The 72,089-nt window shown below is 38.0% G+C and overlaps 3 protein-coding genes and 2 long non-coding RNA genes across 6 annotated transcripts; 2 read left to right on the forward strand and 3 right to left on the reverse strand.

The window, feature by feature from the left end:
* Positions 1 to 31,446: 31,446 nt before the first annotated feature.
* Positions 31,447 to 37,407, reverse strand: LOC141596459 (uncharacterized). Of its 2 annotated transcripts, none has more exons than XM_074416635.1 (15): positions 37,129 to 37,407; positions 36,409 to 36,502; positions 35,573 to 35,751; positions 35,360 to 35,410; positions 34,777 to 34,833; positions 34,523 to 34,643; positions 33,743 to 33,809; positions 33,557 to 33,598; positions 33,258 to 33,363; positions 33,060 to 33,170; positions 32,624 to 32,695; positions 32,438 to 32,539; positions 32,307 to 32,353; positions 32,177 to 32,204; positions 31,447 to 32,045 (listed from the first exon to the last, which is right to left on the reverse strand). In XM_074416635.1, the coding sequence occupies exons 1-15, from the start codon at positions 37,144 to 37,146 to the stop codon at positions 31,944 to 31,946; spliced, it is 1,197 nt and encodes a 398-aa protein (XP_074272736.1). In that variant the 5' UTR covers positions 37,147 to 37,407; the 3' UTR covers positions 31,447 to 31,943. The 2 variants fall into 2 exon arrangements, with proteins under 2 accessions (XP_074272736.1, XP_074272737.1); XM_074416636.1 differs by having other exon boundaries at positions 31,555 to 32,045; positions 36,409 to 36,495; positions 37,129 to 37,206.
* A 2,972-nt stretch (positions 37,408 to 40,379) lies between these two features.
* Positions 40,380 to 43,898, forward strand: LOC141596460 (nucleolar GTP-binding protein 1). Its single transcript, XM_074416637.1, has 2 exons — positions 40,380 to 40,640; positions 41,574 to 43,898. The coding sequence occupies exon 2, from the start codon at positions 41,596 to 41,598 to the stop codon at positions 43,624 to 43,626; it is 2,031 nt and encodes a 676-aa protein (XP_074272738.1). The 5' UTR covers positions 40,380 to 40,640; positions 41,574 to 41,595; the 3' UTR covers positions 43,627 to 43,898.
* Positions 43,899 to 44,840: 942 nt separating this feature from the next.
* LOC141596461 (uncharacterized) lies at positions 44,841 to 47,545 on the forward strand. Its single transcript, XR_012522489.1, has 3 exons — positions 44,841 to 45,975; positions 46,054 to 46,177; positions 46,804 to 47,545. It is a non-coding gene; the product is annotated as an uncharacterized LOC141596461 (long non-coding RNA).
* Positions 47,546 to 58,553: 11,008 nt separating this feature from the next.
* LOC141594157 (uncharacterized) lies at positions 58,554 to 60,408 on the reverse strand. Its single transcript, XR_012522027.1, has 3 exons — positions 60,278 to 60,408; positions 59,463 to 59,537; positions 58,554 to 59,374 (listed from the first exon to the last, which is right to left on the reverse strand). It is a non-coding gene; the product is annotated as an uncharacterized LOC141594157 (long non-coding RNA).
* An 8,891-nt stretch (positions 60,409 to 69,299) lies between these two features.
* On the reverse strand, positions 69,300 to 70,520 carry LOC141594745 (blue copper protein-like). The gene is made up of 2 exons (XM_074414738.1): positions 70,346 to 70,520; positions 69,300 to 69,694 (listed from the first exon to the last, which is right to left on the reverse strand). Exons 1-2 carry the CDS (start codon positions 70,518 to 70,520, stop codon positions 69,300 to 69,302), a joined length of 570 nt encoding a protein of 189 aa, XP_074270839.1.
* Positions 70,521 to 72,089: the final 1,569 nt, after the last annotated feature.

Here is a 72,089-nt window from a genome sequence, read left to right on the forward strand (position 1 = left end):
GTGATTTCTCCCAAGGTGTTCTTTGTTTCTCCACTGAATCCAACCAGGACGCTGGATTTCTTGATGATCTTCCCTTCGTCTATCTTCATAGCTTTAAGGACGTCAAGCATCACCAGGTTGATTGAAGCGCCTCCGTCTATCGGGATTCTTGATACTTTTCTTTGTGCCGATTTGCATGGTGATTACCAGGCTGTCATGGTGTAGATCGATATTCCTGTGGTCCGAGTCATCAAAGGTAATAGCGGGCAATGACTTGGGCTTGGAAGGAGGTTGAAGTCTGGATTCCCTGGATATTCTTTTTGGCAGCTGAGCTGGTCGGACCCGATTTCGATCCTCCATTTATGAATTTGACTTCATAGATGGGAGGAGGAGGAGGGTCTCTATTTGTTTTCTGGATCTCTCTTGTTTTGTCCTTAATCTTTGTTCTTTGGCTGTTGGATTAAATCCTTCAAGAAACCTTTCTTGAGGAGATATGCCACCTGTTTCGAGTGGATGCATTCTTTCGTGGTGTGTCCGATGTCCTGATGGAAGTCACACCATCTCGTTGGGTCTTTCCTGGGATTGTCTGATTTCTTGGGCCATCTGACTGTATCTCCCAGGCTTTCTAGGCGTTTAATTAATCCTGCAGTATTAATAGAGAAGTTATATTCAGGAATGGTTGGTAAGCTAGAAAGGTTACCTTTGTGTTCTTGTGCCATGTTGACTTGGATCTTTCGGGCCTGGAATAGGGTCTTGATCTGGGGTTGCCTCCTTTCTCGGTAGGAGCTTTTCTGTTAGTGTGTCCATAGACTTGCTTTCCGCCGGATGAGTTCGTTCTGAAGTTGAGATCTTCTTCTAATCTGACATGCTCTAAGGCGATGGGTGAACAGTGGCAAAGGTTGGGCATGCTTTCTTGGTGAGATCCGCATAGATGTCACTTTGTCAAGCGGGACTCCTTGCTGAAGGCTTCCACATTGTTTCTTCATCACACACGGGAATGGCCACCTTTTCTTTGACAAATCGGCAGAAATTCTTTGAGAGATTCTTCGGGGAAGTTGCTTTACCCCGATCGGTTCTTTGGGTCTCTTGGCCATATCTCTCGCTACTCGCGAATTGTTGATTGAAGGCATTGATTAAGTGCAAAATTCTTGATACCTCCATTTGGGAGATTGATGAACCACCGTAATGTAATCTTTGCTCGGTCGGGGTTGTACCAAAGCCCTTGCACATGCGAGACTTGCTTGAGTTCACTGGGTATTGAGGCACCAACATTTTTTGTTTGAATATGGCAACATGATTTTGTGAATCGGAGGTTCCATCATAAGTTCTCATGGATGGAACAAGTAAATTTCTTGGGAGATCAATCTTTGCAATTTCATCTGCAAAGGGTGAATCGCAAAACTGTCAACTTCTACTTCAGCCACGTGGTCCGGCACTCAGGGTATATTTTCTATTTTATTGTGGAGTTTTTGGATTTCCTGAAGCATAACCATCATTATTCTTGCTTGATTTTGTTTGTCTCATCATTGGGAATGGTTGGGGTACCGGATAATGTATCCTTCTCCGGGGTTCCAAAATTAGAAAAGTCAATGTTTTTGATAATGGATGAGAATGGGGTTCCTGGTTCGAATCTGGTCTTGGAGCCCGAAGCCTGATTTTCCAATTTTTTCCTCAGGCTAGACTCGATTCCTTGACCTATTGATTTTTTCTCTACTTGTTGCCTTCTCTTGGATTGTTTCCAATTCTTTGATCTTGGCCAGGGCAGCCGCTAATTGTTGTTCTGCGGTGAGTTCTACCATTTTTGTGTGTGAATATTAAATGAAAAATGATAAAGGGAATTTTATTGGTTGAAGAACTAGATGCCCCACGGTGGGCGCCAATTGTTTTAGCAGGATTTTCTGAATGGATCCCTGATTAGAGAGTAATTTGGGTATCTAGTTCTATAAGTTTGATATGTTGTATATGGATAATCAGGAAAGACTAGGAGAAAAGAATAGTGTTTATATTATTTTGATAAGCTGAATACAAATTTTGTTTAAGTAAGTGAATGCTCGTAAAATGATGAAAAGATAATTAATAGAATAGTTTCACACTAATGAATAATCAATATCTTTGCCAATGCTAGAATTACAATATTTATAATCATAAAAACGAACGTTGTACTGGTCTTCAACGCCCTCCCCTTTTGTCGGGCTGATACATTCACGGATTAATAGGGCATATTCCTATTAATCCGGTTGACTTCGTTCTATTTGATTGATCCTTAACTTCCTCTTCCTTTGCACGTCCAGGTTCATGGGCAATATGGTTTTATAATTAGACTTAGTCTTCCTTGAGGATAGGACACGAATATATATCTTTATTTAACCGTTTTGCTTCTTCCTCAGCTTAATTTAGCCTGCTTTAATACTCTGCCAGGCTATTCTGTACTTACCATCAGGCTTCTCTTCCAGGATAAGGCAGCTTGATTGCAATAACAGTTAGAATTGTCCGGTCTTCGTCTTCTTCAGTCAGCCTTGTGAGGTCAGGCCAGGTTATGGTCAGGCCAGGCTAATCTGGGCCTAACACCAAGTTTACCAAATCATCTCTAATTTTCATACATTCATTAAAACCCAATTTGAACGGAACATTAAGAATATACAATGTGATAATGGACGAGAATTTGATAATGGCTCATTTATGGAGTTATGTGCTTCACACGGTTTTCAGTTTCGATTTTCGTGTCCATATACCTCTCCCCAAAATGGCAAAGCCGAACGTAAAATCTGTTCTATTAACAACATTGTCCGTACCTTGCTTCTCCATGCTTCACTACCCGAAAATTTTTGGCATCATGCTTTGTATATGTCTACATATTTGCTCAATATATTACCAAATAAACAACTCAATTTTTTGACACCATTATTGTAACACCCCCATATCCAAAGGAGCCTTAACTAAGCCTTCCTTAGCATATAAAGGCATTACCATCTCGGTTGCCCGAGGACAGTAATAATCAAATGCCGATAAAAGAACTATTGTGTTATGTTACAACTGATTTAAAACCAACTGATGATATAAAAGATACAACTCAAAGTCTACTTGCTATAACTATCAATCTCGTGGAGACTCATCCCTGCCCGGACTCCAGCTATCAACGATGTCAACACCTACTAAGACAGACTGCTCACCATAAGGGATCACGGCAGACACATAAACAAACAAGACAACCACCCAAGGTCAGTACTGAGATAAAACACAACAAAGCCAACAACAACTGACAACTCAATGTAACACAATCAGCCACACACAAGCACACCCACACCGATCAATCTCCGTCACCGATCGTCCTTTGGACCAGCCACGCGATGGGGGACCGCAGCCGTACCCACCAAATCCCCGCTCATCATACCGAGCGATAACCCTGTCCCATTAATGTGCACATCCTCTTCCGTGGCGGGTTCCACGAAGGGCGAAACTAGGGCGTGAAGCCACTCCCGCAAGTGACTCCACTCAGCCGAGAACGCATCTCGAGAACCATAGACAAACAATCACAATCACAATATCAAAAACTGTCTGAATCTATCAACAATGTGTAATCACAACCGTCTGAATCAATCAACAACACACAACAACCACAACAACCGACACACTAGACCATCTGCAGAAACTGAGTAGACGGACCTACCTTTAAGCAACTGCAACCAATCCATGCCAACATATGACATATCCAGCAACCAAGCAAAGCCTATAATCACAACACAATCACCTATTACTATCAAGCAAACCCTAACTGTAAAGACAAAGGTACGGATGATGATGATGATGACATACCTATAAAGAGAAACCCGACAAAAGACCGCTACCCGACTCAAGCTACGCTCTCCTAAGGCACAAGGACCTTCAAAGGGCTTCCATGGAGGTTTTATGGTGAAGGGAAGGGAAAGGGGCGACTAGAAGATAGAAGGAATGAGGCGGAAATGACTTGCGGATTTAACAAAACGCGATTAAAAACCCTCGCTGAAAACTCGATACTCGATCCAGTACCACACACACTCGATCGAGTAACCCCCTACTCGATCGAGTACCTACGCTACTCGATCGAGTAGCCTCTACTCTATCGAGTACCACACAAGACACATAACCCAAGATAGCTTTGGCATGCACTTCTAAGAACCATTCCTGCTCCCAAGGTCAGTCAACGCTGGTCAAGGGGTCCCTAAAAGGGCGGGTATTACAGTCTTCCCCCCTTAAAAAGAACTTCGTCCCCGAAATTCAACTCACCTAACTCAACGCACAAGACACGGGAAGACACGACATCACTATTCTTTCGGCACAAATCACCTACTTCCCTGAAACACCATCCCCCATGTCATCATATCATCATTATCTAACGCTCTATTCATATCGACTCTTACAGCTATCATATAAACATCATCATTATCAATTGTCACTCTATATGTATACATCCACCCTTACAAACTATCATATATAAAACATCAACCTCGCAATGCGAACCAGCACAAACGACGATCACCCATCATATGGTAACAACTATCGACCCGAAACATATCCCATAACAACTTCATATTGTACAACCAATACCACCACGTTACTCAACAACGCGATTCTATTACGACACATTGCACCACAACTATCTCTTTATGACATACTATCACATTCACTTCAATGAACTAAAGTAACCACTTACACTTCATATAAGCAATGTGATCAAAGTACTAGAAAATTTTGTAATTGAACAACAAAACATTATAAACGAACAACAACATAATTTCAAAATCAACCTTTTTATTTTGCGACATTACTCTTCCCCTCTAAAAGGAACTTCGTCCCCGAAGTTCACCACCAAAATTACTACACATATAATCTATTACTTGTATCACAACATAAATTAGAACCATATTATTTATTATGGACATTACTCACTAAGCCTATACTCGCTAAATTAGAAATCATACATAAACCACCGGAATAACTAGCCGCCATCGACAAAGCACGTTAATATCGTATGCACAAGCGTATGAAAGATGTAACTCCGATGAATAGATCATAATATGGCATTAAAGCAACAAGAAACCATCACCACTTCACTATTTGTGACGAAAATGTATATAAAACTCAAGCACGACTTCTAACATATGAAATTAACGGTTCAAAGGTGTTACTACGCACTAATAACCACGTTAAACATCACACTTGTAATTATAAAACAATTGAACACTTTTAATTTTCGATAACCTCCTGTAACAGTGCTACCCGATCGAGTATGTAAGGGTACTCGATCGAGTGTCATGCTACTCGATCGAGTGTGTTGGCTACTCGATCGAGTAGCCCGAGATCAGAATGCATCAAATCTGCCATACCTGTAGTTACTCGATCGAGTATGGGGGTACTCTGTCGAGTACCTACAGGTCAAATGCCTTTGGAAAACTTGGCATAAACCCAAGTATAAACATAATCATCGCATAGAAGTGAGTCGGGATGACTTCCCGACCCCCAAAATCGATTCTGCAACAATGTTAACTAGCAAATCCGGCCTTATGGCCAACAATACAAGTCCATGATCAAAGTTTCAACGAAAGCAACTACCAATATCTAACAACACTACCAACATCTAATACCAACGGCCATAAACAAAGATATAACTAGGAGCATCACTCCTCCTGCCGCTGCTCCTGCTGCTGCTGCTCAACCATCAACTCATCTCCTCCACCATCACCTCCCGTGGTGCCCGCTCCCGATGTCCCGATGCCTGCATCAACTCCTGCTCCCACTCCCGGACCTACATGCCATGGGGTCAAACCACCGTAGGGAAAGGACTGAGGCGTCCCCCAAGCTGACTGATCCACTCCGTAAGAGTGAAAGACCCCACTATAGTCCCCAACACCACTCCACCAAACCGGATGCGGTCCCTCGGTCCCTATCCCCTTAGTGTACGCCATCTCATGCATATTCCTGAGTGTCAAAGTAGATGACACTCTCTCTGCCAAGTAGCTAGATCGCGTCTCCGGGGTGTCGAGGTAAGGGTAGCACGGGAAGGATGCTGCTGGTGCTGCTGTGGCGCTACCGGCCATGGCCTAGTCTCCGAGGTCCTCTCCCTCACTCGGCGGGGTCCTCTCCCCAACCTGGGTCTCTCCTCCCTGACCGCCGCCTTCTCCCCCTTCTTTGGCTCGGGCATCACCTCTAGGATCGCATCATCGATGAGGTAGGTCTGCAACTGACGGGGCACGTCATCATCCTCCTCCTCCTCGTCGGAGTCAACAGCTGTCACCACCGGCTCTAACGGCTCGGTCGGTGGAAGGTGCTCAGGAGCCGGAATCCCCATCCAACTCACACCCCATACCCTCCAAGCCAGGCTAGTCGTCACCAAAGTTCTCAACCACTTCGGTCGAGATAATAGTCACGGTCCATAGTAGGCAGGGGCAGCTGAGGCACATACTCCGGAGAAGCCTCAAAGGAGGTTAGCTTTTCAGCTAACCGAGTGGCGATAGCGCCACAACTCAAGTACCGAGAAGAGGCGGTGGCCATCAAGTCAAGGGCCGCACAGACGATGGAAGGAGCATTAAAGACCATTTTCCTGGCCCGCTTCGGGTTCAAGTAAGACATCAGAAGTAACACCTCATGGTTGTTCAGCTTACTGATATCCGGTCGATCATAAAGGAGGTTCGAGAGGGAATGAAGAAAGATCCTCAATGTGATATGCTGAACATCATTAATCAGCATGTTACTTGAGGTGGGAGCTGGTTTCCCGGTCAGACATGGCATTAGGCGGCAGACACTGCACTCAGCAGGGATATCAGTGATGGAGTCCTTGGGAGGCTTGGCCAACCCAAGGTGAGAAGCAAATTGGTCCATAGAAAGCAAGAAACTAGTGTTCATCAACCGAAACTCAACGGTCTGGGCAGCTGGGTCATAGATAAAGGAGCTCATAAACTCCAAGGTGAGAAAAGGGTAGGAGTGTTTCCTCAGCCTATACAACCCCGTAAAACCCAAGGTCTCGAATATGTGACGGACATCCGTCTCTATTCCCAACTCCTCCAAAAGTGTAGTATCTATACACCTCGTCGGCCTCATTTTGCGTTTTTGCAAAACTACAAAACGCTCTCTCTGTTTGAAGTCTACAAACACAACAGAAGGGTACTCCGGAACTGTGGGTATCACGGGTCCACTCCCTTCCCCCATCTCAGGTTGTGTAACCCTCCCCCGTTTACTCTGACGGGTCCCTACATTCGGTCTCGGCATTTGTTTCTGCATATAATTTTAAACAAACTTGCATAAACATGTAAAGCATATACTTCATGTAATTTGGATTTTATATACTCAGCTAAGTACTCCAACTCATCAACCAGTTCGACATGTGAAGCATATAATTCATGTTATTAACTTTGAATACTCAGCTAGGTACACACATTCACCAACAGTTTCCCCAATTTGATGTATAAACTCAGTTTGCAGCTACCCATAAACCATAGTTGTAAAGAAGAAATTATCATGGTGAATACACATGCTCAACATCTTCTAACATCCTAGCATGATTCTAAGGTTACTCCATACACACTCCTAATAACATGTGAGGCATTCGTACTAACTCATGGAAAAACATCTTAGGACATATTATCATCATCTTCAATATTAGAAACAAATAACTCAGTTAAACTTGTCAGACGGTCTCTACAGCTGAAATTATTTTGACATATTCTTCATGAATTAACACCACTACTATCATATTGAAGTTCAACCTTTACTTAAACAGTCACATACAACCCCAATTTTCAGAAATAACAAACGAATTTCCACTTGGGGCACTTTTAAGACGGAGTTTTAAGGCAACTTTTTAAGGTGATAATCATCAAAATTCACTCTTCAACATGATATAAACAATATATAGTACTCAATTCCATCATCTAATCATTGTAAAACAATCAAAATTCAATTTCGATTTTTGTAAACCCTAGAAATTTCGGTTTCAATTTGGCAATTTCTAGCCTATTTTACAGCAATTAATCACCAATAACCAAGAAAGAGGAGCATATGAATCATATTACAGCAATTAAAAGCAACAAATTGATCATGTGAATCGAAATTTTCAGGTTATACAATCATCCTCAACAAATTGAAGGCATAAAAACATGTAAATAAGGAAGAAATCATACCTTGATTAAGTAGTAAAGTAAAGGAACGGAATTAAACAAAGACATTAACCCCCAAATCAACCACTACCACACAAGAAAATGAGAGATTTTGAGAGGAATTAAGGCTTAGGGTTTCGAATTATAGAGAAAGAATGAGAGGGATTAGAAAGGATAGGGGTTTTAAGAAACCCGTAAGAATCACTGTATAGTTGTAGAGTAATATCCGTATAAAACCCCTTAAAATTAAGGACTATAACGAAATTTTATCATGTGATTAATTGTCATAAACGAAAAACAAGAGAAACGATAAAAGAATAAGAATCAACCTCGGGTCCTAATGCAAATCGGCCTAAGAACAGAAATCAATGTAGATTTCCTCCTAATTGTTGCACCCAAGATCGTCTAAGACTATGCCCCTTGTGCTAGAAATTGCTCTCTGATTGTCTTGCAATATTGAGAGAGCTTTTTGTGAGGTTTTGATGTGAGATCTAGAATTTCAGAGAAAATGACTCCAAAACCCTAATTTTTCTACAAATGAGAATGATTAGGTCAAAAGGAGAGAGTGACTCTTCTTTTGTTATTCTCGGCCAACCGAGTGATTAGGGAGGGAGTGGGCTTTCCACTTTCTCCTTATTTAACTCGTGGTCCGACTTGTTTTGCTAAAATGTATATGACGGGTTTTAACTATAAATCGTCATCCTATATCGGATATTAAAATATCGACTAGTAACATGAAATAGTCGACATATTAATACTTGTCCGACAATGACAATATTGTATAATTAATTAATTCAATATACATTAATTAAATATAACCGTTTATATTCAATTTACGAATTAATCGCTTAATTCACCTTAGCCAGTATTATTTAATCCGTATTAAATAATTATCTCAACATCGTGTTTGACTAATTATTAGTCAATAACTCTGACTAACCGCTTAGTCATATTATGCATCAACATGACTGTATTTTCATACCGTCACATCTCTCAAACGTATCCTATAGGTGTGACTTTTAGGGACCAGTTGATCACCGCCATCTGTATGACAATAACGTCAAACTTATCTAGCAAGCCAACCGTTATTGATAAACGTGGACCAACTGATAATAATACAAAAGTATACCCTTTAATCCTTTTAGAGATTTATATGTCATTGCACTAATCGTGGAGGACACGGCCCCAACAAGCTCCCACTTGTCCGTACAAGTGTACGTGCAATAACGTTATCCGCACTAACTGGAGGACACCGGCTCCAACAAACTCTCACTTGTCCGTACAAGTGTATGTGCGATAACCGATTCTCATATCCATTTAAAATTTCTCTCACTCAATGTAAAACAATTTGCAGATCCGTATCCGCAAAGGTCGTATTTTACAATCAATCTGTATCAAGAGTGGTTTCCCCAACTAGAGAGTAACTTAACTGATAAAACGAATCCGTATTCGAGCATGGCCATGCATTTCGATTCTGACTCCTCGAGTGGCCCGAGAAATATCGAGTACGATAAAGGCTGAATATTTCCTTTAACTCGACTCTCGCCGATCTAAGCACAAGCATGAAATGACCCGAAAAAATCTACTTGGACCCCGTTACGGATGACCGTGAGAAAGAAACCAAAGTCACCCAAAATCTGCCTTGATCTCAAGAGACAGTCGATAGTCAAAAGAATCGACTCTTAGGATCACCATGGAGGTCCTATCCATGACCTGGCACCGAATGTTATAAAACATTTAGGACTCCACGTCGTTGTCACAATTGTGTCCTACGAGATATCCGTATAACTCGCCTCTGTGATTGGTCAGTCAACCGTTTGACTTATGGCTCGTTGAACCCACCATCAACCAAAGTCACAAAATAATTGCCGAGTTATCACTCACTTGGGCAATTAAGGACAAAAAATATAATGTTTGTTCAGTTCACTTTGTGGTGTTCAATATTGTCGTACAACTCCACATGAAAAACAAAATATATAAATATCAAAACGATGATGTCGTATAGAGTACACGAGAAAATGGAACTAATCCATAAAAAAATACTACAACTCAGGAACACGTTTAATTCCCATGGAAATAACATGCCCTTCATGCTTATCTTGTCGTAATGGTTTTGTGAGAGGATCTATATTATCATCTCGTAGCAATCTTTTCTATCACTACCTCCTTTTGCTCCACGTAATCTCGGATTAGATGAGCTTTCCGCTGTACATGTCTAGACTTGTTGCTAGACTTAGGCTCCTTAGCTTGGAAGATGGCACCTCTATTGTCGCAATAGATGGTGATCGGGTCATTCGAACTAGGCACTACGAATAGTCCTTGTAAGAATTGACGCATCCATATCGCTTCCTTTTTTCACGCTTCGGACGCGGCATAGTACTCGGACTCGATCGTAGAATCTGCTTTGTAACACTTTGTTTGGAACTCTTCCAGTGATGCAGCGCCATTAAGAGTAAAAACGAATCCAGACCGAGATTTCGAGTCATCTCGATCCGTTTGGAAGCTAGCATCTCACAGAACCGGTTGCGCATAGCTTTTGATCGCCTCCATAAGTCAATGCCCAATCTTTAGTCCTCCGTAGGTACTTAAGAATGTTCTTGACAACCATCCAATGTGATTCACCTGGATGCTGTTGGAATCGACTTGTCATACTCAATGCATATGCCACGTCCGGACGTGTCCATATCATGGCATACATGATTGATCCTATTGCCGAAGCAAAAGGAATCCGGGTCATGTGCTCTATCTCTTCCGGTGTCTTTGGTGCCTGAGACTTGCTCAAATGCACCCCTGGAGCCATAGGAAGAAACCCCTTTTTTGGAGTTAGTCATGCTGAATCTCTCTAGAATCTTGTCTATATAAGACTCCGATCGAGAGATAACATCCGACGTGATCTATCTCGATAGATACGGATGCCCAAAATTCTTTGTGCCTCACCCAGATCTTTCATCTGGAAATGGTTCTTCAACCATACTTTTACCGAAGTTAAGAGAGGTATGTCATTTCCAATCAGGAGTATGTCATCGACATACAATATTAGGAAGACAATCTTGCTCCCACTCGACTTGATATATAGACATGGTTCCTCGACCGATCGAGTAAATCCATTTTCTTTTATCACTTGGTCGAAACGATGATTCCAACTCCGAGAAGCTTGCTTAAGTCCATAAATGGAACGCTTAAGCTTGCACACTTTCTTAGGATGTTCAGGATCGATGAAACCTTCGGGTTGTACCATGTACAACTCTTCCTCCAAATAACCGTTTAAGAAGGCGGTTTTCACATCCATCAGCCAAATTTCATAGTCATGAAAAGCGGCAATCGCTAAGATAATCCGAATGGAACGCAAAGATGACTACGGGTGCAAAAATTTCATCGTAGTGCAAACCTGGCACTTGGGTGAAACATTTAGCAACTAGTCGTGCTTTATAGATATCTTGTTGACCTTCCACAGAATGCTTTATCTTGTAAAGCCATTTGCATTGAAGGGGACGAACCTTAGCAGGCAAGTCAACAAGATCCCATACGTTGTTCTCATACATGGAGTCCATCTCGGATTGCATGGCCTCAAGCCATAGCTTTGAGTCAGAACTAGTCATGGCACCTTTATAGGTTGCGGATTCACTACTCGTTAAGAACAGAATGTCATCTATGTCATGTTCCTCGACCATACCAATGTATCTGTCCGGAGGAATAGAGACTCTTCCCGACCTCCTAGGTTCCTCAGAATACTAACGCAGTAGGGATTGAAGGAACTGGTTCCTCCAATGGTTGCTCGGCATTTGGTTCTGGAATCTCCGTTAGCTCGAAGGTTCTATTACTCTTCGCGTTCTCGAGAAACTCCTTCTCTAAGAATGTCGCACTAGCCGCAACAAATACATGTTGTTCGGTTGGCGAATAGAAGTAATGACCAAATGTTCCTTTAGGATAACCTATAAAGTATGTCTTGACCGATCGCGGGCCGAGCTTATCCTCGTGTCTCCACTTGACATAAGCCTCGCAGCCCCAAACCCGTATAAAGGACAAGTTAGGGACCGTTCCCTTCCATAGTTCATATGGAGTCTTGTCAACAGCTTTAGACGGACTTCGGTTAAGTATTAGAGCGGTGATGTAAGAGCATAACCCCACAATGAATCATGCAATACGGTGTGACTCATCATGGATCGAACCATATCAAGTAGTGTTCGATTTCTCCGTTCGGACACACCATTCAACTGAGGTGTTCCAGGTGGAGTTAACTGTAAGACAATCCCACAGTCTTTAAGGTGTTGATCAAACTCGTGTGAAAGATACTCACCACCACGGTCTGATCGTAGTGTTTTAATCTTTCTACCCAGTTGGTTCTGTACCCGATTCTGGTATTCTTTGAATTTCTCAAAGGACTCACTTTTATGCTTCATTAAGTAGACATATCCATATCTACTTAAATCGTCCGTGAAAGTGATAAAATACCTATAGCCTTCTCGTGCGGTGATTGACATGGGTCCACACACATCCGTATGTATGAGTCCTAATAGGTCAGCAGCGCGCATTCCAACACCTTTGAAGGAAATTCGAGTCATCTTACCAATGAGACATGATTCACACGTGCCAAATGATTGAAAATCAAAGGCCGAGATAGCCCCATTCTTTATGAGCTGTTTAACGCGTTTCTCATTAATGTGTCCCATACGGCAGTGCCATAGATAAGTTTGATCTTTGTCACCAACCTTTAACTTTTTGTTCATTTTGTGCAATATTTCAGTGGTCTGATCTAAAACATAAATTCCATTCATGGAGACTGCCTTGCCATAAATCATATCGTGTAATGAGAAAATGCAGCTATTATTCTCTATTACAAATGAAAAACCAAGTTTGTCAAGTGCGTAAACCGAAATAATGTTTTTGGATAGATCGGGTACATAATAGCAGATTATATAAAAATAACTCAAATCCGCTAGGAAGCTGGATCACATATGTTCCCCTCGAGACGGCAGCCACTCGTGCTCCATTCCCGACACGCAGGTCCACCTCACCCTTTACGAGGGGTTCGATGTTTCGGAGCCCCTGCACATGATTGCATAGATGAGAACCACAACCAGTATCTAGTACCCAAGTTCCGTAACTTGCATGGTTAATCTCAATCATATGAACAAAAGTAGAAGAAGAAGAAGAAGACATACCAACAGGAGTAACGCGACTTGCTTTTATGTCCTCATGGTATACAGGACATGTACGCCTCCAATGCCCAGTCTTGTGGCAATGATGGCATTCCATGTTACCGGTCTTGCTCTTTGTCGCGCCTGGTGAGGTGCTCGACTCACCAGGCCCACTCTTACCCGATCCCGACTTCTTAAACTTCGGCTTACCTACTGCTAGGTCTGCCTGAGCTTTGCCCTTACCCTTGCCCTTGTTTGACACAACGAGAACATCATGTTTTAGGCTCCCACTAAACTTCATGTCCTTCTCGGTCTGTACGAGAAGGGAGTGTAGTGCATGAGGACTTTTCTTCAAATCATTCATATAGTAATTGGCTCTAAAGGGCGCAAAACCATCGTGGAGTGAATGAAGCATGCGGTCAATCACGATGTTCTCACTGATCTTAAAATCAAGTGCCTCCAGTTTCTCGACATTCTCAATCATGCTGAGAATGTGTGGGCTAACCGGTTGGCCCTTCAGGAGTTTCGCCTCAAAGAAGCGACAGGTATGCTCATAGGTCACGATTCTCGGTGCTTTCGAGAATTCCTTAGTGAGTGTGGTGAAAATCTTGTTTGCACCTTGGGCTATGAAGCGTTTCTGCAAATTGGATTCCATTGCAAAAATGAGTACGTTCTTTATCGCACCCGCTTCCATGACGAAATCGCTATACGTGGCGATCTCGTTAGCTCCAGCCGTGGGGCCTGGGTTTGGCGGGATGGGCTCTATCAGATATTTGAGCTTCCCGTCAGCAATGGCAGCATTCCGTAATGCCGCCTCCCAGTCCGCGAAGTTTGATCCATCATTCTTCAGTCGAGTAGACTGATTCATCTGATTCATGAAGATCCAAAGCCAGGACTCACGGTCCAATGTGGCACTTGGCATTGAGTCGTTCATACGGCCAGCCATTTTTGTTATTAGCAGTTTAAATGATCGTGTTCTACACTGAAAAAGAAAGAAAAAACAAAACGAAATAAGCAACTCATCGAGGTGATTTAAGTCTAATTAAAATTCATTTTAACGTGTAGACTCATTGCACTTGTATAATTGATCTACCTCAAGAATTATACAAATGATCCCAAGACTCAATTTCTGTAAATTGATAAGCCAACTGTTTGGCTAGTTCTACCGTTAGAACTCTTGGTCGATAGATCTCCGTAAATCCTATCTTTAGTCCACCATAATCACAGGATCGTACGAGTGACCATAGTGTTGAGATAAAATAGGTCAATCAGTTCCAACTTACCCGACGTAGAAGGGGTCATATTATGCCTACCGACGAAGAAGGGATTCATTGGAGTTTGACCTATAAAGACTATTCTCAATTTTTGGTTATACGAGGAAGATCCCATCAACTTAGTTTTAATTCATTTAAAGTGAACGAAAGTCTAGCATTACGTGAATGAATTAACTTAGGTGATGGCTTATTAATTCTGTGTGACATCTGTATGTCATAGAAAACTAACGCGTAACCTCTATATGAGTCAGTTTTCATGCAAATATTAGGTGGTTTGGTTTTAGGCGGAAAATGATGCAAACTATCGTTACGATGAAAAACATAAAAAAAAATGCAAAACGTAAATAAAAGTCCTAGTGTGGCATATCCTAGCAAAATAAACATAATACAACTTTGGAATCCACCGTTGGACCCTCGAAGCTTGTCTTGATGTTCCATCTTGATCCATGCAGCGGGAGTGAGCATCCGATCTCCATCTTTGGTCTTCTCAAAATTACAATTTAAAATTTACAAAATATAAACTTATTTACATTCTAAATTAAAACTGTAATTTACAAGAGAAAAAAAAAAAAAAAAAAAAAAAAACGGAGATGCGAGATCTCAAAATACAACCAAGACCGTGTTCCATCATTACGGTAACACGTTCTACTAAGGCCACACTAAGTTACAACCGTTTGTAAAATTAAATACGTAATAAAAACATTCAAGGCATTCAAAAGTAACGATAAATAAAAGATGCATCTGTAACACCCCCATACTCCAAGCGCCTTACCAGGACCACTCAGGTATAAGGATACTACCATCTCGGTTACCCGAGGCAATGATAATCATAAGACAATAAGGAAACGTACTTTATTAAATAACTTTAAGTGATTACATAACAAACCAACTGTAAGCAAAATACAATTGTTCTCAAACTATAAACCAATGAATGGAATCGCCTTAACAAACACGGCGGAAGACTAAAGACTCGATATGTGATGACTCCATCCCCTGCCCTAGATCCCACGCGTATCCAAGATATACATGTCAAGCAAATCCGAAGCTCACCACCCCGAATGGATCACCACAGTTTTTAAAACATTTAAACGGGGTCAGTACTAATCACACAATTCCAATGTATATATCAACAATAAGACATACAGACAGCTTAGCTGTCACGCACACACACAACCACACCAATTCCAATCCTCTCAATCATCGATCGTCCTTTGGACCAGCCCTGCCAGTGGGGGACCGCAGCCGTACCCACCAAATCCCCGCTCCACATAGTGAGCGATAACCCTGTCCATTAATGTGCACATCCCTTCTGTGGCGGGTTCCACAGAAGGCGAAACTAGGGCGTGAAGCCACTCCCGCAAGTGACCCCACTCAGCCGAGGCCACGCCTCGCGAACCATCAACAACGATCACAACCACAATCACAATACAATTACTATATCAAACAACCAAACACAATACATCAACCAATATCCCATTATGGGACTAATACTGAGTAGGAAATCCTACCTGGTATGCACACAATCAGACGGTCTCTACTGCTGAGTCAAAAAGCTTCTTCTATGAACCCTCCTCCTATCATACAACACATAGAGGCTACCAAATCACATATTACACATAAAACCCCCAAATCTCTAAATTAGGGTTTAACCAAATCAAAGGAAAGACAATAAAAAGGGTACATAGATCTTACCCTCGACGCAAGGAACTCAACGGTATGAACAACGATAAGAACTGACCCTCCAAACTCCGGGGATTGCTAATAATGCGATTAAGAAGATGAACTTGCTTGCTTTCTCTCTTAAACAGTAATTTAGGTTTTGTAAAAGTGATTTAGAATAATGACGACAAAGCTTATATACCTTAATCGCATAATTAACAAAACCCGAGAAAACTCCCCGCAAAACCGGCTACTCGATCGAGTACCCAAGGCTACTCGATCGAGTACCCCCTTACTCTATCGAGTACCTAAGGCTACTTGATAGAGTACCCCCTTACTCTATCGAGTACCTAAGGCTACTTGATAGAGTACCCCCTTACTCTGTCGAGTACCTAAGGCTACATGATAGAGTACTCTACAGGTCAGAAACTTTTCTAAAACGCAACTTACCCTTACTCGACAGAGTAAGGCCTACTCGATAGAGTACCCCAAGACTTATAAATACGGAGTATTACAGTCTTCCCTCCTTAAAAAGAACTTCGTCCCCGAAGTTCAACCCATACCTAAAAACAAACATACTAACTCGGTCAAGACGTAACAAAGCTACTAAGGACTCAAAACAAAACCCCAACTTAAAAAAAAAAAAATAAATAAATAAAACCATGAACTCTTAACACCAACTCTACCAACTATTCCTACCTCCACACCTCGCTCACGATGTCGTATCAACTACATCATAAACTCTCCCGACACTAACTCCATACATAACCAGCTACATAAACATCCAACGGAATGTTACATTCTACCACCCTTAAAAGGAACTTCGTCCTCGAAGTTTACTCATACACATAACCTCATCATCCAACTGTCAACACTAGTGAAATAGTCTCACACTCCTAAACATCACGCTACTACAAGCACGATCATGACCTTTAATAAAATCACCCACAATACGAATTAATCTTTTATTCTACAACAGACTCAAACTTCCAAATATATTACCATATGCACAACCATCAAAATCTCTTTGATCGCTTCCTACTCCTCTTAAGACAAATGTTACGTCCTCGTAACTCACTAATACTAAATCCTAGCTAAATCTTCTCATTATCCTCACCACCACTGCATGTCATAAATAACCACCTATACTCTAAACATCGCCATGCATATATCCAAAGCTCTCTTACTTAAACATTTCTCATACCTCAACTCATACGGCACACCACCTAACCTATACCATAAAACTCGTAGCAAAATCACCATACTAACTCTCCATTAAATCGCAAGACAACATACCTCTCCATATAAAGCACCTATCTCCCAAAAGCATAACTCACGATCTACACTCGTTACGTACACTCACCCTAGATCCTCAAGTTCTTTTCTTTATTATCGCAAAACTCATACAAAACTTAACATGACACTAATTCCCAACACCCTACACTCACTGTCCCAAAATCTGATTATGAACCACCTTGCAGCGTCCAGATCAATACAACACATGTTCCACCAATCACTTACCATGACTATGTCTAAAGCCTCATCTTAAAACAAGATCAAAAAAATCAGAACAACTTCTCGACAACCGTGTCCCATCAACGAGAATGTCACTATATCATGACAACAACGAAAACATAGACAACTCTCTTTCATATCATACTCTACCCTCATACCAAAACTTAATCGCTAAGAAACATCAATAAACAAAACAATGTCTATCTCGTACAAACCGAAACTCACAGGAAGCAACATCAAACAAAACAAAAATCTATATATGGCTGGTATGTACTTTTGAAAACTCGTATCATAATCATCCCGCCTACTCCACCACAACCGGTGACGTCATCGCGACACCACCACCAACAGCCACACCACAGTGCGAAAATACCCGCATCACAATACTAAATACCGTGCCCGGATCACCGCCGGAGGCACCACAACCACATCGATAGACATCACAGCTACATACAATTCCCATAAACATTGACTCAAAATAACTTCTCAGACAAGAAAAACTTATTCAAATCCACTTTACTAAATCACATCGCAACATATTATATGAATTAAACAGATAACCTCATGAATATCATCCCCTTACCATATTACAGATTAACATGTATCATGAATACATACAAGCATAACCAGTCACGCCAGATCACTCAAATTATTACCTTTTTGAATACCATTCAATTAGATTAGCGTACCCAACATGCATTCTGAGAACATTCAAATATGACTTTATAATAATCACACTATACCACTTCTTGTGAGGTCAAAACCTCACACAAACATTCATACACATCTTAGACCCGTAATCACATCCAACAGGTCAGTCCTGATCACGTAAGTTACCACCCAACATAGGTTACCTGCCGCCCGAGCTTAACTCATATGCCCCTCACAACATTTTCCCCTATTCGCACAACCCTCACTTCCTGCCAAGTATAACCATACCATTACTATTCAACTATTAGCATCCGCCTCATCTAACCACATCTTATACCCTCTTACAATTATACACAACAATCAGGTCCCTACCAAATCAACCTCTTTTGAATTGCTACCTTTCTAATATACCATTACTCTTAACCATTAGTCACAGACCATAACACCACCACTGTTCGGACATCAAACCTCTTTCACTCATCTCTAAACATCACGATTTCTTTCCTATCTTTGGTTAACATTCCAAATAACTATCCTCAAATTCACCAATCAAAATTACATCAACATCATTCCCAATACTATCTTACTCGTATTTTCATCTAACCCTCCACCAATTATCGATTATCGTGCAAATTCTCCACCAACTTCTTACTCCCTTAATTCCTCGAAACTCATGATTAATCATGTTGTCCTAAAATTTCTGTACAATTGTTAACTTACTTACTCTTTATAGTATCATACATCCCGATGATTCCTTACTTTTATATCACATAACTCCGGTGAATATTTTTCTCAGCTTACTTTTATCCTTCTTTTCTCTTCATACTCAACAATTCCATTTAATATCTCAACTCCTATTACTTCTACCTAACCCCTTTAGTGCTCCGATTACCTTCTCATCGCTCCAAAACTCAAATCTCACTATTTCATGTCTATATCATCTCATTCTTTCTTACCTTGGATCCTTTCTCATCACTCCACTCACTCACACTTGTCACTAATTTGTCCATAAAAAATCAACATTTAATGTTCAAACAATTACATCTCCCTTTTTACATCTCTAGAAATCAAAATTCTTTTTATATCGTTAATCGTCCAATGAAATCACACATTAGTTTCGTCTCTCGATAACACAAATTTCCAATCTCAGTCACTATCTGCAAACCCACCTCGCGACATGTCTCCATTAAGTTCACTATATACCACTCTTCTCAATTCCTCTAAAATGACCTTTCATTACATATATTCTTACTCAACACTATTTCTAACCATCTCCCTCCATAATTCGTTATACATCTCAGATTGTTACTATCCACATCCTTTCTTTCAATCTTTTCATTCTCACGTTCCATAAACTCACATCATCCCCTGCCCACATTCACTTACTTTTACGTCACCCAACACACACTCATATCACTCATCTCATTTCATCTCAGAGAACATGCTCTATGTCTCAATTAAGCCATAACAATCTTCCTTTTCCTTTTCCACTATCTATCACAACATATATAACCCATGTCCTCCCACCAAATTCCTACTCACCACAGGTGTCACTCACTTCACCATAAGATTAGGTAACTTACGTATCAAGACCAACATACATGTAAAACAATGCATAAAGAAGCAATATAACAACTTTGAATTAAACAAAATATGTAACGAATTCAAAACATAAGCATATGACCCAAAATAGGGGTCACTAGATCGAGTACAGGCCACTCGATCGAGTAAGTGACTTACTCGATCGAGTAGGTGAAGATCAGAAGCACGTAAAACAAATCACCAGGGCTACTCGATCGAGTAACTAACGTACTCGATCGAGTGCCCACTTACTCGATCGAGTACCAAGGATACTCGATCGAGTACCCCAATTCTCAGCACTGACCAGTTTTCGTAAAACAGTCATAACTCACTCATTTCTTGGTCGTTTTGGGCGTGTGACCTATCGTTAGAATCGTAAAAGAACAAGCTATCACCTCCAATTGGAATCCCATTAAAATCATTTATGCATCTCAAGTTATAACAGTTTAAAGACAACTTTGTTGTAATCAGACGACATAACTATTCGATTTTCTCTTTCAAACAACTTAAACGACAACAATGGTAACCAAAAACAACTCAACACTCACAAAACCAGTATTCCTAATCACATGTTACTATCTCCCAAAAGCCAAGCAACAACATACATCTTGCACATAGATTATTTAACTTGTCAATCATGATTTACCCACATCTTTTTATTCTATACCTTTACGTACAACAATAACATAATATACGACATAAAATCTCCCTAGTCACATGTTACTAACATAGCAAAAGTAGAAAATCCACTTCCATCACATAAACATGTTCTCCACATGAATTTCATATTCTCATGCAATTCCTTAACTCATCTTTTCAACCAAATCATAGATCACGTTCATACCCGTATTCATACAACTTATTCATCCAATCATATGCACGCAATCATATGCATATACACAATAGTAACCCGTAGTAATTCCCATCACAATTCATGTTATCATAAAAAAAAAAAAAAAAAAAAATTACCTTCATCCTTTCCACCACACATCCATTCAACTATATAACACTCATCCATCCAACACACACAATAGAGCATTAGTAAACACATAGCGATCCCGAATTATATCCCATGGTGACCGGTTCAAAATTGTAGGGCGAGTTCGCGACTTTAGGACGTCTCCCAAGTCTTTGCATTAGCTCCTACAACTTCTACTCCGGGTTCATTTTAATTAGACTCCCTAGGTTCATTAGATTCATTGGTTACAGGTTTCAGGATCGTCGCTCTGATACCATTTGTAACACCCCCATACTCCAAGCGCCTTACCAGGACCACTCAGGTATAAGGATACTACCATCTCGGTTACCCGAGGCAATGATAATCATAAGACAATAAGGAAACGTACTTTATTAAATAACTTTAAGTGATTACATAACAAACCAACTGTAAGCAAAATACAACTGTTCTCAAACTATAAACCAACCGAATGGAATCGCCTTAACAAACACAAACGTAAGACTAAAGACTCGATATGTGATGACTCCATCCCCGCCTAGATCCCACGCGTATCCAAGATATACCGTCAAGCAAATCGCTCACCACCCCGAATGGATCACCACAGTTTTTAAAACATTTAAACGGGGTCAATACTAATCACACAATTCCAATGTATATATCAACAATAAGACATACGAGACGACTTAGGCAGTCACGCACACACACAACCACACCAATTCCAATCCTCTCAATCACCGATCGTCCACCTTTGGACCGACCGCCCGCCAAATGGGGGACCGCAGCCGTACCCACCAAATCCCCGCTCCACATAGTGAGCGATAACTCTGTCCATTAATGTGCACATCCCTTTCTCCGGCGGGTTCCACGTAAGGCGAAACTAGGCGTGAAGCCACTCCCGCAAGTGACCCCACTCAGCCGAGGCCACGCCTCGCGAACCATCAACAACGATCACAACCACAATCACAATACAATTACTATATCAAACAACCAAACACAATACATCAACCAATATCCCATTATGGGACTAATACTGAGTAGGAAATCCTACCTGGTATGCACACAATCAGACGGTCTCTACTGCTGAGTCAAAAAGCTTCTTCTATGAACCCTCCTCCTATCATACAACACATAGAGGCTACCAAATCACATACTACACATAAAACCCCCAAATCTCTAAATTAGGGTTTAACCAAATCAAAGGAAAGACAATAAAAAGGGTACATAGATCTTACCCTCGACGCAAGGAACTCAACGGTATGAACAACGATAAGAACTGACCCTCCAAACTCCGGGGATTGCTAATAATGCGATTAAGAAGATGAACTTGCTTGCTTTCTCTCTTAAACAGTAATTTAGGTTTTGTAAAAGTGATTTAGAATAATGACGACAAAGCTTATATACCTTAATCGCATAATTAACAAAACCCGAGAAAACTCCCCGCAAAACCGGCTACTCGATCGAGTACCCAAGGCTACTCGATCGAGTACCCCCTTACTCTATCGAGTACCTAAGGCTACTTGATAGAGTACCCCCTTACTCTATCGAGTACCTAAGGCTACTTGATAGAGTACCCCCTTACTCTATCGAGTACCTAAGGCTACTTGATAGAGTACCCCCTTACTCTATCGAGTACCTAAGGCTACTTGATAGAGTACTCTACAGGTCAGAAACTTTTCTAAAACGCAACTTACCCTTACTCGACAGAGTAAGGCCTACTCGATAAAGTACCCCAAGACTTATAAATACGGAGTATTACAGCATCAACTAAAAACAAAATTTATTCGTGACATAATTCCGTAATTATGTTAAATTTATCCAAACCACCTTTTATCACTTAAAATTATATGACAAAACCGCTTTTATCAACTTAATTTTAATCCATTACAATCCGTTACTTTAAACCGCTTCAAAATAACTAAATGGTACGTGTGTGAACCGTTTCACAATCAAGCGAGTGCACAAAATCCGTATTGTTTACATTAAATGGCCGAAAAAATAAAAAAAAACACGAATTTTTTTTTTTTCTTTCAGCGCGACATTCAACAATTGAACAAAAAAACCAATTGCAATTTTGATCTAATCCGTATTAAATTAAAATTTCAATTGACAAAACCTTAAACATATTGCTTTTAATAATCGTTTATAATAACAATATGCAAAAACAAATCGAAAACAAAACCAATTGATTGATCATTTCGCCGATCAGAACAACAAACCAAAACAGTTCGCCGAACGGTTTTCAAGGCAAAAAAAAATTATCGATTCAAATCGTTTTATGAAAATCACGATGAAAAATTTACGTGGCCTCGCTCTGATACCACTTGTAGGGTAATATCCGTATAAAACCCCTTAAAATTAAGGACTATAACGAAATTTTATCATGTGATTAATTGTCATAAACGAAAAACAAGAGAAACAATAAAAGAATAAGAATCAACCTCGGGTCCTAATGCAAATCGGCCTAAGAACAGAAATCAATGTAGATTTCCTCCTAATTGTTGCACCCAAGATCGTCTGAGACTATGCCCCTTGTGCTAGAAATTGCTCTCTGATTGCCTTGCAATATTGAGAGAGTTTTTGTGAGGTTTTGATGTGAGATCTAGAATTTCGGAGAGAAAATGACTCCAAAACCCTAATTTTTCTACAAATGAGAATGATTAGGTCAAAAGGAGAGAGTGACTCTCCTTTTGTTATTCTCGGCCAACCGAGTGATTAGGGAGGGAGGGGCTTTCCACTTTCTCCTTATTTAACTCGTGGTCCGACTTGTTTTGCTAAAATGTATATGACGGGTTTTAACTATAAATCGTCATCCTATATCGGATATTAAAATATCGACTAGTAACATGAAATAGTCGACATATTAATACTTGTCCGACAATGACAATATTGTATAATTAATTAATTCAATATACATTAATTAAATATAACCGTTTATATTCAATTTACGAATTAATCGCTTAATTCACCTTAGCCAGTATTATTTAATCCGTATTAAATAATTATCTCAACATCGCGTTTGACTAATTATTAGTCAATAACTCTGACTAACCGCTTAGTCATATTAGGCATCAACATGACTGTATTTTCATACCGTCACATCTCTCAAACGTATCCTATAGGTGTGACTTTTAGGGACCAGTTGATCACCGCCATCTGTATGACAATAACGTCAAACTTATCTAGCAAGCCAACCGTTATTGATAAACGTGGACCAACTGATAATAATACAAAAGTATACCCTTTAATCCTTTTAGAGATTTATATGTCATTGCACTAACTGTGGAGGACACCAGCCCCAACAAGCTCCCACTTGTCCGTACAAGTGTACGTGCAATAACGTTATCCGCACTAACTGGAGGACACCGGCTCCAACAACAGTAACCTACTCGATCGAGTACCACCCTACTCGATCGAGTAGGATCTATTTCGTCGAGTATCTGCAGGAATTCTTCCACATCTCGACGTCATAGCTTCTTAACTAGATCGAGTGAGGTCTACTCGATCTAGTACGCACTCGCACTCGGTCAAGTATAGTTAAGTACTCAGTCAGAAATACGAGATAAATCGAAGATTCCTGCAAAACAATACCACATGTAGATTCCAAACTGAGTTCGGAAGTCGCCACTAGTCATCACACTTACTCACGCATTACCATATCGTCTCAACAATTAAGGCTCATGCCATACTATGCTACAACAAATTACTCAACTCGGTTTACCTGCTACCGAGTCACTCATGAGTTTAATCACGTACTCTTATCATACTTAAAACTTGTTCTAACACATTACTACTAAGCTCGAGTCCTTCTCGACATGAATCATATAATTAACATTAATTCCTTCTTTCACATATCATGGAAATGCATACTCTTCACAACAAATTGGTCTATCATGTTGCAAATTCAATCATAAGCAAGTCATCTTACATAAATCGTTTGTCACGCAGCGGAAAAATTTCAACCAATAAACAAGACATAGATGCATTACTATATGCTATGTTTCATATTATAACTCAACAATTCTATAACTATCATCGTTGCAATTACGGTAGGGTTTATAAACTCATACATGGCTACCGTTATTATCAACTTAAAGCCAACACCCACATGTTCACTCTTCTATTATAGCATACACCTTCACATTTCCACGCATTTCTATCAAATAAACTTTTGTCACGGATCCCGGAATCATCATACAAGCTCGTTAATCGAGCCAAAACTTCACTAAGCATTATCCAAACGCAACCATTATACCCATCTCTATGTTAGCAAAGACTCGACCTCAGATAACTCCGACACTATTAACATACACATCATCCATATACACACGGGCTCCACCTTCCCACACCATGTGACTGGCTTAAGTGTCATGGGGCCAAGATTTTGAAATAAGGGCGCCTACTCACCCAAAATCTAGCATCAGCGGGGCTCCCATTACACATACACCAGGTTCATTTTATTAGACTCACTACGTTCATTATTTTCTTTTGTTACAGGTTCCAAAATCGTCGCTCTGATACCACTTTGTAACACCCCCATATCCAAAGGAGCCTTAACTAGGCTTTCCTTAGCATATAAAGGCATTACCATCTCGGTTGCCCGAGGACAGTAATAATCAAATGCCGATAAAAGAACTATTGTGTTATGTTACAACTGATTTAAAACCAACTGATGATATAAAAGATACAACTCAAAGTCTACTTGCTATAACTATCAATCTCGTGGAGACTCGTCCCTGCCCGGACTCCAGCTATCAACGATGTCAACACCTGCTAAGACAGACTGCTCACCATAAGGGATCACGGCAGACACATAAACAAACAAGACAACCACCCAAGGTCAGTACTGAGATAAAACACAACAAAGCCAACAACAACTGACAACTCAATGTAACACAATCAGCCACACACAAGCACACCCACACCGATCAATCTCCGTCACCGATCGTCCATGGACTACCGCTAGTGGGGGACCGCAGCCGTACCCACCAAATCCCCGCTCATCATACCGAGCGATAACCCTGTCCCATTAATGTGCACATCCCCTTCCGTGGCGGGTTCCACGAAGGGCGAAACTAGGGCGTGAAGCCACTCCCGCAAGTGACTCCACTCAGCCGAGAACGCATCTCGAGAACCATAGACAAACAATCACAATCACAATATCAACAATCGTCTGAATCTATCAACAATGTGTAATCACAACCGTCTGAATCAATCAACAACACACAACAACCACAACAACCGACACACTAGACCATCTACAGAAACTGAGTAGGCGGACCTACCTTTAAGCAACTGCAACCAATCCATGCCAACATATGACATATCCAGCAACCAAGCAAAGCCTATAAGCACAACACAATCACCTATTACTATCAAGCAAACCCTAACTGTAAAGACAAAGGTACGGATGATGATGATGATGACATACCTATAAAGAGAAACCCGACAAAAGACCGCTACCCGACTCAAGCTATGCTCTCCTAAGGCAAAAGGACCTTCAAAGGGCTTCCATGGAGGTTTTATGGTGAAGAGAAGGGAAAGGGGTGACTAGAGGATAGAAGGAATTAGGCGGAAATGACTTGCGGATTTAACAAAACGCGATTAAAAACCCTCGCTGAAAACTCGATACTCGATCCAGTACCACACACACTCGATCGAGTAACCTCCTACTCGATCGAGTACCTACACTACTCGATCGAGTAGCCTCTACTCTATCGAGTACCACACAAGACACGTAACCCAAGATAGCTTTGGCATGCACTTCTAAGAACCATTTCCGCTCCCAAGGTCAGTCAACGCTGGTCAAGGGGTCCCTAAAAGGGCGGGTATTACAATTATACTACCTATATCCGCGACATCCCTCGTACTCACACCTTCGAGTCTTTGGATGTCTCTGTTATCCCCTCATTCCATCCACCACAATACACAAGTTACAAGCTCGTTCATTACCTTGTGTTTTTCTTGGGTATCCCGACAACCACCGTGGCTATAAGTGTCTAGACCTCAAAATCAAAAAGATCATATTGAGTCGCCATGTTCGTTTTGACGAAACGAGTTTTCCTTTTGCCAACAACAACGTCCCTGCCTCTTCCACATATGACTTCTTAAATGATGATGTCTCACCTTATACCATTTTTCGTCAGGTCTCTACCCCTATAAACCCGACCCCAACCACTCCAGTCCGCTCCCCTTCGCGTCTTTCACCTACTGTCACCCAAACACCGCCTACATCCACACCAAACGAACCCGAGTCTCCTGCCCCAAGTAGTGTAACCGTGTCCCATGTTCCCCACAGTGACCCCGTACCCACTACTTCTATTCCTGCGGTCTCCAAACCTGTTACTCGTGCTGACCATGGCATCTTTAAAACCAAAACCTTAAGGTGATGGTTGAGGCCCAATTATTATAAATATTCCTATTAATTAGCATTTTTCATGTAATGTCAAATTATTAGTAATAAAATATTATATAGAGGTGCATATTATTTACTGTATGTTCGTACTATTTACAAGTTGGCAGATTCACATGGTTATCACCCGAACTTTTTGACAAATATAATACATCGGATATCATCGTCATAAACGAGAATTTGTGTCAAATGAATATGATACATCTATGTATAAAATACGATATTCAGAAGTAGATAACATAAAAATGCATTGGAATATTCTCACATACAGATTGAATATGAATTGACAGCTTCTTTCATCACTTTTCCTCGCTGTCTTTTGTGGACGATTTCTTTAACTAATTCTACACTCCTTCTACGCATGCAATACTACCGGATCTATTTTATTGCCTTTCCCAAATTTTTACGATATCTGATATTCGAAGTTATATAAATATTCTTTTTGTTTTAGTCATTGTTTATCTATTCAGTCAGTCTTGCTTGTGACAGGCTAATTCCGTCACAAGCTTGTGACCTCTCACAAAAGGGAGAGGGGACAAGGTGGGGCACCCCCATGTGCTTCCCACTCACCTCTCAATGGATATTTTGTGAGAGGAAACGGTATCCGTCACAAGCTTGTGAGTTGTGACGGATATCGTCCATCTTCAATGAGATTTTGTGTTATCTATTTTATCTTAGGGTCTCTTATTCATTTACTTACCTTTTCATATTAAAAAACTTTTTACTGAGTAATTTGATCATACTCTTCCATTATAATCCACTTATCATTCACTAAAGATAAACAAAATAAAGTTCGGGGACAAAGGGAGTATGAGTATAATATGTGCATGTCACATGTACAATATCCAACAATTATTATACAACGTACTCGCACTAAATATCGCTTTTGGTATTAATTTTGTACAAAAATATAAGATCACAATTAAAGCCTCTATAATACAAATTACAACACCAAAAGAAATTATCTAGAAGCTAAAATGTACCACCAATCAACACACATATTTAATGGTGGAGAGGAAAAAAAAAAGTGAGAAGAGACACCATTTGTATAATATAATAATTTCAAAAATTGCTAAATCATCCTTGAAAAGTATTCACAAAATTAAGAAATTATCCATCCATTATCTTGCTAACTTTTTAAAAATTGTCTTTTCTGACTCTGCTATTAATCATCTATAGTTTACCTTTAATTAAAATACCCTTCACATTTTCACAATGAATATAAAAAAGTAAATAAATAGCTGAGATGGAAGGAGTAATTAACATGCGACCATATTGCTAGAACTTGCAACAAAAGGTTGTGACATATAAACTTGATTATTAGTATCATCATGGCATATACTAATATCATTACCATGCTTCAAATGATCACCCTTTCTTCTAGGACGAACAAATTTAGACCAAAACCCACCAACAATTTTCTTCTTATAATTAAATGACCCACCAAAATTCATTGATTTACTTTTACCAAAAAATTTCACCATATTATTCACATTATTTGAAAAATTCCTTGGATGGTGAATTTCTTCATTATGATGCATAGGAGAGGCAGAAGACGAAGGGCAAGACGACTCGTCTTCACTCGAGGAAAGTGAAGAAGATGAGCAATAGTAAGCTAGGGCTCTTGAACCCGTGAATCGGGTTCGAGTTGTTGATGATACTCTTGAGAGTTTTTCTGAAAGACATAAGGAGCATACCCCTGGAGATTGCTTGTGTTTTGGGTGCTTCTTGCATTTTACCATCTTGATAATATTAATAATTATAATATAATTTTATAAATTATATTTTCATTGATTAAACTCTCATTAATCTTAATAATTAATAATAATCTCTTTTTTTTCTCTCTTCGTAAGCATGAGATTTTGAATCTCAGCTTATGAAGTGGTCTTGGGCAGATGAGCTGCCTTTATATAGGAAGATGTTTAAAAATTCTAAGCAACCTTGGACACTTCAACCATGTTTCTATAATTCTATGTGGGCTTACTAGTCCGACTCTACTTATCAATTCTTTACGTTTACTTTTGAGACATGAAACAAAGGAATTAAGATATAAATAATTTAAAAATTAATAACTTTTAGATACTTAAACGAAAATGTAAATAAATGGCTGAGATATCAAAATAAGAAAAACGTACAGAATTGACGGGAATTTAGTGGATATTAATTTAAAAGGCTAGAAGAAAGAAGGGTCAATATTTTTTATTGTTTTTTTACTTTTTCCACAATTCTTTGGCGTCTTTTAGAAAAATCATCGGACAAAATTATGGGTTAGGGTCATTTCCAACTTTTGGAAAGGTGTGCTTATAAAGTGAGCAAACAACAAGAGTTAGAAATCAAGTATTTGGAAAGTTAATTAGGTAAATCATACATATAGCTTATACTCATACGAGTATATTATGATATGAGCGAGATTAATCAAATTTAACTAAACTAACTTATCGGAAACTAAAATAGTTATTACTTGTATATCATTCTGTATGAAAATTTGTATTGACCACGGAGTACTTCTCATATTTCTCGTTTAATTATATAAATATTCTGTATTTACTAATCCTCTAGACTCACAATGAGATGGTTAAAAATATACTCGTACAAAAGATATAGTACTCCATATATAATTTAAATTATGTAAAATACGGATGATGACGGGTGGTACTTGAATTCAAAGTAATGGAATATTAAATGGATGAAGATGATGATGCTACTCCGTATATATTCTTATCTATGTACTCCGTATATTATACATACATATTGTTGGTGTAGAAAGGTTTATTTGCGGCTTGACTAAGTATAAACATGGAAGAATGAAGTAAACGGATAAATATGTGCCGGTACTTAAATGGTAGACATCAAAATCGTATTGGTTTTACGAAGTCAAGCACTCAAACAATGAAAATGAAATATAATGACTGTACATCCAGTACGTGCATCTTACTAATTAACTGGAAATCACATCATAAATTAAATCATAATCCACCTCGTCAAAATTGCTGGCAATAAGGGCCAATAACTCCTCTTTACCTGGTCAATACAACTATGACCTAAATTTCACACAATAAAAAATGCTTTATAATTTGAGCAGAATGCCTAATTTCATCCTAACTTTTACAACAAATTAATAAAACGTTTACTGTATAAGATCGTCTCATCCAATAACTTGTGAGTTCTCCTATGACACGATAATTTTGTTGTATTGTGTGTTTATTTGATTTTCATATTGAAACAATAAGAATATGGCCACCTAAAAAGCACGGGCTTCATGCATAAAGCTCACGCTTAGTTCAGACAGTGTACCGACATGTGAGGATGATGAGGGTGAACTTTCTTAGAAGCTGCTTATCTTCATCTACACATTTTCTATAAGTGATTAAACTATACACGATATTATACAGTACTTTGTGTTTTGTTATTAATAAGTGTGCATACATGCTTTGTTGTAAAGATCGGGCAAGATTGGGGAAGACAGCAGGCTAGAAGTGAAATTAATTAATAAAACGGGCCGGGGCTGGAATCGGTACTTGGAATTTGATATCGGGTTAGGATCTGTTAAAGTTATGGTGTTGAGAATAGAAATCTAATAGGTGATCGACTGTGCTTTTGTATGAGATGACGTATTTATGGACAACGGGTTTTATAATAAGATCAGATCTTAAATGATCAAAGATCAACTTGTGTCTAGTTCATACAAAAATAAAACAGGTAAACAATTAATCGGAATAGTGCTATAGAGGAAGTATCCAAAATAGGTGATTATAAGATGGTGAGAGCTGCCAAAGCTGAGCTGTTGAACCAAATATAGGTTGGTGGGGGCAGGAAATGGGGTACTTCGCAGCAGTTAGCATGTCAGGTGCAGTACAGTACATGAGTGTCAGACCGTACATATACAGTTGTGTAATTAAGACCAGTCAACCCGATTGTGTTTATGAGTTGTTTACTTCATCACTTGGCTAATCATTCCCATCCATTTTGCATCTCATACTCTACTAACACCACTTTTTTGCGTGCAAGTAGCTATTTGAAAATCATAAATGGTCATTTATAACCATCTTGAATGAGAATAATTTATAATGACACTATAAAATCATTCACACTCTTTTTTTAGGGTGATATATATCACTCATTTGTTGTAATTTACAACCGTTATAAGCAAGAATGTCGACATTACAACCTGTCAATGATGATTTATTTCTTAAGTCTGGTAATAAAAGGAACGTCGTTTCGAGGAGGAAAAAAGGGGAAGAAATGGTACTGGAACCAAGTATTTGTAGTCCAAAAATTGTGGGATAGAACCCTATCCATTTGCTCAAAAGAATGTTACTTCCTAAATCCTACCTATAGAAGTATAACTGCTACTAAGTAATTACTAATACATCACCCGATAATTGTTGCCAAAAATGCTGCCTAGGCGGGAGAGAACGACTCCAATGGCAGTACCAGAAAGTTTTGTTTCTGGCGTCACGTTAAATATACAAAAAAATGTGAGTAATGTTTTTTTTAGTATAAAAATTGAACAAAATGAACAAAAAGTAATATCATTCTTCGTTTACTGTGGACTCCGAGTGATAGTATAGAGATCCGTTAGTGCCACTGCCTGCTCCGTGCTGTGTTGAAAATTAGAGCCCGTGGATTTATACAATGTCTTGTTTCTAATCAAGTCAAGAGTCTGAACTCTGAAGCACAACATGGAGAAATATCAATCCCGGCAACCTTCATGGCATCGCGAACCCACTCTGGTACATCACCTTTGGGAAACTATCCAAACAAATTACAGTTATCAATCAGACAGAGCGACAGAATACTAATATGAAACAGTCTTATGATAAGATTATCATAAGACTGGTCCACATAACGGATCAGCTATTCATATAGAGTTAGTAAGATACCATTATCAGTAAGAAGTTGCAAACAAACCTGCAGGAAATCGAGAGAAATATGAGGAACAGCTCTACAAAGAGCATTACGTAATATTCACACTATAGGCTATACTGCTATAGTTGATAAGTGGTGACTTACTCTGGAAATCGTCCCTCAACAATCGATGTATGAAGATCTCTGCTCAACTGCAGGAAAACAAAACATAAATTTCAGTATGAATGGAAACCAATACTAATATCATCTTGAAAATTTAATCTTTAAGTTATTACCTTCAGCATATAGTAGAGGTTGTGATATGACACGAGCTGTGAGCCCATTGCGTCTTTTGTAACGAGACAGTGAATATAAGCCCTTGTGTATGTCTTGCAGACCTATAGAAACATGATCCAAGTCAGCTTACGTAGATAGAAGGCGGTTTTACAGTTTGTGAAGAGTCTTGTTTAAAGCATTATTACCGCACAAGCACAAGAAGGATCGATTGGACGAGTATCATCAGCCATTGCTTTGTGCTTTAGCTTCAGCACACCCTACATTAACATGATATGTAAATCCCAACATTAACGCAATAAATTTTTCGCTGAATTTACAAGTCAGCCGACCGATATAAGCTAACAAAATGGAAATGTCATTGAGGAGCATCGGTTCAAAACTTGTTAGCATCATAACTGTCCTTATTATAAGAGGTTATTTACCCTATCTTACTCTGACTCAACTGAAATGTCATACACGGGTATTTTGTGAAATGTTTCATGTTTGGGCCCAAAACGACGTGTCAGAGTGTACGGTTTAGACAGAGGGCACGCTGCTGAAGTGAAATGACAAAGTACATGCCAAATACCCTTTCCCTCTAAACTTTTAGCTAATCAAATGCTAAGAGTAAAATGAAAGCACCTCAGGTATAAGAGCAGTCCCAAAACGAGCAGTGCGTGTAGGGTAAACACAATCATACATGTCCGCACCAAGAGCACTACAGACGACGATGTCCAGCGGATAACCAACACCCTGAACAAATAAAAAAAAAAATCTGTAATGTATGCAAGAGACCAGGACATTATTACTCCATTATTTGCCATAGAAACTTGATACTACCATAACATATCGTGGTTTATCTTCAGGTAGTGCAGCTGTGCATTGAGCAACAATGCGCCAAAACGAATCCTTGCTTTCACCACCTGATAAACCACCAATAGCATACCTGAAACAGGTCAGAAATTGCTGTGAGAATGATAATACTTGAAACATAAGGTTAGCAGTTAGTTGTCACTCAAGAGACCGTCTCATACTAAAAGTGTGGTCTCAACAAAATAACTGTGCAGACTGCAGAACATCTCTTTTAGGTATTTATGTAAGGCGAGTCCTGAACATTTGAGGATAGGACACAAACATACCCAGGTAGATTTCTTTCCACTAAGCCTTTTACACAAATTTCCCTGTCAAAATTGAGAGAAAAATATAAAATAAGCGCTAAAACGGAGCAAATTTGAATTAGTAGACACAAAAAACAGAAGAATAGAAAGCAACGGGTATATGGTAAGTCAGAGAGGCAAAATTAGAGGTAATAAGTAATATTTGACCTTAGTTTAGGATCTAAACCACCTTGAACAATGCCAAATAAATTCTGTTCATCTGGCCTCTTGTGAGCTGTATGTCAGAATAGGAGAGAAAAGTTACACGAGGTAAAACATGCAACTATCTGTCTATCAAGAAACAAGATGAAAGACAACTCTAAGCAAACGTTTAAGCATAAGCTCCAGAGTTTCAGTCCCCAGTCGATATCAAGGAAACGAAATAATGAAAAAAAGAGAGGAAAACCCTAAGTACACAACTTTTTATATCTTCAGTGTACTCAATGCTGTGTCAAATTCACCAAGAGTGACGCCTACAGGACGTACAGGTGTAAACCTGCCGATGTGAGCTTGAGCTGGAATGAACTTCCAATTGGCTTCTGGCTCAGATCGAGACCAGATTGATTCATTATTTTTTTTTTTTCAAAATTTACTTCATTAAAACAACATACTTAAAAAAACGACCTGAAACTAACTTTTCCATTTCAATCCTTCGTATCTTAGATTCTTAGGCTCTGCTAATATTGGTCTCAAACTCGAGTCGAGCCTTGACGAAAAAACGATTTTGAAGGCTTGTCGAGCAAGATCCAAGCTCAATTACACCCTACGCCAATTTTTGGGTGAATGGTCACAGTGAGTCAGTGACTCAATTGCAACATCATATTAAGGATACATCATACATGTCACCGATTGAACATTGCAACAAGCTTAAGTCACAACTCACAGGTCTTAATCTGGAGGAAAGCAAATGAATCAGCAACAAAGAAAATTAATTGACCCTAAGCTCACCTTCAATGCATCTGTCTATCCAACGAAGTGTACGATACATAGCCTCCTCAACCCTAGGACCAGTGGTAGTTGTTTTTACAACATCGTCTAGGGCCATTATTATATCAGCTCCGATCCTGTTCTGCAAAGAAAATTATATTGCATGAAGGCGGCTAAAAGGTGTTTTAAGCAAATAACAGTGAGTCTAAATTTGTAACAACTAGATTAAACTGATGGAGACTTGATAAGCGGGAAGTGTGACTGACTGTTATTACCTGAATTTGGATAGAATCCTCCGGTGTAAGAAGCATTGGCTTTCCATCAACTGGGGACTGATCAACCAAAGATTTCTTGTAAGCAAGAAAGATGGCCGAACCAGATATATAAAACTTTCAAATAACAATGGTGTTCAATCATGAACTACAAGAATAAGAGACACCATAGAGCGGAGGGCAGTTTACAAATTTAACAACAGAAGCCCAAGTCTAATGTTCAGGAAGTTGAGTCGTGAACAAAAAGGAATCTCTCAAACGGAATTTTCGATAGTTAAGGATCCTAAAGTCACATTCCAATTCCAAAATTTCAACCTGAATAGCTACATCCCAGGAATTTCATTTTCGGGATGAAGTTGAAGAGCAAGTACTAACGCAGCACAGAGATTTGGTACCAACACAAAATGTCAACTGCACGTCATCACCCTAGTGTCTCAAAAGTTCCTGCCCATGGCCGGAGAAAGGGGCCAAAAGCCTTACCCTATAAGCTATAACGAACATATAAAGTGGTTGTTTTCAGATGATCCTAATGAATTGGGTCAACTACATAATCAAGGAAACTAGGAAAAATAATAGTAACATATACCTGGAAGGTGACACCCTTCTCAGTAATATCAGCCAAATGTAACAAAGACACCTGTATATATTAAGAAGGAAAGTTTTAGTCCTCAGAATTTAGAGCATCATTACTGCAGATTTAGCTCAAAAAAAGCCAATGAAGGCAATGTTCGAGTGTTCTGAAGGTAAACAAACACAAAAGCAAGTGCAACTGGCATATAAAATTATACGAAGTACAAACCATTTGAAAGCCACCAGAGTCAGTGAGCATTGCCCTCGGCCAATTCATAAATTTGTGGAGACCACCCAGTTCATCAATCAACTCTGAAGTTGGACGGAGTTCCAAATGATATGTGTTTCCAAGTATGATTTGGCAACCAATTTCCTCGAGCTGCCTTGTTGTCAAGCCTTTAATGGTCCCTGTACATCCATACCAGTGATTCAAATTCTATCACAATAAATTTAAACGATCCTCTTCAGTTCACTCAGTCCTAAGGGCTAATTTGGCATGAAAGACAACTACCTGGATAATAGGTCAACATAAAGGAAATTATGAGGTAATGATGGTGGTGAAATAGATAAGGGGACGAAGAGGAGGACCCTGATTATCTCATTAAGCGGATAATAGTGACCTACCTCCCCCTAGGGATAATGTACTCACCGCCTATTTTCCTCCCTTCACCGCCATAACTTCAATTCCATTTCCCTTTACTTTGGCCTCTATTACCTCAACAAACAACTCTCACTAAAGCGAGCCTTAAATCATAAGCAATCAAGGATACATCTCAAAACAAATCACAGTCAGTTCTACATGTACTGTTGAGGCGTTGTCCATTATGATAAAATCTGTTACCATTTCTCTAATTATGACTTTGGCCAAATTAGCCGTGAAAGATTCCCAATTATCGGAAAAAAGTGAGTTTTATCACTTGGAGCATCTGCACCGCCCACTGGTGGGTAAAGTATGAAGATCTTGATAAGACATTGGGAATATAAAGTATCGCGCGGTCTAACTATTATTCCGTCTACTTTAAAGACACAATACTAGTAACGCACAATGAGAATTCTTTGACAAACCTTGAGTACCCACGGGCATGAAAAGAGGCGTATGGCAAACAAAGTGGGGAAGAGTTAACACCGCTGCACGAGCTCTATTAAACCTTCCTAAAATCTTCACAAAATAACCAATTAGACCGCAATAAAACCATAAACTAAATCATATTGCTTCCACGCTTTATGCTGCATATTATAAACCGTTCCAAAAAACAACAACAACAATCGTCTATGGCAAGTACAGTTAGGGAATGTCGGAAATAACAATCTTTTCCTCTATGACTCCACTGAAACACAAATAGGTAGTCTTTATTTAGCATTGTAATACTATGGAATAATATGAACCACATCCCATGACATAGGAATCAAAGAATCATTATTTGGCATTGTAATACTATGGAATAAAACAAAACGACTCACTATCGACCTTATGGGAATTCTTTTAATAACGCGTTATAAAGAAAAAACCTCTTGTATTTCTAACACGAAGGTAAAGCTGCATACATTCGACCTTATTACCCACACAATTCCACTCAATGCAGTATTCTATTTCGAACATAAAAGAGAAAGCCGACCTTATTACGCCACAGGTTCATTCAATGCAATTCTAATACAAGGGTAAAGCTGCGTACATACATGCAACCTTTTTACTCTGTATTTAATAGATTCTATACGTTTGATTAAAATACTCGTCCGGCACAAATAAAATAAAAACCTAAAGAAAGTGTTGAATAGAGGGTATACCTCAAAACGGAGAGCCATTGAGAGTTGAGAGCATTAATCTTGAAACAGCGGAGAAAAGCGGCTAACACACAGGGTTGTGTTGTGGTTGTGTCTAGTGTGTAGTGAGTTTGAAAAGTTTTGTTCTTGTAATTGCGAAAAGTTGGGGGGCGTTCTTAGGAACTTGTATTTTTGGTGGGAGACAAGAAAGTAGACGCTTCAAGGCCTTCAACTAAACAAGGTTTTGAAGCGTGAAGAAAAAAGAGAGGATTTGACCCCATGGGCCATGTGTATGAGTATGATTATACTTTACAGTTTTTGGGCCAAATTTAGCTAAAAGCCAACCAATTCGTTAGTTAAGTCTTTCTAAAGGGGTATTATGGAAAATTCTAAAATTATACTCTTTTTTTTTTTCTCTCAAATCAAGAGGGACATTAATAGACCTAGCAAAATGGGTCACTCGGTCGGTTACCAGTCGGATCAGTTTGGGTCGGGTTATTTCGGGTCTGTCACACATTTTGGGTCGGATTGGATCGGGTCGGGTCATTTTCAAGTTTCGGGGACAATTTCGGGTGACCTTTTGTCGGGTCATTTTCGGGTATGGTCATTTTGGGTCGGGTTGCTTTTGAGTTAATGGCTAAGCACTTAAATTAGTACTATGTTGATTAAGAAATACTCTTTTGCAAATTTAATTATTTATTAGGGACTGTTTTAACCAATGAAACTTTATTTTGATATATATAATATTAATATGACTTAGTACTAGTCGTTTTGGATCATTTTGGGTCACTTCAAGTCATTTGGGATTAGGTCAATTATGGGTTGGTCTTTTCATGTTGGGTCACCTTGGATCGGGTCAATTCGGGCATCAGGTCGTATTCGGGTCAAGCAAGTTTGGGTCATTTTCGGATCTCCGGTCATCTTTTTTGGGGTCGGGTCATTCGGGTTTGGCCCATTTTACTAGGTCTAGGTTATATTAGTGAAATTTAAATTTAAAAGAGTTAATAAAGATGTCAATTTTACTTGCATTCGATTAAATATTCATCCATTTAGGGATGTCAAAAGATCGGGTTCGAGTCGGGTGAAACGTCATCCGTCATCCATCCGTTCTTTTAAAATCTCATCCAACCCGTCCGTCATCCGTGAAACATATCATCCATCATCCATCCATCCATCATCCATGGGTGAAACGGGTGGATCGAGAGATAAACGGGTGTTGTGTGTTTATATGTTTCAATTTAAAAAAAATGATGATTTTTTACAATAAAGTTAGATTACTATTTTAGTTTAACTTTCTGGTGGGTAGGTTCACAAAATAAATATATTGAGAGTATAAAAAAAAAGGAAAATTTGAATATTTTTTATCTTAATAATGTGTTATATGTAAAAAAACATTAAATAATAAAAAGTAATAAAATCGGGTGCTGGATGGATGGCGGGTGAAATTTCTTCATCCGACCCATCCGTCATCCATTTCATTCGTCATCCATCATCCATTTAAGTCGGGTTTTCATCTATCTTTTAGAATCGGGTGGATCGGATTTTGATGGATGCGGGTGAAATTGACATCCCTACATTCACCAGATTAAATAGATGGACAAAACTCGTATTAAATGAATGGCGGAGATGAAACGAATGATGGATGAATCGTAAATCACGTGAAGTTTCATACGGAGTACAATTTAATATCTGCCCGTCACTTAAAATACCTTTATTTTAAAAATTTATCAACAATCATGCACATGATTAACTGACAAATGAAAAAACCAAATAAATGGGCGATAAGGAGTGAACTTGACAATGCTAACTCGATAATCCTATTTTTTTTTTTTTTTTTTTTTGAGAAAAGATCATTATCATTAATAAAAAGTCATACGACATCTACAACATATGCCAAACTCAATCAGATACAAATCGATTACAACCATAAGAAATAAATTCTTGTTCAAAGAATAAAACACTGCAACAGAGTCTCTATCATCGATTCGCCGCAAAAAGGCTTTCATCCATAAGAGGGTCTCCGAATCTTCCTTGACGAGTATCCATTTCTTCTGACGTGATTGATTGTAGCCATGAATCGGACAAAATATGTAAAACCATATAACGATCTATAACAACGCCGATCTTTCACGACTTATTAGAAAACTGCAAACGAACCAGAAAACGAAAGCTCTCAAACTGAGAGAAGGACACCACCGATAGACGGGGACAGAACCCTCAGAAAGAGAGACGAAACAAAAACGAAAGCGGAAATTAAACAAAAACATAAAGGAAACAAAGCGGAACACAGGAAAAAAAACGGAAGCCACCGCCTCCCTACCAACCCACAACACCGCCAGATCCAAGCACCACCCTGCCACACCACCTCAACAAACTCGTCCGATAAAACCCGAACAACCCACATACACCACGCAGATCGAGAGGAACGGGCAGACCCGAACGATCCAGAACCGGGTGTGGGTAAGAAAGATGAGGAGGGTTAATCGGAAGAAAGGAGACGGGTCGCCGGAGGAAGGTCATGAGAGACCCCATCCCCGGCGACATGATAGGGGGTTGATGGGTGGCGATGGGAGGAAGGTGGAGAACGGCGACAGCAAAGGGGGAGGATTTAGAGTTTTGTTTCTTAGAGAGAAGGGGGAGAGAAAACTAGAGAGAGAATGCAATTTTCATTTTTCTAGTAAAGCTTTTTCAGTTTTACAAAAAATACTCGGAAAAAACAAAAAAAAAAACTTATACGAGTACCTTGTATAAAAAAAATCAGAAATATTTGTGAGTGTGTATTGAAATGCTTAAAATTTAAAATCGATCATAATTAAGAACTTAATAAATTGTGATTTCTTGTGTGGGCTTTTACTAAGGGGGCCAACTTGACTCGATAATCCTATTCGATAAGGCTAACTCGAGAAAATGTCTCGAAATTGTCTGACCCATTTAGGACCCAAAATCGAATTGACCCACCCGGGCCTAACTATACCCGAGGTGACCGGATCCAAGACCATCCAAAATTACCTGTCCGGAATGATCAGACAACTTGATATTTGAAACTGATTCGAACTAATGCGATCCAACCCGACCCAAAATAAAATGTCTGTCATACCTGAAATCACCTGATCTAATTTAACCAGACCTAAGTTTAAACCTGACAAAGCTAACCCGACCCAAAACCGACCGCGCCCTAATTGAAATCCGTCAGACCCGAACTTATCAAACCCGACCTAAATATTTTTTATAATAAATTGATTGTTATCTCCAAATATTGAAAACAACCCACCCGACCCGATTCAAATTATTACAAACCCGAACAACGCAATTCCAAATTGGCCTGACCCGACCGAACCCGATCTGTTTTACCAGATTTAGACTTAACCCCGACCCTGGATGGATGGTGGCCTTGGTGGAACGGGTGCTTCACGAGCCTTGTTTCTAACCTGAATCCCCCTTTCTTCTTGAATATAAACCCTAAATCTTATATACTCTCATTTAAACGCAGTCACCACTCCCAATTCTCCATCCCCATTCATCCTCTTCACTTCAAGGTGTGTTCCTCGCTCTCAACCTTTATATCTTCATACTTTGAATTCATTTAGCTTCTTATATATCTCTCTTTGTTCATCTTATATCGTCGTTTTAACTATTTTGTCATCTATATTTAGTTTGTTCCATTTGTTTTCATCGATTTGTTTCGTTTTTCATTTGTGTTTGTTGTTTTTTACTGTTTTGACGTGATTTAATGAAGTGGGTTGTGTTTTGATTTCTGTTTTTTTGTTTCGATTTTGTTGTATCAGTGATTTATTCAGTTATTACTTGCTTAAGTTGAAATTAGATAAAGTTGAAGTTTTGGAAATCTATTCAATTTGATAATGAATTTATGTGTTTGGTATGCTGGAAGTTTGATATTTACGCAACCTAATATTGTAAAAAAAATAACAATTTGATTATGAAAATTTGAGATTTACTGAAAATTAGGGGTTTAGCTGTAAATTGTATAAAGTTAAAGCTCAAGTTTTGAATTGATATAACGCAGCTTAAGTTTATATCAGTTTGGTTGTGAAATTATATTTGCTTGGTATGTTGCTAACTTGAGATTGAAGTCTTAAGAGTTGATCCTTTATTGATTACATTCTCGTACGTTTAGACGAGAAAATTAAGTCTGCAACTTCACGGAATTGATACTATTATAAACTTAAAGTTTGCTTGTATTTTGGCTGTTCTAAATTTGTCAAGTCTGTTTGGAAGTATTTTGATCAGTATGGCATTGTTCTAGTAAGTATAATTAACTATTTGGCATAGCGCGTAAATGGACGTCTTTAATAGAACTGAGTCATGTAACAGACTGTCACACGTGAGACTATCCAGAAACTTTATGCTGTATTATTCATTTAATTGTAGTGTTAATTGATTCATCTTTCGTGTAAGACCGTCTCAAATAAGTTATGGTGAGAAATAATACTTTGGTTTGTTGATTTCAGGGGCTGAGAAGTGACTTACAAAATGGTTCAGTATAATCTTAAAAAGATCACTGTCGTTCCCAATGGGAAGGATCTGGTTGACATCGTTCTATCCCGTACCCAAAGACAAACTCCTACAGTTGTGCACAAAGGTTATGCCATCTCTAGACTTCGGCAATTTTACATGAGAAAAGTGAAGTACACTCAGCAGAATTTCCATGAGAAGCTTTCTGCTATTATCGATGAGTTCCCCAGGCTTGATGACATCCATCCTTTCTATGGTGATCTTCTCCACGTCCTTTACAACAAGGATCATTACAAACTTGCTCTTGGGCAAGTCAATACTGCAAGAAATCTGATTTCCAAAATCTGCAAGGATTATGTTAAGCTGTTGAAGTATGGTGATTCACTTTACCGATGCAAATGTCTCAAGGTTGCTGCTCTTGGTCGAATGTGTACTGTGACTAAGCGAATTGGTCCTAGTTTGGCCTATCTCGAACAAGTTAGGCAGCATATGGCCAGGTTGCCTTCCATTGACCCAAATACCAGAACGGTCCTGATTTGCGGCTACCCCAATGTTGGAAAGAGTTCGTTCATGAACAAGATCACGAGGGCTGATGTTGATGTGCAACCATATGCATTTACAACAAAATCCTTGTTTGTGGGTCATACGGATTACAAGTATTTGAGGTACCAAGTGATTGATACTCCTGGGATTCTTGACCGGCCGTTTGAAGATAGAAATATCATTGAGATGTGCAGTATTACTGCTCTTGCACATCTACGCGCAGCCATCCTCTTCTTCCTTGATATCTCCGGATCATGTGGGTATACCATTGCTCAACAGGCAGCGCTCTTCCACAGTATCAAGTCTCTTTTCATGAACAAGCCATTGGTGATTGTGTGCAACAAAACAGATTTGCAGCCATTTGATGGACTTTCCGAAGAGGACAAGAAACTGGTAATGGAAATGAAGTCTGAGGCTCTGAAAACTCTTGTTGGAGGCGGTGAGGCTGCAAATGAAGATGGGGTTCTTTTGACCATGAGTGCTTTGACGGATGAGGGGGTTACTGCTGTAAAGAATGCTGCTTGTGATAGGTTACTTGAGCAGAGGGTGGAGCTCAAGATGAAATCAAAGAAGATCAATGATTGCTTAAACCGCTTCCACGTGGCTATTCCAAAGCCTCGGGACGAGAAGCTAAGGCTGCCTTGCATTCCTGCTGGGGTATTGGAGAACAGGGCGAAGGAAGCTGCTGAAAAAGCTGAGAGGGAGAAGCGCAAAACTGAAAGGGATTTGGAGGATGAGAACGGTGGTGCTGGTGTCTATTCTGCCAGCTTGAAGAAGCACTACATCTTAGCAAATGAGGAATGGAAAGAGGACATCATACCTGAATTCCTTGACGGGCACAATGTCTTTGACTTTGTTGACCCTGATATCCTTCAAAGGCTGGAAGAGTTGGAGAGAGAAGAAGGGATCCGTATGGCAGATGCAGCTGAAGAAGAGTTTGAAATGGATGGTGATGAATTGACCCCAGCTGAGAAGGAGGCATTGGCGGAAATCAGGAAAAAGAAAAGCTTACTCATCCAAGAACACCGGATTAAGAAAAGCAATGCTTCAAGCAGGCCTATTGTTCCTAGGAAGTTTGACAAGGACAGACAATATAATACAAAAAGAATGGGGAGACAATTGTCGAAGCTAGGGATTGACCCTTCTGCAGCTATTGACAGAGCTCGGAGCAAATCTAGGGGTCGAAAGAGGGAGCGATCAGCCGGTATGGACATAGATGGTGGTGATGCTATGGATATGGATGATGAACAATCCGCCAAGAAGAAGCTCCGGAGATTGTCAAGACCTAGGTCAAGGTCGAGATCACGTCCCCCAACTGAAGTGATCCCAGGTGAAGGACTAAGGGACTCGGACCAGAAAAGCAAGGCTATTCAGAAGGCTCGTAAGTCCGTCAAGAATCGGAATAAGAATGCTCGTAAGGGTGAAGCTGATAGAAGCATCCCTACTCTCAGACCTAAACATCTCATCACCGGGAAGCGGGGTAATGGAAAAACTGACCGCCGTTAAGTCAGTCCAGGTTGTTGCTTTTTGCAGGTCTACAAGTTTTGCTTTGTTCGAGTTTTGTGCTTTCGGTTTTCTTTACATTTGGTATTTAGCTCAATTTAGACCTCTTTCAAGTACTGTTTTTTTCTTTTTGGTATGACTGTTAAGCTACTCGGTAAACTACATTACTTTTTACAAGTATTATCTATATTTATTATTTGTATTCCCAGTTACAACATTAATGTTTTCTTGATATTTGTCTTGGCTCAATTGAATGAGTTCCAGTTCAGCTAAAAGAACAAGGTCCGAACTATATAAGCAAGCTTCATTGGGTCTGGCTGGTGTTAGGCTTGGTGTTATAATAGGCCGCGAAATTTTTCACGATGCATCCAAGAATATCACTCCTGTTTAGTTGTGTGTATAATCGTCGTATGATGCAACAAATAAAATTTACAAAATGGTCAGTTTTAATTGCTGGCACCATACGCCATACGGCGGTTTTATACTATAATCTGTGTTCTTGTTATGACCCGGGAGTAATAACACACTTAACATAGAAATATTGAGCAGGGTTATACGACCAAACACATATTTTGCATTTGTCATGAATTGGGTTGGTTCCTCAATCATGTGTTAATACAGGCAGTTTGATTCATTTCCAGGTTGGTTATGGTGTTTCTGGCGCTTGTGTGGTTTTGTTTGTATGATCTTAGGTTTTATGTGTTGCAATTATCTTCATCATCTTTAATTTGGTTTAATAAAAGTTGATGCTTGTGAAATCATTTTGAAGTCTGATCAGATATAATGGAATGAAATGGTTGACGCGGGAAGGCGAATTATTTCTTATTTTGAGGTGGATCTGTAGGATCACAAATGAAATGGCTTATTCGAAAAAGACCTTATTCTTTAAGTTTTCCATATATGCAATTAGACTATACTTGGCTAAAGTTTTCCATGGGTTGACACAAATTTGCAGCTTTGATGAACGTGATTTTAGTTTTAAAGGCGATTTTTTTGTTTTTCTTGTTAAACAAACATGAATAGTTGAATACCCCATCGACCCAGTTGGTCGTGTCAAGAAGGATGAATGTATATGAGCCTCTACCCTAGATCAGCTCGTGGGTTGACAGCTTTTGAGACGATGGCTGTATCACTGTATGAATGTGTCTCCGTCCACTGTTCTGGAAGTGGAAGATAAAATGGACAGCCTGGTAAGTTTTTTACTCTTTTTTTTTTATTTGACATTGTGTTTCTCTCATGGATGATTCATATTTTGACATGTAATGCTTTTTTAAACTTTTGTTTAATGTTTCTGCTTTCTAAACTCAAAACTGTAGTCATAGGATACATCACATTGAGTTGTAGCAGCATTTTCAAACAGATACGAACAAGACACCTTCGACAAGTTGGTATAATCCGCAATAATGGTCACATCATCATAAAAAAACGCATATAAAAAACGGCTAAAACGCCATTCCACGAAACGTCAGCAAATTTATTTGATGGTTATTAGTGGCATGCCATTTATATGGGGGAAGAAGTTATCTTGATAATATACATTTTCTGTAATATGTTCGATTAGCTCATCCCCATGGCCAATGGACTTTAAACGTGATCTCCTTGTAAATCCTTCATAATCATATCAGTTTCATTTTTTCCAATGTTGGTCAGATAATTGATAACTGCCTTACTTTGTCTGAATCAAAACTAGAACGTCTTATTAATATTTAGCACACCCCTTTTTTAGGTGCTACTTTCCGGGGTGGAGGGGTGTTCTTGGATGCAAATCTTGTAATTGTAAGCCTGATTTCTGCAAACTTGTATCAAAGAATACTACCAAATGTTTTGGCTTTATGACGATTAATGCAATATACTTTCTTCTGGAGTTCTAATTTGTTTATTTAAATTGATTTGTCAGGCCTCAGAAGTCACCACCATAGTACACAGGAGTATCAGAATGTCTTTCCTTCTGAAGTCGATTTTTTGTGTAGTCGAATGAATATGTGCAGTATGTTAGAGTCCCCAACTGAAAGTTTCTAGCTGTTTATGATGTGTCTGCGTCCACATTTTAACTTATTGCTTATGATTATGTCGGACTACTATGGAACTCCGTTCTGCTAAGCCCATATAGTTTCAGATTGTATCACTGGTGTAAAATTTAACGTTTTTGATTCTTTGTCCTCGATTGCTATTGCACATTGCAGGCTATTTGGCAGGACCATATAAATCCAGACTGGCTATTCTCCGCCTTTTCTCCTTTCCTTTTCTCAGCTTTTCCTCTTTGTATCCTGAGGTTTCTAATCTGTAGCGAGCTAAGAAACGAGTTAATCAGCAAATGGCAGTGATTGGCAACATCATCGCACATCACTCCAGGTTTTAAACTCTTTCCCTTTAAAATTGTACCCTTAATTTAGATATTATGATCGGCGTGACGTGTCTATCCATCTGCAGGCATTCTCTCTTCAGCTCAGGGTGATGATGAGAAAGGTGAAACAATTCAAGAACTAGCAGCGAAGAAGAAAATTGACTCAGAGACCGAAATAAAAAAGAGAAGGGCATTTCAAATAGGAAGAAGGTTAGAGTTATTTTATCTCCTCTTTTTCTTTCATTTCTAGCTTCATATAGGTATACTTGGTAATTTCACTCTCTCGCTGAATTACCCTTTTGAGATCTAAGTATTTGTCTTGCGATATAACCTTGGTTTTTGTTTGATTCATCAAAACAGTGAAGGGTCATTGAACGAATGAATAAATCAGTGAAGTTTGATAGTAAAGGGAAAGGTTTTTGTTTTTCTACATACATAAACGAACTTAGGAGCCTACATCCCCCTCGCTCCCAAATGCGTATCCTTTACTTTAAAATAATTCGGATTGAGCCATTTTCAAGCCGAAAGGTTTAGCGGCAAGTTATTTCAGAACCAGTGAATGGCAGGTTCAGTGATAAGTAAATAGGCTTTAAATCCCGGTATATAATAGGTACAACTTTACAGTTTATATTATGGAGTCATGGTGATACTTGGTCGAAATTTGTATTTGTATGTCTGTATAATTTGCTTAAGCTAATAGTTATTGCAGACATGTTGCAAATGTTCTTGAGTTGTTTCCCTTGGTTTTGTAAGGTCAGTGTCACTGCCACGTCGTATTTTGCTACTAATCGTAACCACTGACTGAAATTTTGACTCACACTGCTGGAATTTGGCAGGCTGGTCATGCAACTTCTGAGCCAAGAGGTTTCCGAAAGGTTCTTTTGCCTAAGAAGATGACAGAGGTCGATAAGGCAGTTCCCACCATCAAGAATCTTGTTGTTGAATAGGCCACTGTTTCGTCTGCAAGCCCGTCCTTCCAAATGCAGCTGCTTCCAAGATAAATTTTTGCACCTCTAACGTTTTAGCTGATAGTAGAAGTTCAAAGACGACTAGAATATGTGGTAATATCGATTGGGGCTATAAAGTTACTGAATACATACTATGATGCTGCAATCGACAAAAAGCAACAAGAAACTATTTGGGCTCCAGCAACCGTGTTTGGCATCCCATGAAATGTATTCTACACTGCTCTCCCAACTCTCGTGTTGTTATCACGTTATTTGGTTATGTTTGCACAAAAAAAAAAAAAAAAAAAAAAATACGCCTTAGTGTCGCTATAATTTTGCCATCTATTTTGCGACTGTTTTCGAACTATTTTGCACCAAACATCATGTTTTCAAGCATTCTCACCGTGTGATGACTACGATGCACAGTCCAACATTTCTAAATACAAGATGGACCACTTCCCTTTCTGTTTCCATATTTCTAGCTAATTTTCACTCAGCATTTCACCAAATTGGGGAGCTGTGTCCGATAGAGTGCGGTGCAACAATTAGTACGCCCAAAACAAGGCAGAGAAAAACAACAGTAGAGCATATGCATTACTTCATCTGGCATTTCTGAGATTTCTGGTTGAATATTGATTAAATATGTTTGTTTACAGTAGTAGAAAAGGCACATTATATGTCTGAATTATTGGGAATATTATCAGTCTTCTTTCATCCTTAATAGTTACATTTCTCCGTTCGGTTTAATTGTTGTCCTTTGGTTCTGGCACAAAAATCAAAGAAAGAGGAGAGGGTCAACTATAAGATAACAAGTGGACCAAATTCAGTGTGAAAGATCAAATTGCTTATCAGATGCAATCCTAAAATAGAAAGAATAACAATTGACTGAGACACTCAAAAATAAAAATAAAATAGGATAACAAATGACCGGTCAAAAGGGTTATAAAACTCAAAACATGGTGTATATTTACTAATTAAGCAAGCCATGGTGGTCTTGCTTCATATTCCTAACATTGATCTAATTATTTAGATGCAAAATGTTATACCATCTCCCCATAAACTTAAGTCGATAGTTGGAGTTTCATGATCGATGTTATATTCAAACACGCCCTCTCCTCATACGAACACCCTCTGGGCTTGGCGTGCTTGTTAAGAAATCACCCCACCAAAAGTATAAGCTTAAGCTGATAATTGGAGTCACATAATCAGTTTTATACTAGTTTTTAAACCCGTGCACTGCACGGGTGGTAATAGAAAGTATTATTAAAAGTAAAAACCTACGTTTTTTTTTATTTAGTAAATTACTAATTTTTAGAAAAAATTATTTTGCCTACTTAATTATAAGTATTGATAAGTTTATGTTGCTTAATTTTCTTCGAAGTACTTTGCATTTTTTTCTTGACTTTTTAACTTATAAGAGGTGAAATCTAAAAAGTGGATGTAAAATTATTGTAGATTTTTAACCTGTTTATTTACACAATATACATTTAATTTTTCTCATTGTTGCAAGTTTTTTTAATCATAGTATATTACCATCTTATTTGTTCTCCTTTCAATTTCATACCTTCTCTCTCATTTTTATTTCCACCCACTATCGCCTGAACGTTTGAAAGCAACATTCGGCATCACTAACCGACCAGCTCGAGATTCTCCAGTAGACCCTCTACCGTATAGGTGACCGTACCCAACACCTCATACCACGACGTCCATCTAAACCCCTATCTCAACAGCGGACAACCCCCACAACTAACCACCCTCTCCAATCCATATCTTATATCCTCCAACTATCCCACTCTATCTTGCCTCCACCATCCCCTACGTCCCACACCTCCAGCATAACCATTATCTCTGCCCCACCCTACGCGCGAACCCTAACCCTTCTCATAATCTTATGTGTGACTCCTCACCCCATCATTACCTACCCAACGTGACCCCTCCCCTATCACGACCTCCACCATCAACACTGCTCATTCATTCGCTTTTCAAGTCGTCAAATCTTTTTTTTGTTTTGTTTATTGGGTCATGTTAACACTTGTCTTTCAATATTGTAAATCATTTTGTCCTGCTAATTTAGAATGAGAGATTAAACAATAAAAGTAAAATCGATAAAATATTTTTTGCTAACACCTTATTTACTCTCATTACCTTTCAATGTCATAATGGCATGCATTAGTTGTTAGATAATTTTTTAAAATCATAAATCGGAAAATAATACTAATTAAGTATCTAAATTGATTTTTTGATAATTCTATATCATCTATTTTTTTTTTTTGTTTTCAACTTCGTTGCTAAGGTGATGTTAAGTACTCGGTACAACATTGTTTAGGTCAAATTATCTTCCAATAATTGAAATGATATTTACATTTTATTGGTTATCCTTGTAAAACTAACCTAATTTGCAATTAACTGTCTCACAAACATGAATGACACACATTATGTCTTTCCTATATAGAATACATACAATTGTTAAAAAAAATATGTACCGATTGAGAGATCATAAATTCTCATTTAAGACGACACTTGCCGTTAAACTTAATACGGGTCAAGTATTATATCACATATGTATATAAGACAAATATATTGTTTTTTTTTTATATACTCAAGTAGTATGTACTCAAGTCGTCTCAAGCTCAAGAAGGATAGTATCATTTTAACGGAGACTTATCATTAAAAAGATTAATAGTGACATACAATAAGAATTATATTCCCAATTAGGCAATTTTTGCCATCTTCATTAACAAAAACTCAATGACATCTGCCATCATCTAGCTTATATATTACATTCATCTTATTATGAAAAAAAAAAATATATATACTCGTTTCACTGAATTCACATATCAATTGATGTAGAATCATCCAAGTGTGTATTGTTAAATTACAAAAAAAGATGGAGTACAAACTCTACGATTGTTTTTTTTTTTTTTTTTTTTTGCAAAATTATGGAAACTGAAAAGCAATGAAGAAATTTTAAGTAAGGGAGTGAGATGACAGATATATAAGCGGTAAGTGTAATATTTCAGTTTTATTATTCAAAACTGGCCGAGAATTGTGATTATTATTTTCATTTAGAATTTGAATATAATATTTCAGTTAACTAAAATGGTATGTTTATACTACTTAAAAATATAGGGATATTAATTAATATTCTTATGAAAATTTATAATGTCGTCAGTAGAACCCGAATTTCAAGTAGCGGTTTAAAATTTTGTTTTGTAATTTTAGGTAATTACATATTCTATAACAGAAAGAATATCATATCAATATTTTCTAGATTGTCTTTTCAAATTAGGCAATGATTTTTGGTGACCTTAATTAATAATTTCGGATCTTTTTAATTGGAGTTGGAGTTTTATATTGAATATCATAGCTATCATAATCCTAATTTTAAGTTAATTTGTGCGAGATTTTTAGAGAGTATTTCAGTTAATAAGAATGTTATTGGATTTTTTTTGGTACGTATATTATTGAATTATTGGAATCATATATTAGAATATGCAAGTGATTGAAGGACTATTTTCTAATTTTATGTTCATTTGGCGATAATTTCGGTAGAACATGTTACCATTCTATTATCATATTATTTAGCTATGATACAATATAACTGGAAAAAGGAAAGTATAAAAGTGATTGAAGAACTATCCGTAATTTCAAGTTGCTTTGGGCGGTAATTTTAGATATAATTTTTGTATAATATTTCGGACCTAATTTATGTAGAATATATGATTTGATTATATTTCGGACTTAATTTGTGTATAAAAGTGATTTGACTATATTCTGTAGATATCGTATATTATGCCGACTCAGATTGTTAGTTGATTCTTAATGTAATTTAAGGAATGTTGATTTTTTGTAAACCAATCGTATATGTATCCAAATCTTTTATTTATTTTTATTTTATTTTGTCGGCTCTGAATCTTGATATTTAGCATTGATAAACATCTTCTATTGGCAGTTTTGCAAAGTATTTTTCAAATATAGCAATTTAATGAGGGAATATATCAATTAGAAGATTAGTTATTAGAAGATAAAAACCAATTATGTTGGTTTGACGTAAAGATGTTGATTGATTAGTTGTAAACTTGTAACAAATAATTAAGTAAATAAATCAAGAATTCTAACATTTAACACGTGGCAAGGTAATGGGTAATGACACGTGTCGACTAAATAGGCTTGCGGTTGTTGCTTTAATATAATATATGATTCTAACAGTTAATACTTACGAAGTAATACTTTAACTCTCCAGTCTCAATATTACTATAGGGATTACGATATTTATTTATTGAGTAGGTCTCCTGAGAGACGGTATCACAATAAATTTATTGAGAGATTATTTTATAGTTTTAAGAAAAAAGTGGTACTAAAGGTAATAAAATAGGTAGAAATCATGATTAAAGATAAAATTGGTACATTTGTTATGTAAATAGGTACGAAATTACTATGTCACAATCATCAACAAAAGGGTCACGAAATACAAATAAAAGGGTACGAAAGACTGGTCTCTCAATAACTTATTGAAAACCATCTCTCCCAAGTTTTAATGTTATTAATATAGACGATAAAAATGATGGATTAACTTTTTAAGCACGAGAAAAGAGGGAATCACTTGGCTCTTTTTATTAAGAAAAAAGTATTGGCCCTTTTTCAGTAGCTAGAAAAAATCCCAGCTAGATAGGAAGATTGAGGGATCCATACTCCATAAAATGAGCTTTACAATGATGAATAATGATGACAACAATTATTATAGTTAATGAAGACCTTGAACAAACGACAGCAAGGTCCTTAATAAACAACATGTTAATCAATAATTATTAACGGTCGACTGTCGCTTTCTTAATTAATTACTCATCATTTTAAAACATCCTTCAACGGTACAAAACTATGTTTATGTCCCGTTCCTATACCCTCTGCTCCTCAGTCCTCACCGTCCGATCGCCGGCCATTGCATCACTAATCTCATAACCGTAGGCATGACTATATAAGTAACTAGTTTAGATGTCGTGTAATACATGCACGGTATATAGAGTATTATTTTTATAAAATTATTTATATAATTTGGTACTTATTAATTGTTTACATTTGATAAAAGAAATATGAAAATGAAAATAGTTAATAGATTTAAGTAATGAGTTAAAAATGTGTGTTACTAAAAATATTTTTATACCATAAATCTAATGATTTTCAATTTATAATTTTTTTTTTTCCTTTTTATTATCATGAAACTAATAATAGCGATTTATAATTTGTTTTTATACTGTGTATAGTCAAGTCATCATCTCATAATAGCAATGAGTAAATATTAAGCAATTTATAGTTTTATATCAATTTTATTTATTTTAATTAAAATATTACTCCCTCCTATTCTAAATAACTCTCCCTATTTCCTTTTTCGTCTATTCACAATACTCTCCCTATTTCCTTATTTGGCATACATTTATATTTATTTTAATCACCTCACCCACAACAATACCCCACAATACAGTTAGACTTAAGTGAAAATACAGTATAATTTTATGAAAAAGATTAATTTTGATGAAATTAATTATCTATTAGTTTCTTTATTTAATGAATGAATTTATTTGTTACCTTGAGAATATTCATTTTGAAGGGAAAATGAGAGAGATCACCCATTCTTTTAGTAGATAGGTGACTTATAAATCACAATGTTTGAAAACTTACAAGTAAATTTTAGTTAGGTCTCGTCGTTCAAGATATCATATTGTGTGGTACAATGGTACATAGATCATAGATGAACATACCTTGTAACTTCTTTGAATAATTCAATCTTTTCTCGATCCTAAACTTAGGAAATTGACGTTTTTATTTTTTGTACATGTAATTCATACTTGAAAGTTATTCTAATTATCAATTTATTTAATTCTATAATAAGTCGACTTCTTCAAATTTTTTACACAAGTCAACCTCAAGATATATCATGTGAGATGATTTACTTTTTATGTTAGAGAACCGAAAAACCATTTTGAGTCTAAAATTATAGTTTTACATTTTTGCCATTGAGCTACAATATAAGTAGATTTTGGTAAAGAACAATGTGCATCTTGTAATTTTAGACTCAAAACATCACTAATTATTCTTAGTAATGACGTTCTAACATAGTTTTGAAGATTATACATTTGTGGGGTTATGACGGTTTAACTTAGCAGATCCTGCTTAACATTTCTTAAAACCATCATATAACACACCAATTGTCCCCTAATCTACCTTGCCTAAATTCAATGTTACACATACACCTATATACCAATTCGATAAATATTTTCAAAATCGACCAAAGTAATAAAGATTTCATTTCTTCCATTCTAGACATTATTATAAGAAGATTCATTTCCTAAGGACAATTTTCCCATTTTTCTACTCACAAAACATCTCAAGAAACGGCTATATGATATGTTGTGGGCCCAAGAACATGGCAACATGGAATGAGTTGTCATAATACAATTAGTGGGCTGTCATAATGTCAAATGATTAAACCCTCCTTATCATAAATACATAAATTATAAAATAAGATGCTCGTATACAGTTTATACTATAGAAACGGTCTAATTTTATAAATAAAAAATTACGTATAAGTTTCTTAATCTTTTCGGCTGAAAAAAATTGAACTGAACTAAATTAAATTGAATGAAGCTGAATTAAACTGAACTGAACTGAACTAAACTAAACTAAACTGAAATAAAGAGTTAATTTATAAAGAGATGAGCTGAATAAAAATGAATGAAGTATGAACTAAATAGAGCTGAACTGAACTAAAATAACTTGAAATTAAGTCCAAGAGAAACCAATAAGGCAATAATGAGTTATTTTTTGTATATAATGAGATGGTCTCACAATATAAAATCGTCTCACCCAATAATTACATAAGAAATAATAAGAAAAATAATTCAATTAAATAATCCTCCAAAGTCTCCTCTCCCTACATAAACTCTCAAAACCCTTCTACCCTCCTATATAAACCCAACACTTTCCTTCACCTCATTTTCATAATCACTTCACATAATCACATCTTAATCTCCATCTTAAATCCTTAATCAGTTAATCACTTTCATTAACTTAAACCCGAAACCTAATCACTTCTCTTAAAATGGCCAGACTACTAATCGCTTCTCTTTTCGCCCTCCTTGCCGTCACCGCCATTGCCCAATTCCCCGCCTCCGCACCTGCCAAAGCCCCTATCCCCGCCGCAACCCCACCCACTCCCACCGCAACACCACCCACCGCCGCCGTGACTCCCACCGCATCACCACCCGCCACCATCGTGGCTCCCACCGCCGGTCCTACCGCCGCCACCCCGACCGCCGAGACCCCCGCCGCCCCCGGTCCCATTGCCGACGAACCTGCCGCTGATGGTCCCTCTGCCGGTGCTTCTCCAGCCACTACTCCTTCCGGGTCGCCATCAAACGGTGCCGTATCGTTGAACAGAGTTGCGGTTGCTGGTGGATCTTTCGTCGCTGTTGCTTTGGTTTCGGCTTTGATGTTCTAGATCCAGATCTTTTGGAATTCATCATTTTATTTCTCTAATTATTTTTTTTTTTGTTGATTTTGTTTGGATTTTGGAATTTTGATTATAATTTTTCACAGTACATTGTAATTTTTTGTTTGATTTGATGATGGTGGGTTGAATTTGTGGTCGGCGGCATGATTTACAGCTGCGATTTCATTTGTTATTTAATATCATTGATTATTGTTGTTTAATCATGTTTGTTAATTCATGTTGCTAATTGCTGGGAGTTTTTTTTTTTTGCATGTCAACGCTCTATTCACTTCATATACTATATGTTTCTCATTTGTGACCGTCTTTTCAAAAAATCTCTTATAATATCTTACCCATTTGTAACTTGTGAGCTAGGTAGCTGTGTCCGACACTCTGTGTCCGACACCGTGTCAGACACGACACTCGTTGGACACACGTGGACACGCCCAAATGTGTCGGATACTATAAATGAGGAATGAGATGTCAAGAATGAGAAGACGAATTTGAATGAGAGATATACAAAAATAAAATGGTAAGTTAATTATAACTATAAAATATATATTTTATTAAATTTAAATAACATGTCTCGTATCCTAAATTTCATGGGATGCCGTGTCATGTGTCCGTATCGTGTCCGTTTTGATGTTACCTAGCTTTTGAGAGATTTTTTAAAATAACGAAAAATGTCGTCTTTAATGAGAATTTGTGTACTCTATATTACCCCATTTTTCAAACCCATTTTTTAAAGTATTCAATAATAGGGCTTTTGGGAAAATCTTCATTTAATTCAATTATTCTTCAAAATAATTATTATCATTGTTTGAAATTTTCCTCAATATATTTCAATCAACCGAGATATAGGAAGTAAAGTGGTTAGCTTGGATATTAGTTTCAATTTAATTAGTTTTTTGGTAAAATATCCTTAAATTTAACCATCTTCAGTCAACTGGATCTGTCGGAAGTTCAGAACTTTGATACGTTATCCACTTTACTTTTAGCCGGACGTGGATTGAGTTCGTATTGACTTTTAGCCACAAACAGCCCGTTTAGGGAGTCAAATCTTGGTAAATTTCTGAGACGCATTGTTTAGTATTCTCTATCTTGCGAGTCGAACAGATCAGATTTCAAATGTTCAATGGACGGAACGACCTGTGAACAACTCTAAACTAAAATAATACGTTATAAAATTATGTATGATACAAGATAGTGTCAGCCAAAATTTGGGAGGTTAATTAGACTACATGAATGTCACATGTGTGACTTTGAGTTTATGAGTTATGTTCAATCTCAATGACGCCTAAAACTTAGGATCAAAATATGGTATTGCCTACAAAAAAGAGTACAGAAGGGTAGAAACAAAGAATTTACTATTATCTGGTCACTTGAAAATGGCTCGACTTGTAACCACCCAACCTAAAAATAACTCTTATGGGCTCTTTTGACTGGACTTTGGTTAATGGACTGCTTTTATCCTCTCTTCCCTGTATGATGGCTTCCTTGATGTGTTGGTCGCTCGGCCAAAGAGTTCGATTTCTAAGGTGTAGGAGATTTATCTCCGCCGATGACAGACTTCGTCGTCTCGTTCATCTCTTTGTCTTTCTTCGCTCTTTTCGCAAGGGCGGAAGTACACCTTGTCATTGTCACTCGAAGACTTGTTGGCGTCGATGTATTCTTGAAGTCAAGTGTGCTTGTGAAGCTGGATCGGTTGTTCATGGTCATTCCTCCGCCCTTATTCATCCTATCATCGCAGAACTAGTTTATCTTTATGTTGTAGCTTTAATTTTAAATATTTTCCATATTTGTCTTAGGTATGGCTTTGTAGTGCTAGATTTAGCAGTCGATTTTCTGGTGTTACCTAGTCGAGTAGCTTACATTGTTGCTTGTAGTACATTGTAAGATAGTCTCCTACCGTTGTCAAAAAAAAAAAAAAAAAAAAAAAAAAAAAAGGTGGAAACAATCCGTTCACTTGCACTAGTTCAATTCTTAACAAACACCTTCCAATGTGTGGACCAAAACTGTAACGGCCCATTTACAAAAATCTCACATTTAGCCCAGTGGCTATTGGCTAATACCCATCACCCAATATTAATTGAAGATGTACACTTGAGAAGTTTAAATAATTAGTGGTTAAAGCTGAACCCGTGTTGATCAATGGATCAAGTACATTGCCTTGTGAGCTATTATGATGCCTACTGAACCACTTTCGATCAAATGTTTGGGTCATAGTGGTACACTATGTAAAAACTGTACTCCAATATCATTTCATATTACGCGTTATGAGTAGGGATGACAATGGACCGAATCTGGGTAGGGTTCGATAGGATCCAGATCCATATCCGCCACACCAACATTGGATCCATATCCGACCCATATCCGGCGGATCCAAATTTTCCAGATCCATATCCAGATCCATTTTCAAATAAGTGGATCCATATCCAACCCATATCCACGGGGTTCGAAAAATTAGGATCCATATCCTACCCATCAGGGTCCGGATCCGCGGATCTGGATAGGGTCCAGGATCCGTTGCCATCTCTAACTTACAACTTGTGTACTGTGTTTGTGTAGTGTTAGTAGGGATGACAATGGACCGGATCTGGGTATGGTCCGATAGGATCCAGATCCATATCCGCCACAACAACGTTGGATCCATATCCGACCCATATCCGGCGGATCCAAATTTTCCAGATCCATTTTCAAATAAGTGGGTCCATATCCAACCCATATCCACGGGTCCCGAAAAATTAGGATCTATATCCTACCTCTCAGGGTCCGGATCCGCGGATCTGAATAAGATCCAGGATCTGTTGCCATCTATGAGTAAATGTAGTCACAAATTCTATAGAATTTGAAAATCAAAATAATTGAGGAGGTAAGTCAAAGCAAAAAATAATAAAAGGGACCCCTCTATGATATTAAAATAATAATCCTTACATATGCACAATAGAGGCACTTAAAATGGAGAAAAAAACTAGAAATATATAGACATAAGAAGACAATACTAAACCAAGTGTTGTTAGTGCAATGGAGCGTGGATAACCCTCAAAGCATGCAATGACATGAATTGCGAGGTTCCGCATTTGATTCCCCGCATGGGTAGTATGCGGTTATTGCACGGGCAGGTTTGGGGTCTGTTAAAAAAGAGTGCCGACTTATCGTGCTGTCGCGTATCTCTCGGGGTTTGGTCCCTTAAAGGTGTATTGTCCGAGGCTGCTAATGAGAGATGTTCCTCGTTACCAAAAAAGAAGGCAATACTAAACTACATCATGAACATGGAAACAGAGAACTAGGTACCACCCTCTTACATATTTTATGTAGGCGACTGAGCGTTATCTAGGTAACACCCTCTCATATGTTTTATGTAAATTCCATCATTTTAATGATCTCTATTTCTCACATTTTGAATGTAAGGAGGGTTACCAATATTCAGTATTATCCGAAGACACCATCACATTTTGAATGTAAGGAGGGTTTCCAAGGCCCATTTCCGTCTTTTTTAAAGGATTTTTTGTCAAAAACTACCTTATATATAGGGGTATTTGTAAAAATACTACCTTATATTATTTTTCTTGTTTAAGACTACCTTTGTTTTCTCATTGTTTGGTCAATAACTACCTACGCTAAGAGTTAAGACATATTTGGTGTGTTTTGCGGCTTTAACCTATCTCACATGACTCTTTTATGTTTTAATCTTACTTAGGCCTGATTTTGGGAAGTCATGATGTACTTACGCTTAACTTTAATAGATGTTTGTAGTTATTATTGAAATGTGAAATTCATAAATTTTTCTTAGCTGAAGTCAAATTGTGTTTTGAATGTGATTGATAATTGTTGTTTGATGTTAACAAAGACATATGAGTTAGCTTAATGTCGCTAAATCGACCAAATCTTACCATATTTTCGGCATAGGTAGTTATTGACCAAAAAATGAGAAAACAAAGGTAGTCTAAAACAAGAAAAATAATATAAGGTAGTATTTTTACAAGTACCCCTAAATATAAGGTAGTTTTTGACAAAAAACCCTTTTTTAAATTATAAAGCTTGAGTATCATTTGGAAAAGATTATTGTATAATATTTTCTTAAACAACAATTGTTTTAAGTATAATCCAATGCGATATCAGAAAAGGATATGAGCTTTCTAGCGCTCCTGAATTTAAGATTCCCAAATAATAAAGAGTTTACGTATGAGCTTCAAATGCAGTGCAAGAACATGTTCTGCAAGACAAAATGCAGTGCTTGCTTCTTAAAAAAAACTCATATTGATCGAGTGTTACACAAATGTATAACAAATTTCTCCCACTAATCATCAATGTCACCGACATGAAGTTTCTATTAAGTTTGAAAAGATTTGTAAGAGAGCTTTTACAGTTATAACTCATAACCATAAGCTTTGTTGCTCATATAGAGTCTAGATCTCAACTGCAAACAAAAGTGACAGAGCATCAGAGATCACTACTTCTTTTTCAAGATTAAAAACGAATAGTGATAGGTCACTACTACAGCGAGGCAGGGAGTTTGAAGGGGTGAGTTTGCTTTGCTGCTTGTTTGCTCTATTAGAAATGGAAAAAAAAAAGTACTTAAATCTTTAGGCTTCAACTTCTCACCATAATGGCTATGAATATATCGAAGGTTGGCCATGGTCTAATACATGCTCCTGTCAATAAAAAAACAAATATTCTTTAGAATGTGTTGGATAAATGCCGGGCTGTCAGTTTTGAATGTTTTATGGTGCAACAGAAGAGATTAAGCTGCAACAACCGATATTTAGTGTCAGGTTACTCATGTATGCATCACCTCTCCAATGCTCTTATTAAAAGACATGAAACACAGCAGTAGATCACATACACTACCTTATAGTTGGAACATCTTTGGTGGTATTGTTGCTCTTTTCCATTATAACTGCCAATTTGATGTTCCAGTATTCTATTTGAGATTCACAAGGTGGTACGTTATCTTCCAACTGGGAAAGTATCCTAAACACATGCCACAAAAAAGGTGGAGACTATAGTGCAAATTCAATAAATGGATTAATAAGCAATAAAAAGACGAACTCTCGCATACCAAGCTTGATCTACTCTTCACTTTGGTCCATGAACTTTAATAGCCAGTTTTTTAGCCATATGCATCAAGCTTGATCTGCTCGAAAGTTACAAAATGTATAATACTGTCACAAAAGGCCGTAGAAACATTTTATGCCGTAGAGAAAAACAGAAGTAGAAACGGAAACTGAAGGAGCCAATCAAAAAGGCACTGGCACATTGATGATTAGTTTTACAAGATCAAGAGTGAGCCAATGTTCTACACTATACTGCAAAATCAAACTCCGGAAACCGTAGGACTTGATTAGGATTACAAACATCCATCCGTATTTTGTTTGGGTCGGGCTTTCAATCCAACAATTTGAAGTGAAATTCAGACAAGTCACACATTAACACTCTGAAGATATCTCTAGTTTCACTACAAGAGGCATCATATTTTGCTGTCTTTACCTTAAATTTGCAGGTATCTTTTATAGTGAAACTGTTAATGCTATAGCAGGAGGCACAATTAAAACAACAATGAACTTTCAAAAGGGTTTATGACTGAATGAAAAATAAAGAAAGAGGAGCACATTACGAACAACATCGGAATCCCGACTATGTAAATAAGGGAACACATCTCCGACTGTAAATTAAGAATAGCAAAAGTAAAAGTTACATTTTGTGAATAGGAGAACATAAACAATCTCAATTTCTCACCAAATAGAAAAAAGTGGCAAGAGATTCTTGTGTGTTAGACACGCCAATTTAATAGGGCAAAGCCATTCGGCAAAAAACACATCAATGCAGAATATGAAATTACGATTCCAAATGAGAAGTAGGAAAGAGTCTATTTACCTAAGAGAGGCAGCAACATCTAGAAATAGTCCACATATACTGTAGATTAGCTAGTTTTGTGAAGCAATTTCGACAGTTCATCCGGTCTTTTCGTGCAGCAACCGTTCAGGCCACCTCGACAACCAGCACACCCTGCAGACCACATACAAATGTCATTTACGACTCCAATTAGCAAATATTACCCTATCTAATCACCAGACACATATGTTCCCAAATGCTTAAGGAACCACTCTACTCTTAAAGTCTTGAGTTCTCTAAATTGAATGATAAACAAGGCTCTTAAATATACAAAGAAGGTAACTCGTTGATAACATATATGCCTCAAAACTGCGAATTGGTTATTTTTCTGAGGTTTCAGCAAAAACATGCACCATAAAACCTTATACTCTGGAGCATAGTAATGTGTAAAAAAATCACGATCATACAAAGTATCTCTTTCTATTACTTATCCTCGGCGCATGTTCCTCTCACAACAACGAATGAGCAATCGAAATTTGTTCTGTTTGGGCCGGAAAATGAATAAACCACTTCACAAGTTGGTCTATTACAATCATTTGTACTTAACCATGTTAGTCTATTACAATCAAATTTGTACAAAGCTGCATAGCTGAAAATCAAAAAAACCATAATATATAATTATATATTTATTATATAGCCCCTAATTACTAAACTTCTTGTCAATTTTATAAACTGAACGTAAAGAAATTATTGAGACACTCAAACAAGGAATACGTAAAACACGGACAGAAGGAAGTAAGTCAAATCTGTACAAATGCAAAAATTCATTAAGCTGTATAAATGAAATTTAACAAAGCTAAAATATATACTCCCTCTATCCGGATCAATTCTATAAACTGAAACGTAAAGAAATGACCAAGACACTCAAATAAGGAAAATGTAACGAACTGACAAAGACGGAAGGAGTAAATTAAGGAAGATAAAAAACCCAAAGAGATACAACAGTATTCAAAACCCAACCGCGTTGACCGCTTAAAGAAAGATAAGTTAATCCCACAGCTAATGCAAGATTAGCCAACACTCTTGCAGTTGTCCCATAATCTTTTTCCTCCGGCTCCACCGTTAAATACAAAATTAAACCCTTGATTAAACTTCATAGTTGAGTGTTACTCTATCAGAAACTATTGATTTGTTAATCTCTCCGTCAGAAACTATTCAGCTATACAAATAAGGCATTTGTATATCAACTCGGCTATAATACCCCATGATCAAAAACACAATTCAGCAAAAACACTATTCAGCTATACAAATAAGGTACATTGGCTATAAGTAATCAAGAAGACGACAATTATGTGAGGTAGCAAAAGAAATTACCTTTCAGATCATATAAGTTGTAGGGGAGAGAAGGATAGAAGCGAAAACTGAAAAGCCAATTCAGAAGGTACCTTTCTTAGCTCTCTGGAAATACAAAATATTTCACAATGAAGCATTAGAATATTGACGTATTGAAATATACAGGAAAATGGTGATAGATGAAACTGGTGATAGATGAAACTAATGCCTAAACAATAACTCCTTTGAATAGACAGATAAGAAACAGAGACATTGGAGATTAGTTCTAGCATTAGCTAGACAAATTAAAGATGCACACAGTGGGAATGAACCCCTGTGAACTATTGTGATAGAGTATGAGCATTTTCTGCGTTTTTTGCGCAGTAAAGTAAGGATGACACTGATAGATGAACCATCTCAACCAAAACCTTAAGGTGATGGTTGAGGCCCAACTATTATAATTATTCCTATTACGCTCCCTCACTCAAATGCCCGCCGGGCTTGAAGAGTGGTTAGTTGTGCACCGACTCCCCCGTACCGTGTGCTGGGTTTCCACTTCGAGTTTTTGAGGAGTTACCAAATACATAGTACAAATTAAGAATTGAAATCAAATTTACATCCTCATTGCCTTCTCTAAGAAAGAGAAACTTAAATCTTTCAAAGTTTCTAGGGGAAGAACAAAAAGGCTATTAATCTACCATGTACTAATAAATGTAATATAGAACTTGAATCAATCAAAATCAATACTGGAATCAATCAAAATCAAGATGATTAATGCAACGATCGGATCATCGTACGACTTCGTTATCAAATCCAAGACAGTACTTGAATCAATCAAAATCTAAATAGTCAAAAGCAATCAAAACCTAAATAATCATCAAGCAATCAAACGAAAAGTAGTAATAACCAACGATAAGATCGAAGACATACTATTCCAGAATGCCGATGAATCGGAATGATTTTGGTAATATGTGTTAAGATACGTTATTTATATGGGCTTTGTATTTTATATAGTCCGTGTATCCATTAGGGTTTCGGTGTCAATATCGTCTGGTTAAGTATATATGTCTGTCGCCATGTATTATGTAATTCAATTCAATATATACAAAACACATTATTTTTCCCAAATTCTTTCTGTTTCTACATGGTAATCAGAGCTAGGGTTTTCCTAGCAATTTTATGAGCGATAAGGAAGGCAACGGTAACGACGGTCGTTCTCAGGGCGATAGCGATATTCCGCATTCAAGCCTGCACGTCGATTCCGATTCCAAATCCGAGGATATGACGAAGAAACTCAGTCCATATTTTCTCTCAACTTCCGACAAATCCGGTGACAAATTAATTTTTGTCGAATTGAGAGGTGATAATTATGATGAGTGGTCCATTAAGATGAAAGGTGCTCTCCGCTCAAAGAAGAAAACTGGTTTCATCGACGGCACGATTAAGAGGCCGGTCGACGATTCAGAAGACCTTGAAGATTGGTATATGGTGAATGCGATGATCGTGAATTGGATTTTCAACACGATCGAACCTAACCTTGGTTCATCGATCACCTATGTCGAAGAAGCAAAGGCACTTTGGGACGATATAGAGCAGCGTTTTAGTGTCGGAAACGGTCCAAAATTGCATCGCATAAAGGGGTCTGTTGCTAGTTGTAAGCAAAACGATAACGAGTCCATTGCTGAATATTATGGCAGATTGAAGCGGCTTTGGGATGAACTCGATAAATACGATAAAACCCCGATTTGCAGTTGTTGAGCATGCAAGTGTGGCATCAACAAGCAGCTGGAAGTGAAACGTGATCAAGGTAAATTACACGATTTCCTTTTAGGGCTTGGTTCTGATTATTCGACCGTCACTTCGAATTTGTTGCTGCAAGAACCCCTTCCTTCCCTTAATAAAGCCTATTCGACCCTTATTCAAGAAGAGGGAGTTCGTGGTAGGACGAATAGTCGTGTTGTAGGTGCTAGGGACGGTGAAAATAGAGCAGAACCAGTCGGTTTCGCTGCTCAATACAATTGCGTTCCAGCTACTGTCAACCGTGTGGAGGAAGAGAAAAAGAAAGAAGGAGAAAGTACTCGACCTTATTGCGATGGCTGCAATAAATTCGGTCATACTCGTGCTAGATGCTTCGACATTATTGGCTATCCAAGGGGATGGAGAGATAGAACCCGCGGTGGAGGACGGGGAGGTCGTGGCAATAGCAGAGGCGGTGGCAGAGGTGCGGGGAATAGTGCCCGCGTGAATGACGGTGTCGAGAGCCAAGAAGAGTATATTACTGTTCCGAAAGAGAAATGGGAAGCTTTTGTTAATCACTCAAAGGCATCGACTTCCAACACTCGAATGAATGGTAAGACAGAATGTGAAATTTTTTGGTTACTCGATTCTGGTGCCACGCATCACATGACAGGTTGCTACGATTTATTGGAAAATTTAGAAGAAATTGAACCTTGCATGATAACACTTCCCAATGGGAAGCATGCTAGGGCGACTAAGAAAGGAAATGCAAAATTGTTCGACGATTTAATCTTAACCAATGTGTTATTTGTGCCCGATTTTCATTGCAACCTTTTAGGTTTTTCAGCTGCTATTAGAGCTTAATTGTACGGTAAATTTCACTAATGATAATTGCGTTTTGCAGACCGCGCATCGATGAAGACGATTGGCAAGGGTGAACAAAGAGGGAGGCTATACTTACTTCGGGGAGCTGTTAAGCCGCGTGTAATGGCTGGTCGAAAGGTAGCAGATGACGGGAATTTATGGCATCTCCGTTTGGGACACCCTTCGAAGAAAGTAGTTAGTCTTTTACCTTTTGATAATAATAAGCATGTTTCGGATATTTGTGACGTGTGTTTGCGTGCTAAACAAACAAGAGAACAATTCAGTAGTAGTACTAATAAAGCAAAAGCTATTTTTGAATTAATCCATTGCGATTTGTGGGGTGATTATCGTACTCCGTCATCTTGTGGAAGCCGATATTTTTTAACCATTGTGGATGATTTTTCACGAGCTGTTTGGGTCTATTTGATTAAAAGAAAGGATGAAGTAAACCAATTGTTGCAAAATTTCGTTGTCATGGCCAAACGACAGTTTAATATGGATGTTAAAGTGGTTCGATCGGATAATGGGGGTGAGTTTAAAAGCCTTAAAAATTATTTTGAAACTCATGGCATTTTTTATCAAACCTCATGTCCGGGTACTTCACAGCAGAACGGAAGAGTGGAGAGAAAACATCGTCACATTCTTAATGTGGCAAGGGCATTGCGTTTTCAAGCTAACCTTCACATTGATTTTTGGGGAGAATGCATTTTAAGTGCGGCCTATCTAATAAATCGAACTCCTTCGGTGTTTCTTAAAGGTTGTACTCCATATGAATTGCTTTTTGGTCAAAAGCCTAATTATGACAATTTAGGTGTTTTTGGTTGTCTATGTTATGTCAGACATCCACGCAAAGACGGTGATAAGTTTGAGTCTAGAAGTAGGCGTTGCATTTTAGTCGGTTTTCCCTTTGGTCAAAAAGGATGGGAGGTATATGACTTAGATACAAAACAATTTTTTGTGTCTAGGGATGTTGTTTTTGATGAGTCGATTTTTCCATATCGAGTCGATAATGTGGATAATACTACACATAAGCATGATTTGTTTGACACTAATGATGATGACGCGGAATTCATTTTGACGGATGTGGATGTCAACCCACCAGTTGACCGTGTTATTGAGCAAGAGGAGGAAACGGCAATGGCTGACCACGACGCAGCCACACCTGGAGACGCCACTGGGCAGTCAATCCAGCAGGCCGAGGAAGGAGAATTTGGGAGAGGTAAACGGCCACATGTACCGTGGTCTCGATACAGTGAGGATGAATATGTGACAGTGGGTGCTCGGGTAATAAGCGACACCGATAAGTATAGCCCCTCTCCTAGTGATCCCAAGTCTTCGTCTGAATCAGGTGCGCCGTACTCCTTAACGCATTTTATTTCTAGTGATAAATTTTCTGTACGACACCGCTCTTTTGTTGCAAATTTGTTGATGGTAATGTAGAACCCCGTTCGTTTCGTGAAGCCATGAAGGACAATCGCTGGTGTGATGCCATGAACAATGAGATTGAAGCTTTAATTCGTAATGGTACATGGGAAATAGTTGATTTACCTAAAGGTAAAATAACGATTGGCAATAAATGGGTCTACAAAGTGAAGCTCAAAGCTGACGGGTCAGTGGAACGGTTTAAAGCTCGTCTTGTGGTACTCGGCAATAGACAAGAGGAGGGCGTAGATTTTTTTGAGACTTTCACTCCGACTGCAAAAATGGTAACCGTCCGCACTTTCCTTGCTCTAGCTGCTTCCAAACGTTGGGAATTGCATCAAATGGACGTGCATAATGCTTTCCTTCACGGTGATTTGGAAGAAGAGGTATATATGCGTTTACCACAAGGTTATTCCGTTGATACACCAGGCAAGGTATGTCGTCTTAAGAAGTCTTTATATGGGCTCAGACAAGCTTCTCGATGTTGGTTTGAAAAATTATCTACCTCTCTTTTGGCTTATGGTTTTACTCAATGTTTATCCGATTATTCTTTATTTGCTTATCGGTCAAATGGAGTGGAAGTATACGTATTGGTGTATGTCGACGATCTTGTTGTTGGTGGCAATAATGCAGAAGCGATCCGTCATGTTAAAGACTATCTTAGTTCTTGTTTTCATATGAAGGACCTTGGTGTGTTGAAATATTTTCTCGGCATTTAAGTAGCTAGAAGTACCTCCGGCATCTTCATTTGTCAAAGAAAATACGCCCTTGATATTTTAACAGAGACCGGTTTATTGGGTAGTAAGCCTGATAATGTCCCCATGGACCAAAATCACAAATTGGCTGAGGCGAATGATGCTTTATTCGACAATCCCGAGCGATACAGACGGTTGGTAGGACGTCTGATTTACCTTACCAACACTTGTCCGGACTTGGCATACAGTGTTCATACTCTTTCACAATTTATGAAAGAGCCACGCATCTCGCATTGGGAAGCAGCCAAGAAAGTCGTGCGTTATGTGAAAAATAGTCCAGGGCAAGGTTTATTGTTTCGGGTTGATTCTCCTCTTGAGTTGTCTGTTTTTTGTGACGCTGATTACGCCAGTTGTCCGTTGACAAGGCGATCTCTAACAGCGTATTGTGTATTTTTTGGGAATACTCTCGTTTCCTGGAAAACAAAGAAGCAACCGACGGTGTCACGTTCTTCCGCTGAGTCTGAATACCGCGCCATGGCAGTTGCTACATGTGAGGTGAAATGGTTGCGTGGTATATTAGATTTTCTCTCTGTGCCCAATGACAAACCGGCTTCTCTTCATTGTGACAACCAGTCGGCCCTTCATATTTCTCGAAACCCGGTGTTTCACGAACGTACCAAGCACATTGAGATCGATTGTCATTTTGTGAGAGATGCGATTCAATGTGGCTTGATTAACCTCGTCTATGTGCATACAAGCGATCAAGTGGCAGATTTATTGACCAAAGCTTTAGGTGCACGATAGTTTAGTCATTTATTATCCAAGTTGGGCGTTGTCGATCCCCACGCTCCAACTTGAGGGGGGGGGGGGGTGTTAAGATACGTTATTTGTATGGGCTTTGTATTTTATATAGTCCGTGTATCCATTAGGGTTTCGGTGTCAATATCGTCTGGTTAAGTATATATGTCTGTCGCCATGTATTATGTAATTCAATTCAATATATACAAAACACATTATTTTTCCCAAATTCTTTATGTTTCTACAATATGAACCACGCAATACCATCTTCGACAGAATCAAATTTTGCAAACCCTATTTCATCAAATCAAATAAACAAACCTCAGAAAATCACCAAAACCTTAAAAAATCAAATCAAAGTCAAAACCTATCATGATGATTTAATCCTTATATTTGATACCCGCAACAACATTTCAATCAATCAAGTATTAAATTATCAAAATAGCTATTGCGATTCCAACTTACCTAGTCACTGTAAAAATTGAATTCGACCAACAGAAAACTGAAAAACACAAAGTAGGCAGGAGGAGTAGGAATTGAGGAATAAACAAATAGTGAAAAGTAGAAAGAGGAAAGCAAGAAGCAGAACTGAACAAATAGAGGAAAGTAGAAGAAGAGGAAAGTAAAAAGTATTGTTGAGCACATGAGAGGCACGGATACTACTGTTCTACTGTTCACAATTTTAGAAGTTCATACATTTAGAAGGGTCTTAGATTGGTATATAGGTAACTCATTTTATGATCATGGTAGCTAATCTTATTCAATGTGATATAATTGACATTATTTACAACACAATAACAAAACATTTAACAAAAGTACAATTAATAAAAGGGTTATTTAATGGGAATACTCCAAACTATGATAGTGCTTCTCAAAATACTCCGAACTATAATTTAACTACTAATATAACAAACTATTACACCCTCCGCTTTTAATAGAATTGACCCTTTATTAACTTGTAATAGCAGGTAAAAACGCCTCACTTTTCTCATTATTTATAATCTTCATTTCCTTCCTCTCCCCTATACTAAATAATCTGGAAAACCCCAGAAAACCCTCTTTAAATTACATAAAATTCAATAAAAGCGCACAAAACCCCTAATTTACCTAATTGAATCTCTGACACTACAGACCCAGAAAATACCAAATTGCAAATCTATCCTAAAAACAAACTACATAGAGCTTTAACGTGTTTTAAGCAAATCTGATACTTCAATGTAACACTAAAATTGTTCCGTAACTTGTGCATTAATTTCGCTGCACTTTATGCTAATTCATACAAATATAAGATGGAGAAGGAGAGTATTAGGAGATTGTTCCGCCGCTTCCGAGAACCAAAAATCAGGAGATAGAAAGCAAAATGAGGGTGAATTGAAGATACAGATCTTTGTGAAAACCCTAACTCGGAAAACCATCACTCTTGAAGTTGAATGCAGTGATACCATCAATAATGTCGAGACTAAGATTCAAGATAAGGAAGGCTGCTGCTTCTTTAATTTAGTGAGTGATAGTGTTACTGAAAATGTTCTTGTTGAGATTGCTACTGATGATGATGATAGGGAGAGAAGAAGGCGGCAACAATCGAGGAATTTAGGGTTAGGTTTATGCAGGTGGAGTTGTGTCTGTGAAGCAATGGATTGTGAATGATATTTGCAAAGATCTAAGATGATAAGCTTGATTTTAGGGATGATGATTTAGAATTGGGGATGAATGTGGAGTAGATGATGATGACTTGATGAGGAGTGAAAGGAGGTTGAGGTAGATGATGATTATGTGAATTAAGATGGTAAAGAGGATAATTTGAGGAGATTAATGGGGTTGGTAATCTGGTGAAGAAGAGATTAATTGGGTGTGGGTTTTGGTGTTACTGGAGAAGAATAAGAGATTAAAGAAGATTAATTGTTATATTTTCATAAAGTGACCGGTTCAACAGGTAGCACATCCACTTGTTTTAGTAAAAGAGAATAAATGTGATAGTTGGGTATATTAGTAGTTAAAACAAAGTTTGGAGTATTTTAAGAAGCATCTCAATAGTTCAGAGTATTGTCATTAAAAAACCCTTAATAAAAAGCACTGCCTCCACCCTGGTTACTTATATTCCCATATCCCCTTACAAAAGTACTTACTACTCCATATAAGAGAGTCTTACACTAAATAAGCTCAATGAACAACGGACTTACCTACTAATAAATCACGAAATTTAATATAAGACGATCTCACACTAAATAAGCTAGTAACATTACAACTACCATTCCACCAACACCAAATCCTAAAGAAAAGACACTCCCCTTCGACACAACGGAATAATCAGGGATCATAACGGGCGTAGCACTAGTCGGAAAAGTAGTTGGAGCAAGTCCAGCGGTAGACGAGGTAGTACCGGTGGTAGACGGGGCGGTGGTACCACCAGAAGCAAGAACATTGACAGAAACCTTCATGCCACTAGAACAATGACCAATGACCCCACAAATGAAGAAATGGGTCCCAGGAGTTTGTAGTAGAGTAGTTGTACTTCCTTTGTTATCTGTAGTTATTGGATTCCCAATTGTGCATGTTTTGTAGTCACTTTGCTTTACTTCATCCACTGTGTGCCCACTTCCATAGTTGAACACTGTCCATTTTATTGTCTCCAAATTAGAAAAATCGTAAGTTTATTTAAAACAGATATATTCGTCTTAAATATGAAACAGGTCAAATAAATAGATGAAATAAGTGAGTAATCTTCCGTATATAACAACAATTAAGCGGCCGTCACAAAATTCAATACTATCACTCTCCGTCCCACAATCAAGCTAATCGAGTTAAATGACACGGTATACAAGAGTTCACGTTTTTTTTTTTTTTTTTTTTTTTCGTTTAATAATATAGAAGTTAATTATTACCGAGTAATTATCTTGAGGAGAAATTATTGAGTACACCAGGTATACCACGTAACCACGTTATAGTACACCAAATTAGTTCAAAAGATTATGAGAACCAGAGCTGTAAAAAGTCTAATTTGCTAGCTAAATGTTCATATTGACCAACCATCTACTACAAAAAAAAATCGGTTTTCTATAACACCGGGCCTTAAATTCTCTTTAGGAGCCGAGCCTTTCAATTTTATTTGTCAGCCCCGACCAAGGCAATGAAAATATTGGATTAGAAAGCATTTTCCGCATAGCCGGTAGAGCTCTCGTTTGTTTGTTAGGGTGTACGATAAAGTGGTACATCTTAGGTATAGTACGTAAAGTAATAAAGAGTGGAGGATAAAGTAAATTACCGAGGGAGTCGCCGACAAGGAAGGATTTGGAAGAAGACCAAGTGCCATAATCAACACCTAAAGTCCATCCTGAAGCGTCACCAACTGTGTAAACCGTCGCTAAACTCGGCTTTGCTATAAATAATGTCACGAATAATGTTATCCATAATAATGTCGTCCATCTTTGGTCTCCCATTATTTGGCTATGTTGTTGATAAGTTTGCTTAGGTAGATTGTTTTTTATTTGTATGTGGGGTGGGTGCAATTTTAAGGAGTGAGATAGCTTGCTTGTGCCCATATCACGAGAACAAGCTTTTCAAGCTTATATATATAGAGGGAGAACAACTAAGTTTGACTATGAGTGTGATGTTTAGTGGTTAAAATTTCGGTAAAAGTTAATGATATGAGGTTTAAATTTTTTCAAGAGCAATCTTGTGTGAGTTGACCTAATATGTATGGTTTGTAGGTTATCACCTATATCCGAGCTTTTATGGTGTAAATCTAGGAAAAAGTAATAGTTGCGGGTTCATGTAAGATTTTGATGTGGAGCATAAGGTAAAAGACCATTGTGACAACTTGTTTTGCTTTTCTATTTAAGCAAAATCAACATTTTTTCCCCAAGTTTAGGGATGTCACTTTGCTGCCCCTAATATCGTCTAATTAATACGGAATATAAAGAAATTCAGCGTTGATTATCGTTAAAATATTTATTAAATAACATATTTTTGTGATTATGATAACGCCCAAATTAATCTACATCAAACGATGTCGTCTCATAAGTATGTTGCAATTACATGTCCGTCTACTCGGATCGACTAATGTTGGTTCAAATAAAAGGGCTTAATAATGTAAAAAATATGGTTATTTGTTGATTCGATGTTGAGTTTTGTCGTCTCGCAATTGCGTGATCAATGCGCCTCAGTAATCAGAATGCAACAAGACAATAAGGTTACATTTTGGTGCGATTCCATTCCCTTGATAGTAAAGGTATACTCTTAGTTTACGTATAGTATCATTATATATAGTACTCCATCAATTAGTATAACATTAAGATGAATATATGATTATCTTGATAGTATTTGAAATTTTAAATGTCATCAATACACTTGATGGTAAATCACGTATTATCATAATCCTTCAGTTCTGATCATCTATTTACCTTTACTATAGAGACAACGTCAAAGAAAAGATGAAGGAAACATTTATTATTGTTGTCATTTGACAAAATGATTGAGTTAACAATGAATGCAGATATTAAATTATCCTTAACAGTATTCAAAGAAAAAAAAAACTAAAAAAACGAATAAGACTTCAAAAAATTATGAACGGAATAGAGTGAGAGTACATCATTAACGATTCCGCCTATATTACTTAAGTTCCATTTTATTATCAGTGTTGAGTATACTTCATACTTCATAGTTATTGACATGCATGATATAGACCAAGTTATCTAAGAATTTGTCTCATGGTAAATTATGCTTAAATATTAGCTCCCAAAAGGTAAAATTTTAGGGGTAACTTCCGTTTCTGTGGGCTTGTCATTTCGTGTTTCGTATCACGCAGTATCATTCTCATTCACCCATTTTCTTTACCGACCTCACCCTATTACAGCACAAAATACTAGTCCCTAGCTAGTTTTTTTGCTTCAAAAGCCAGCTTTCTTATTTTTCTTCTTCACAATCTTCACTTGGCCGTTGAAATTAAGGGCTCGTTTGGTTGCTCGTTGGACTACAGCTACACAGGAATATGGAATTTATGAGAATTA

The sequence above is a fragment of the Silene latifolia genome, chromosome 8 (genome assembly GCF_048544455.1).
Source record: "Silene latifolia isolate original U9 population chromosome 8, ASM4854445v1, whole genome shotgun sequence".
Lineage (NCBI taxonomy): Eukaryota > Viridiplantae > Streptophyta > Magnoliopsida > Caryophyllales > Caryophyllaceae > Silene > Silene latifolia.

Excerpts from the sequence above, each read along its gene's own strand:
- LOC141596459 (XM_074416635.1), bottom strand. Across the intron at positions 33,810-34,522 it reads GATAGACAGATGCATTGAAG|CTCACAAGAGGCCAGATGAA; the intron begins GTGAGCTTAGGG and ends TCTGACATACAG. Across the intron at positions 32,205-32,306 it reads GTTGAGGGACGATTTCCAGA|GTTTGTTTGCAACTTCTTAC; the intron begins GTAAGTCACCAC and ends GATTTCCTGCAG.
- LOC141596460 (XM_074416637.1), top strand. The coding sequence starts at position 41,596 with ATGGTTCAGTATAATCTTAAAAAGATCACTGTCGTTCCCAATGGGAAG.
- LOC141594745 (XM_074414738.1), bottom strand. The coding sequence starts at position 70,520 with ATGGGAGACCAAAGATGGACGACATTATTATGGATAACATTATTCGTG. Across the intron at positions 69,695-70,345 it reads CCTTGTCGGCGACTCCCTCG|TGTTCAACTATGGAAGTGGG; the intron begins GTAATTTACTTT and ends TAAAATGGACAG.